We start from the raw sequence: 72,089 nt of genomic DNA, 5'->3' as shown, positions 1-72,089 counted from the left end.
ACAATAAATATTGTTACTTCTGACCAAAACTATTGTAAGTTCTAACAATATTTATTTTCTATTCTGACCAAAACTATTGTAAATTGCAACAACATATATTGTAAGTTCTAACAATATTTATTGTCCACTTGGACCAAAACTATTGTGAATTGTAACAACATATATTGTTACCTCTAACCAAAACTATCGTACTCACATGTTTGGTCCAAAGCGTTATAGTGTCAAAGTGACAATACATATTTATATTTAGAACACATAATATAGTCCAGTGTGACAATAACGATTGTTGGATTGACAATACTACATAAGGAATCCAACAATATGTTAACAATATATATTTTGCTCTTGGAATATTGTTGGATCAAACATATTTTTTTCTCTGCGTGTACCCCAACGAAGACCAAATACCACATTTCAGCCATTTCATTTCGGAGTGTTTTTACCCCAAACGAAGACTAACTACCAAATTTCAGCCATTTCATTGGGATATTGAGGTCCCAACCTTCAAAATACTGAAAATCGGAAGGGCTCTGCGGGGGCTATTTGAAGACCTATACCTGGTGGAAATGTTAGTGCCCCCAACGAAGACAAAACACCCAATTTCAGCCATTTCGGTACGATATTGAGGCCACAACCTCCAAAATACCAATATCGGGAGGGACCGTTCTATAAGGCGTGGACCTATACCGACAAATCTCAGGTGGAAAGACTAAATACCAAATTTCAGCCAATTCCGATGGATATTGATGCTAAAACTTTCAAAATATCGAAAATTGGTAGTTACCGTTCTATGGGGATCTTATGAAGACGTTGACCTATACCGACAAATTTAAGGTGGAAAGTTGTGCACTAGGGTTATGATTTTTTTACAACCTCATATCCCTGTATCATAGCGTGATGAGTTTTGCCATAAGATTACATAAAATCTTAATTATAAGGTGATTCGGTGAAAAAACCTCACGCACAAAATGATTTTAAAATTTGAATTTATCAAAATTACGGAACATTTTTTGAAGTCACTGAATACAGATATATAATTGAAAATAAACTTTAGAGCCACATGAGATAATTAAAATGACATAAAAATCATTTCTCACTATTTTTCTTCAATTCTGAGAATCGTAAAAATGTCGTAAACGCTTTTATTCAAGAATATAATTTTTTAACAAAAAACAAAAAATTTAAAATTTTTTCAAAGTGACTTTTTTCGCGACTTTTTTAATATTTGAATGAAATAAACGTTGTTATAGTTATTAGTAGGCTTATATTTATTCATGCGTGCAACAAAAAATAATTTTTTGAAAAAAATTTTTTTTCATTTCATATATTTTTTCAAAAAATTATTTTTATACCCTCCACCATAGGATGGGGGTATATTAAGTTTGTCACTACGTTTGTAACTACTCGAAATAATCATTGTAGACCCCACAAACTATATATATTCTTGATCAGCGTGCAATTCTACATCGATATAGCCATGTCCGTCCGTCTGTCTGTCTGTCTGTCCGTCTGTGGAAATCACTCTAGCGTCCGAACGGATTGACGTAGGTGGATGAAAGTTTGGGGAAATCTATTATATGTACGTAGGACTTTTGGTATTGAAAGCGGGCTATGTAGGTCCACGCTTTCGTATAGCCCCCATACAAAATGACGCGTGACGCGTCGTCGTTTTAAGGAATTTTTAAGATATTTGTCCCATGTTACCGCCGAATAGGTTGTAATTTGGTATTTTGTGTCTCCAGAGGCCAAAAAACATTCCTACCAAAGTTGGTTTATATAGTTCCACGTTTTGGTATTACCCCCATATAACGCCCCATATAAAGTACGCGTCATTTTAATATATTTTGAATGTATTAGTCCCATTTGACAACAGAATCGGTTGTAACTTTGTATTTTGAATTTCCAGAGGCTAAGAAACATTTCTACCATAAAATGTTTATATAGGTCCACGTTTTGATTTAGCCCCCATAGGACGATATCTCCCGATTTTCGATATTTTGAAGGTTTTAGCCTCATTATCACACCGAGGTGGCTGAAATTTGATATTTAGTCTTCGTTTAGGGTATAAAACTTTCCCACAGAAATTCGTAGGTATAGGTCCACGCCAGGGACGTACGCAGGAGGGGGGCACTGGGGGCCCGGGCCCCCCCCGAAATGATTTGGTCGACTACAATTTTTTGAGCTACTTTAACAAATTATTAAGTTTTTTCTCTAAAATAATTTTTATTTTTGGAATTTTGAAAAGCAAAGATAAAGATAGTTCTGAAGGTTATGTACAAAAAATGTACTGTATGAACAAGTTGTCTAAGAAATATTTAAAAAATTTTTTGTTTGAATACTCTTTTTGAGAAAAACTTCCTGTAAAATCTGAATTACTTCTTTATCTCATGTAATTTCATTATCAAATAATAAAGGGTCGAGGAATTCTATAATGAATATAAAGGTCTTGAGGCTTTAAACTCATTCTGTATTCAAAAAATGACGAGTTTATTATTGTGCGGATTGGAAGTGCATGAAATGACATGTTTACTGCACAAAATGTACGATATATCAAGTGTTTTCCGTGGAGTATATCTCTAAAACCAATTAGAAAATTGTTATACTTCCTTAATTTTTTTATTATTTATTTAATGGAGAAAAATTTATTGTTGTGCGTCATAAAGTGCTAATATCTGCTATAAGTACTCGTAGCATACCCACCAGATTTTTTTTCCTACCATTAACAAATTTGTAGCTTAAAACAACCGTAAACGAAATTAATGCTTAAACATTGGTTAAATGGTATTAAAATCTGCTGTAATTTCGGCCTTTAGGCTAACGATAAAAATGTACCTCATCGAAATAATGACCTTTGACTTTTCATATCTTTCGACAAAAGCAGCATCAAATAATTTGGCGTCGATTTAGCAAAAATATACAAAATATTTCGCTAAAATGGTGCGCACAATAACTCTCGAAGGTCCAAATCGATTTCTTCGAGACATAGATTAGGTTCGAATATGGATTATATCGGTTCACTCCTTCAGGTACCTCGCACACAAAATTTCAATATCCGATTTCACCGAAACTTTGAACATCCTAAAATTACTTCCGGACGTACATATCGCTCATTTAGTCAAAGAGTGCCACATTTCAAAAAATCGAGTTTCGAGAAAAATGCGTTTTAAGTTGGCGATTGATATTTGACTTCCCATCTTTAAAAGAATATTACATAAAAAACAAAATAACTACGTGGACCATATTTTTCAAACACCTAGCCAGATATCAGTGTTAAATTTTTGTGCAAGATCAAGCATGATTTGAAATGTTTTATTGCTTCATAAACTCCAAAAAATTTTGTGTTAAACTATGCGAAACTCGTAGTAAATCAGCTGTAACTCGTCGAGTTTTAGAGATATCAGCATGAAAATTTGACACAAGATAAAGTAGAAGTCGTAGAAAAAATAGAAATTCTGAAACTCCCTGACTACACAATTTATAGGACAAAGATTTTGGTTATGAAGCCCGTATTCGATCTGTCTATAGATAAAAGTCTCAACATACACAGGCTGTCGGCAAACCCGACTGATATTTTTTACTTGTTTTCGAGAAAACAAAAGTTATAAATTTTCATAAGTTTACCTCCGATGTGCCGACAGAAGTCATAGTCCTCGGAAGGTTTTAAATGTCATTGAGTTCATAAACATCTAATCGTACAATTAAGATAGAAATAAGGCGGAACAACAACCATTGGGATATCAGTAGAGCGATTCTCTAACTCAATTTTTGAGTTACCGACAATTTTCGGTAAAATTAAAATACTTATAATTTCGGTAATTACCGTTTTTTCGGTAAGTTAGCGACGAATAAAAAGCAGTGTAAAATTATACCGATAGTAAGACTGTTTTCAATTGTTATTGAACTTTTCATATATAATTTTGGGTTTAAATTTTACCGATTTTTGTCGGTAGCTCAAAAAATGTGTTAGACAATCGCAATACTGATGGAGTTTTTCGACTTAACCTATTTTGTCAGGACTTAGCTAAAATTTTGCCGAGACAGAATGTGGATTTCGTAGTCTCAAACAGTACTGCGAGTAGAATTCGGAGTCTATGAGTCGTAGTTGGTGTCGCCCGACTCCTGATAAAAATGTTTTCTCTTTTTTCTAAATGCCTGTTCCAGAACCTTCAGGAATCTACACATTTTTGCTACTAAAAATGAGTAGATTCTTGCAGTACTGTAATTTTCTGAATTTTTTTAGTTGGCTTGCATGAACTCTATAACTTCTGGTAAAATAGTAAAGTTTTGGTGTTTTATGACATAAAAGAATATTATTTTCTAACAATAGTTCGGTACAAGCCCAATCTGCACTCGCGGGTTCGATTTATTCTTTTTTGGAGTTATTGATTTCAATTAATTAATGGTATACAAATAACATTAATAGGTTTTTAGATAGATCTTCTTGTCAGAATCAGTCCTCGTGGTAAAAATATGTCCAATTAATAACTTAATAAGGCAAAAATAAGACAAAACTTTTTTAATGGGACTGAAGTTAATGTGGGATATGTGGATATGTACTTTAAAGAAGAAGAAATACTGAAAATTTTTAAAATAGAATCGAAAATGCCAAATAAGAGCTACTGTGGTTAAAAATTCTGGGATACATTAAAACGTAAACCTATATAGGTAATGTTCATTTGAAAGATTTTTTAGTTATTGCGTCAATTGCGTTGGAGAATTTGGTTAAAATCTTCAAAATACCAGGCGGAATTTGTGTATGGGGACTATACTGAACATGTTCTGGAAATTTTTTGAACTTCAGTACTATGCTAAGTCAATATTTGTTTATAACTTATGTTCGGATTGACCGATCATTACCAAAATTTGACAGAATTTAAGTTAAAGGACGTTCGATACCTCCAAATAATATGTAGTTTGCTAATTCTGAACAGTGAGGTTTGCAGGACAAGCTCTAAAAGTTTGGAAATTTCTTTGACCTTCAGTACTATGCTAAGTAAATATTTGTTTATAACTTCTGTTCGGATTGTCCGATTATTACCAAAATTTGACAGAATGAAAATGTAAAGAACTTGAAAACATGCTAAGTCGTTTTAGCATGCTATTGTTTGGAGGCGTCGATATTGTAAACTCTCTCAATTAAAATTATATACTTTGTATCAATATTTCATATAAAATCAACTAAAACCCCTTTAAAATAGCTTTACGTAATGCTACACAACATTTTTTAATTTCATAATTTTTGGTCAAGTTGGGCCCCCCCCGAAATGAAATCCTTCGTACGTCCCTGGTCCACGCCATCATATAGCCCCCATAGAACAGTACCTTCCGATATTCGGTATTTTGAAGGTTGTGGCCACATTAATCCACCAAAATGGCTGAAATTTGTGGTGTAGGGTATAAAAAGTTCGGCCCGACCGAACTTAACGCTTTTCTTACTTGTTTTAAAACCGATTTGTGCGTGAACTTTTTTTATATTTCAATGGAATAAACGATGGAATAGTGATTAATAGGCAAAAGTTCATTCATCCCTGCTACAGGAAATCATTTTTGAGGAAAAATGTCAAAAAGTCATAACCCTATTGTGCACCCCCAAATTTCAGCCATTTCGGTGGAATATTGAGGCCACAACCTTCAAAATACCAAAAATCGGAAGGTACCGTTCTATGGGGCTATATGAAGACGTGAAGCTGTAACTACAAATTTCGGATGGAAGGTTTTATACCCGCAACGAAGTCTAAATAAAAAATTTCAGCCATTTTGGTGGAATAATGAGGCAAAACCCTTCAAAACACCGAAAATCGGGAGGTACCGTTCTATGGGGGCTATATCAAAACGGGAACCGATATAGACCATTTTCAATAACAAACCTCCTTGGAGTAATAGAAATTGCTATACCAAATTATGAAGCTCTTTCTGAAAATTTTCTAGCTGTATCTTGATTTCAACAGACGGAGGGACAAGGCTATTTCGACTTAGAATTATATGCTGATCAAGAATATATGTATATACCATGGAACAATTACCAAGGTAATGGCAATGTAAAATGTTGAATATGTTGTGTCAAAACTTTCTTTATGTTGTTGGGGAAATTACAACAAAAATATTTTTTATAAAGGGATTTGACACTTCGTATTCGAACAGCTGGCGTGATACCACTACCTTGGTCCCGGTCCACACTGGAATGAATTTCATTTAAAAAAATCATGAAATTAGGCGTTCTTAGATCGATTTTCTTACTAATGCGATCTATAAACGCACAATTTCATGATTTTTTTTCAATGAAATCTCTGTAGTTTGGACCGGGACTTGGTAATTGTGCCATGGTATATACATTATAGGGACTCCAACGAATATTTCAAAGTGTTACAAACGGAATGACAAATTTAATTATACCCACGATATTATGGTGGATGGCATAAAAAGTATTCGTTGCTTTAAAAATATAAGAAGAAGTGACCATATTACCCACACTATGGATGATAAGAAACTTCCACGTTACACAGAAAACCTAGTAATACCTTGCAATAGGAGGGTAGAACAAACAAATACTCAAAGAGTAGATCAGGGACGAGCTTCTTTGCTTAGATCGTATAGTGAGGGCGCCCACTGAGTTGTGTTTGCATTTGCTTCTCTCTCTCACGTACAGTGTAAATGAATGAAAACAAACAAAAATATAATGTGGTTGTTGCTTTTTTCACTCATACGTTCATACACGTCTTCGCTTTGGTTGTATTTCTGTGGTCATCGCTGGAGTAGATACACATCACTGAACTAAATTAAACTCACCATGTGAACAGTATTATCGACATAAAGCAACACACTGACATGGGAACTGAACATCTGGGCGCATTCTTTAGCATTAACCACCAAACCAAATACGTAATGAAGTTATCCTAGTTATCCAATGACTGACACATTTCGGAACATACATATTTGATTGATTTTTTTTTCTGTAAATTTGCAGAGATTTTACACCAAATTGAATCCAATAACACTGTCATATTAAATTGTGACATGATTAGGTAAAATCCCCTAAAATGACAGAATGTGAAGAAAACAGGGTGGAGGTTTTTGTGTGTGTGTTATAGGCAAGTGCAACAAAATTGAATCATTTGACATGGTGCTAATTAGTTCTGGACAGGGTTAGAAATTGGCGGCATTTTTTTGTGAAATAAAATAGGGCGTTAAACCATTTCATAATATGATAAATCATCTGAACTAAATTGGATATGCGAATATTAAGCGAATAAAAACAACTGTTGTTTAGGTACAGACAATAACTGTAAAGACATTCTACAAATAATAATAATTCTAATAAAGTTGGTATGTATCATCTAAAAACGTAAAATCACTCGAAAGTAAAGTTGAAGTTTGATGATGGACTATATCGGTCCACGTTTTGTATAGCCTCCTTATAATGATACCGCCCGTTTTCAGGTATTTTGACGTTTTTAGTCACATTTTTCCTATCAAAAAATGTATGTTGCAAAAATTGTGGATATACGGTGGTGGCCAATACAATTGCAACAAAAATACACGTTTTGGACAAATGTTTCTAAAATATTTTTTTGGAAGTGAAATTAGGTATTTTTTTGCAATTATTTGTAGTTTATTGTTTCAAAAATAAGAAAATAACAAGTAAAAAGTCGTTAAGTTCGGCCGGGCCGAACTTTTTATACCCTCCACCATAAAATAGTCTTAATTAAAATTGAATAATTAGGGACCTTTCACAATTTTAGGTGGAACAACTTTTCGACAATGGATAAATTCCTACTGCCTCCCACTATTGCTTAAATTACACTGTGAACACAAATGTTGGGGCAGGGATAATTCCTTTTGGAAATGAAAGCCCTTTGGTGTGTGTACATTAAAAACCCCGAAGGACAGATGCGCCGTGAGTCGAACTTCTGCGTTATGGCGTGATGAAGTTTTTGCAAGAGACCCTGTAAGCCATCATGAATTAGCATTATATCTTTCTTTGTTGTTTTTGTAGAGCACTTAAGCAACAGTGAACAAAGATATAACGCTAATTCCTGATGGCCCACAGGGGCTCTATCAAAAATTTTATCACGCCATCACTCGGAAGTTCGACTCACGGCGGATCTGTCTAATCTAATCTAAAAAAATGTGTTCAGATAGGTGAAAGGTACCACCAACGGGGCTATATCAAAGAGTCAACCTATCTTTAAATTTTTTGGCGGAAAAGTTTTATAGCTGCTGGGAACTTCAAGAGTCAAATTGAGGGTAGTTTCATCAAAACAATGTAGACCCTCAAAAATGGACCCATATTGACGAATTTTAGTGAAGAAATTTCGTGATCACTGAAAATTCCCGAAAATCGGGAGGTACAGTTATATGGGGGGATATACCAAAACATGGACCTATATTGACGATTATTTTTGAATAGACAAAATTGTAGCTAAAATTCTCAAAATACCGAAAATCGGGAGATACCGTTATGTGGGGGCTATACCAAAACATTGACCTATGTTGACGATGTTTCGTTGGAGATGTTTTATGACCACTGAGAACTTCAAATGTCAAATTACAGCTATTTCGGTTAAAAATTTTAGCTAAAATTCTCAAAATACCGAAAATTGGGAGGTACCGATATATGGGGGCTATACCAAAACATGGACCTATGTTGACGATGTTTCGTGGAGATGTTTCATGGCCACTGAGAACCTCAAATGTCAAATTACAGCTAGTTCGGTTAAAAATTGTAACTAAAATGCTCAAAATACCGAAAGTCGGGAGGTACCGTTATATGGGGACTATACCAAAACATGGACCTATGCCCATATCCTTTGGGGTATAAGTTTGTTGATCACTAGGAACCCCAAGTGCCAAATTATAGCTAATTCGGTCTGCAAATGTGTGCGAAGAACGTCAAAATACCTCAAATCAGGAGGTACCGTTATATGGGGGCTATACCAAATAGTGGACCGATATAGCCCATCTTCGAACTTGACCTGCCTATGGAAAAAAGACCCTCGGGTGCAAAATTTCAGTACTCTATCTCAATTATTGCGGATGCTAGAGTGATTACAACAGACGGACGGACGGACAGACGGACATGGCTAGATCTCTTAGAATTTTATCCTGATCAAGAATATATATACTTTATAGGGTCGCAAATGATTAGTTCGATGTGTTACAAACGGAATGACAAACTTAATATACCCTACATACTATGGTGGAGGGTATAAAAAGTTTCGACTCGATATACAAAAACAATTATAACAAGTAAAAAAGCATTAAGTTCGGCCGGGCCGAACTTTTCATACCCTCCACCATAAAATATTCATAATGTACATAAAATTTTTCATTCGGGAGGTCCTTTTTTATGGTGCCTATATCTAACTGTTGACAATTTTTGGTGGGCTAGAAATTGGGAGGTACTGTTATATAGGGGTTATAATAAAACATGGGCCTATGTTGACAGTTTTTGATGGGAGCCTTTAATGTCAAATAGCTCCTAATTCGGTTAAAAAATTTAGCTGGAATCCTCAAAATATCGAAAATCGGTACATAACGTGGGAACATCAAATGTCATTAACAGCCAGTTCGGAGGTATCTGGGCTATAGGAAAATATGAACTTAAATAAACAAATTACAGAAAGTTCGTTCGCTAAGGTACGGAAAATCGGGAGGTTTGTTTTGTGGCTATACAAAAACATGGACCTACGTTCGGTTAAACATTTTAAGTAAAATCCTCAAAGTACCGAAAATCGGGAAGTATCGTTATATTGGGGCTATGTTGAAAATTGTTGATGCAGATGTGTGGTGACCACTACAACCTTCAAATGTCAAATTACAGTTAGTTCTGTTAAAAATTGTAGCTAAAATTGCCAAATTGCTGAAAATTGGGAGGTACCGTTACATGGGAGCTATATCCGAACATGCACCTTTGTTGACAATTTTTGATGGAGAGGTGTTGTGACCACTAAGAACTTCAAATGTCAAATTACTGCTAGTTCGGTTTTATATTGTAAAATCATCAAATTACTGAAAATCGGAAGAACCCTAAATGTCAATTGATAGCTAAATCGGTCTGAAAATGTAGATAAAAACGTCAAAATGCCGTAAATCGGGGGTACCGTTATATGGGGGCTATACCAAAACGTGGACCTAGGTCTACACCTTTTCTTATATAAGTTAAGTTACACTTAAGAACCCTAAATGTCAAATTATAGCTATATCGGTCTGTAAATGTAGCTAAAAACGTCAAAATACCGTAAATCGGGGGGTACCGTTATATGGGGGCTATACCAAAACGTGAACCTATGTCCACAAGTTTTGTCACAGAAGTTTATTGACATTTAAGAACTTCAAATGTCAAATTATAGCTTCATCGGTCTGAAAATGTAGCTAAAAACGTCAAAATACCGTAAATCGGGGGTACCGTTATATGGGGGCTATACCAAAACGTGGACCTATGTCCACAACTTTTGTTGTATAAGTTTATTGATACTTAAGAACCCTAAATGTCAAATTATAGCTACATCGGTCTGAAAATGCAGCTAAAAACGTCAAAATACCGTATATCGGGGCTACCGTAATATGGGGGTTATACCAAAACGTGGACCTATGTCCACAAATTAAGTTATATAAGTTTAATGACACTTAAGAACCCTAAATGTCAAATTATAGCTAAATCGGTTTGAAAATGTAGCTACAAACGTCAAAATACCGTATATCGGGGGGTACCGTTATATGGGGGCTATACCAAAACGTGGACCTACGTCCACATTTTTTGTAATATAAGTTAATTGATACTTAAGAACTTTAACTGTCAAATTATAGCTAAATCGGTTTAAAAATGTAGCTAAAAACGTCAAAAATACCGTAAATCGGGGGGTACCGTTATATGGGGGCTATACCAAAACGTGGACCTATGTCCACAACTTCTAATATATAAGTTTATTAACACTTAAGAACCCTAAATGTCAAATTATAGCTACATCGGTCTGATAATGTAGCTAAAAACGTCAAAATACCGTATATCGGGGGGTACCGTTATATGGGGGCTATACCAAAACGTGGACCTATGTCCACAACTTTTGTTATATAAGTTTATTGATACTTAAGAACCCTAAATGTCAAATTATAGCCAAATCGGTCTGAAAATGTAGCTAAAAACGTCAAAATACCGTAAATCGGGGGGTACCGTTATATGGGGGCTATACCAAAACGTGGACCGATATAGCCCATCATCGAACTTGGCCTGCCTGCAAACAAAAGACGCATTTTCCCAAAATTTCAGCGTCCTATCTCCATTTTTGTGGATGCTAGAGTGATTACCACAGACGGACGGACGGACGGACGGACGGACGGACGGACGGACGGACGTGCTCAGATCGACTTAGAATTTTACCCTGATCAAGAAAATATATACTTTATAGGGTCGCAAATGAGTATTTCAATGCGTTACAAACGGAAAAAAAACAAACTTAATATACCCTCCATACTATGGTGGAGGGTATAAATACGTATAAAAGTACTTAACACGCCCTTAAAATTGAATAGTCAAAACATATGCAACTGAACCAAATCGTATGCAAAAATCTTCAGTATTTTGTAAAATATCATTTTTATATGATTCAAACAATTTCCTTTTATTTTGGGAAGTCTAAAAGTGAGTAAAATTTTTAAGCCGGTATCAGTCATACGTACTTCACCGGTGTGGTGGCGGGTCATACCCAGCAAAAAAAGTCCTCCCAAAATCATGGGTTTTGTAAGGGATTTTTGGCAGCCGTAACTACTCGCAAACCCCCTTTCTTCCCCATTATTTTTACAAGGGCATGTCGCACTCAGTTTGTAGTTATTTTATGACCACTAGAATAACTAGTTATTCTGAGTTCACTAGAAGTTGAAAAGTAAGTTGAAAAAAAAAATTCTATTTTTAGAACAGTTGATGTAGAGATTTTTTTAATTTCATCACACTTTCTTACTTTTATTTTACTTTATTTTATTTCGCTCGTTGTGCGAGTTGAACACACGAACCCTCTGATTTCTAGCCGAAGACACTACATACTATGCCACGCACACGAACATTAAAGGTTGCTTAAGAACTTAAATTTACAGTGCACATGTGCACCACGAACTATTATTTTTTAATTAAAAAAAACTCGCGTGGCGACAGTGAGCTTTGAACACACAACCCTAGGATTTATAGTCGGACACACACTCACTGCGCCACCGTCCTCATTACTTAGTGAGGAGCAAAGTAAGTAGGTTTGCCTTGTAATTTTTTTAAGAAGTATCCCATTACTTTTCAGATTACTTGTAATGGGAAAAGAAGCTTGTTTACATTACTTTGTAATGGGTTACGTAATGACTACTGGATCCGAATTTTTGCTGGGTTCGGTTGTTGTGCGAGTTGAACACACGAACCCTCTGATTTCTAGCCAAAGACACTACATACTATGCCAGACACTACATACTATGAGAAGTCTGGGTCTCAAAAACATATGAGTTCAGGGATTGGACCTTTATCAGGGTGAGTAAAACTGATCTATTGACGTTATAACGGGTGGTATCATTGGAAATTCAGAAGTCTATAAACTTTAAAAGTTTTAGAAAGCTCATCAGATTTACCACACAAATTTGGTATATACACATTTCCGGGAGGAGTACGGGCTTCCCAATAACAGAAAATGTTTCAACACATTTAGTGATCGCCAAAGCCCATTAACATTATGTTATAACTACCATGTGTTCTTGTTTCTTCGAACAAAAGATAATGTTTTTGGCATCTAAATCCTATATAAACACATTTTTTCATAAAATTACACTGTGCGACAAGAAAATTATTACCATATTCTGAAACCGCAGCATGATAGAAGACAAAAGATAAGAAGATACGTGTCCCGGCGTTTTTCCTATCACTTCAATTTTGGACCCCAAAACCTGAGGACTTGATGTCAAAAGGGATCATTTTGTCAGGTGCATATCTTCTAAACCGCTACGAATTTGGGTTTACTCGCAGAGGAAAAGTTGTAGCTCTCGTCTTAAAGAATAAGAAAGAATAATAATTCAACCTCACCTTCAAGGTCAAAATCGTCAAAGTCAAATTTCCCTTTTAATTTTTTCTCGGATTTTGGTCTACAAATATCAAACCGATTAAAATTGAAGCAAACAACCAACTAAAACAATGTACCTTAGATCTTAGTAAACAACTTTCTAAAACATACGAACTCTGTAGAAATGGTTCTTAATGGTCAAAATAGCAAATCAAATGCCATTTTTATCCTCTTTTCTCGGTTCCGGAAACGGAGAAAAAAGGAAACGGAGAAAAAAGTATAAAAATCAAATATTTTCAAAAGTGTTTGGCTTATTTCACATTTAAGAACCGGTCATAGACATTTTGTATGTTCCAGAAAGTATTTTGCTAATATCTTTGCCACATTATTGTGGTCCATTGTTTTCTTGAATTTTGAGCGGTTTAGTATCTATGGAGCAGGAACCGAGAAGGATAAAAATAGCATTTGATTTGCTATTTTGACTATTAAGGACCGTTTCTACAGAGTTCATATTTTCTAGAAAGTTGTTTACTAAAATCTAAGGTACATTTTGCTAGTTGGTTGTTTGCTTCACTTTTGATCGGTTTGATATTTGTAGACTAAAATCCGAGAAAAAACAAGTAAAAAAGTATCAGTCGGCTTTGCCGACAGAGATATACCCTCAGCCTGTGCAAATTGAAACACTTTTTTCACAAAAAACTTACATGTTGATTAGGATTAAAGTTCAAAAATTTTGCGGAAAAGGTACTTAACGGCACCATGGGGTGCCATAGGGGGTTTTACACCAATCGGGCTGTTTTCTCAAGAAGTATGGACTTGCCCCTAAAACAACTTTTACCATCGTAATTGAGGCAGTGAATGTAAGTTGCTTCAACAAAAACCAAAGTGATTCAATAGCAGGTCATAAAGTGAACTTATCCAAAATTTGTGTGGGAGGTACGGGATGGAGTGGACAAATATAGTCCATATTCGAACCTGATCTATATCTGGTAGATATTATGAGAATGTGTAAAGTATGGACCAAATCGGTCACTCCCATCAAGAGTTATCGTGCGCACAATTTTTCCGAATATTTTTGAACTTTTGTGGGGTAGGTACCTGAGGGAGTGGACCAATATGGCTTATCTACGAACTTAAACTTAGTTTGGAAACAATATTACGAAGGCCAAATTTTGGCCGGAATCGGCATTTCCGTTCGAGAATTATCCAACGCTTCCACCCATAAACATGGTGTCATAGGGTTTGTTTTTCAACTTTCAGGCTATTTTTTCAGGAAGTATGGACTTGCCGCTAAGGAAACTTGTACGATCGTATAGGGGACAGTGAATACAAGATGTTACAACAAAAACCAAAGCGATTCGAGAGCAGGTCCTAAACTGAACTTTTCCGACATTTTGTGTGGGAGGTACTCGAAGGAGTTTTCCGATTGAGTCCATATTGGAACCCCATGTGAAAAGTATGGACCAAATCGGTTACTCCCTTCAAAAGTTATTGCACGCAGAAATTTTCCGAACATTTTCGAACTTTTGTGGGGGAGGTACCGGAAGGAGTGGACCGATATAATCCATCTTTGAACTTTAACTAAGTTTGGACAAAATATTACGAAGGCCAAATTTTGGACCGAATCGGCAGATCTGTTCGAGAGTTATCGTGCGCTCCAACCACTACACACTGTGTCATAGGGTTTTTTGTAACTTTCAGGCTATTTTCTCAGGAAGTATGGACTTGCCCCTAATGAAACTTGCAGCGTCGTATAGAGGACAGCGAATACAACTTGCGTAAACAAAAATCAAAGCGATTCGAGACCAGGTCCTAAACTGAACTTTCCGAAATTTTGTGTGGGAGGTACTCGAAGGAGTTTACCGATTGAGTCCATATTGGAACCTCATCTAAGTCTGGTAGAAATTTCATAATGTGCAAAGTATGGACCAACTCGGTTACTTCCTTCAAGAGTTATCGTACGCACAAATTTTCCGAACATTTTCGAACTTTTGTGGGGGAGGTGCCGGAAGGAGTGAACCGATATAATCCATCTTTGAACTTGAACTAAGTTCGGACAAAATATTGCGAAAGCCAAATTTTGGACGGAATCGGCAGATCTGTTCGAGAGTTATCGTGCGCTCCAACCACTACACACTGTGTCATAGGGTTTTTTGTAACTTTCAGGCTATTTTCTCAGGAAGTATGGACTTGCCCCTAATGAAACTTACAGCGTCGTATAGAGGACAGCGAATACAACTTACGTAAACAAAAATCAAAGCGATTCGAGACCAGGTCCTAAACTGAACTTTTCCGAAATTTTGTGTGGGAGGTACCCGAAGGAGTGGACCGATTGAGTCCATATTGGAACCTCATCTAAGTTTGATAGAAATTACACCATGTGCAAAGTATGGACCAAATCGGTTATTCCCTACAAGAGTTATCGTGCGCACAAGTTTTGCGACAATTTTTGAACATTTGTGGGGGAGGTACCTGAAGGAGTGGACCTATATGGCCCATCTTCGAACTTAAATCGAATCTGGACAAAATATTTCGATACCCAAAATTTTAACCCAATCGATTGATCCGTTCGAGAGTTATCGTGCGCACCAGCCAGCCAGACAGACAGACGGACAGACAGACAGACAGACAGACGGACGGACATTGCTAGATCTACTCAAAATTGTCTGAAACGGATATCATACAAACATACTTGGGGTCTAAAACCATTATTTCGATGAGGCACATTTTTGGTCGTATCAAAGTGTAAATACCCTCTTTAGCCTAAAAGCTGAGGGTATAATGAAAAGGGAATTTTTACTTTGACGATTTTGACTTTGAAGGTGAGGTTGATTGGATTTTACGTGTTCACAATTATTATACCCTCCACCATAGTATGGAGGGTATATTAAGTTTGTTTTTCCGTTTGTAACGCATTGAAATACTCATTTGCGACCCTATAAAGTATATATTTTCTTGATCAGGGTAAAATTCTAAGTCGATCTGAGCACGTCCGTCCGTCCGTCCGTCCGTCCGTCCGTCTGTGGTAATCACTCTAGCATCCACAAAAATGGAGATAGGACGCTGAAATTTTGGGAAAATGCGTCTTTTGTTTGCAGGCAGGCCAAGTTCGATGATGGGCTATATCGGTCCACGTTTTGGTATAGCCCCCATATAACGGTACCCCCCGATTTACGGTATTTTGACGTTTTTAGCTACATTTTCAGACCGATTTGGCTATAATTTGACATTTAGGGTTCTTAAGTATCAATAAACTTATATAACAAAAGTTGTGGACATAGGTCCACGTTTTGGTATAGCCCCCATATAACGGTACCCCCCGATATACGGTATTTTGACGTTTTTAGCTACATTATCAGACCGATGTAGCTATAATTTGACATTTAGGGTTCTTAAGTGTTAATAAACTTATATATTAGAAGTTGTGGACATAGGTCCACGTTTTGGTATAGCCCCCATATAACGGTACCCCCCGATTTACGGTATTTTGACGTTTTTAGCTACATTTTTAAACCGATTTAGCTATAATTTGACAGTTAAAGTTCTTAAGTATCAATAAACTTATATTACAAAAAATGTGGACGTAGGTCCACGTTTTGGTATAGCCCCCATATAACGGTACCCCCCGATATACGGTATTTTGACGTTTGTAGCTACATTTTCAAACCGATTTAGCTATAATTTGACATTTAGGGTTCTTAAGTGTCATTAAACTTATATAACTTAATTTGTGGACATAGGTCCACGTTTTGGTATAACCCCCATATTACGGTAGCCCCCGATATACGGTATTTTGACGTTTTTAGCTGCATTTTCAGACCGATGTAGCTATAATTTGACATTTAGGGTTCTTAAGTATCAATAAACTTATACAACAAAAGTTGTGGACATAGGTCCACGTTTTGGTATAGCCCCCATATAACGGTACCCCCCGATTTACGGTATTTTGACGTTTTTAGCTACATTTTCAGACCGATGAAGCTATAATTTGACATTTGAAGTTCTTAAATGTCAATAAACTTCTGTGACAAAACTTGTGGACATAGGTTCACGTTTTGGTATAGCCCCCATATAACGGTACCCCCCGATTTACGGTATTTTGACGTTTTTAGCTACATTTACAGACCGATATAGCTATAATTTGACATTTAGGGTTCTTAAGTGTAACTTAACTTATATAAGAAAAGGTGTAGACCTAGGTCCACGTTTTGGTATAGCCCCCATATAACGGTACCCCCGATTTACGGCATTTTGACGTTTTTATCTACATTTTCAGACCGATTTAGCTATCAATTGACATTTAGGGTTCTTCCGATTTTCAGTAATTTGATGATTTTACCTACAATATAAAACCGAACTAGCAGTAATTTGACATTTGAAGTTCTTAGTGGTCACAACACCTCTCCATCAAAAATTGTCAACAAAGGTGCATGTTCGGATATAGCTCCCATGTAACGGTACCTCCCAATTTTCAGTAATTTGGCAATTTTAGCTACAATTTTTAACAGAACTAACTGTAATTTGACATTTGAAGGTTGTAGTGGTCACCACACATCTGCATCAACAATTTTCAACATAGCCCCAATATAACGATACTTCCCGATTTTCGGTACTTTGAGGATTTTACTTAAAATGTTTAACCGAACGTAGGTCCATGTTTTTGTATAGCCACAAAACAAACCTCCCGATTTTCCGTACCTTAGCGAACGAACTTTCTGTAATTTGTTTATTTAAGTTCATATTTTCCTATAGCCCAGATACCTCCGAACTGGCTGTTAATGACATTTGATGTTCCCACGTTATGTACCGATTTTCGATATTTTGAGGATTCCAGCTAAATTTTTTAACCGAATTAGGAGCTATTTGACATTAAAGGCTCCCATCAAAAACTGTCAACATAGGCCCATGTTTTATTATAACCCCTATATAACAGTACCTCCCAATTTCTAGCCCACCAAAAATTGTCAACAGTTAGATATAGGCACCATAAAAAAGGACCTCCCGAATGAAAAATTTTATGTACATTATGAATATTTTATGGTGGAGGGTATGAAAAGTTCGGCCCGGCCGAACTTAATGCTTTTTTACTTGTTATTCTTTAAGACGAGAGCGTCAACTTTTCCTCTACGAGTAAACCCAAATTCTTAGCAGTTTAGAAGGTATGTACCTGACAAAATGATCCCTTCTGACATCAAGGCCTCAGGCCTTTAGCCCATAACCGCGAAAGTTGAAGTGATAGGGAAAAACGGACGATGTATCTTCTTATTTTTGGTCTTCGATCACGATGCGCTGTCAGAATATGGTTAACAAATCATGACCCAAAAAATTACACACAGTGTTATGGGATATCCGGGTGACGTAGGGGATGGAAGTTACCAAGGAACGGTCCTGACCGGCTTTAACATGGCAAAGCCCAGGATTTATCTTGGTCCCTCTTTCATCTCAAGTGGACACTGACCTCCCGGTGGTGTCACCTGGGGAACTGCCTTTAACACCCGTTAAAGGTAGTGAGCTAACATGTGCCGCGCGTTCACCCATAAGAACGTTAAAAACGTTGGTTTGGGCGTCGGGTTAGTAACCCTCCCCTAGAAAAAACAGCCTACTATGAAAAAACGAAAGAAAGAAAAACAAATCCCTCAAAAGTTGACGACCCCGCAAACTTTTTAAGGACCATGATCTGCGAATCTGCACCTGGAATGTTCGCACACTTTATAGAGAAGGTGCAGTTTACGCATTGGCAGATGTACTTGAAAAGTACAAGCCAACATTACTGCCATACAGGAAATACGATGGAACGGGAAAGGCGTCACAACAACGCCTAAAGGTGACGCACTGTATTATAACTGCCATGACACAAGCATGAGTTTGGTTGTGGATTTGCAGTTGGTCGGAGGTTAATACATCTGGTCTCCAGCTTCACCCCAGTTAATGGAAGACTTGTTACAAAACGGATAAAAGCAAAATTCTTCAACATCACCTTTATTTGCGCTCATGCTCCCACTGAAGACAAGGACGAACAGACCAAAGATATATTTTACGAGCGCTTAGAAGAAACTTATGACCGTTGCCCTGCCCATGACATTAAAATTATACTAGGCGATTTTAATGCCAAAATTGAAAAGGAGAATATCTTTGGCCCAACAGTCGGGAAATTCAGTCTCCACAGTGAAACATCTGACAAATGGTATGAGGCTGATAGACCTTGCAGCTGCAAGAAACATGGTAGTTAGCAATACCAGATTTAAGCATCTCGAAATCAAATTGATCACGTTGTGATAGATGGAAGACATGCATCAAGCGTGTTGGATGTGCGATCGTTCCGAGCAAACATAGACTCAGACCACTACCTTGTTGTAGCAAAGGTACGTACCAGATTAAACGTAGCAAAGCACGAACAGACACAACACGGAAGTTGGACATCGGTAAGCTGCAATCACAACAGATAGTCACAGCATATTCCACACAACTGGCCCAACTGCTTAATCAAAGCACTCCTCGTCCCGATAACATATCAGGACAATGGCAAAACATTGCCCACTCCATGCAAACAGCCGCAAAATCAGTACTTGGATACCAGAGACCTCCACCAAGGAATCCATGGTATGACCAGGAGTGTCGTGCTGCTACCGAAGAGAAAAATGCGGCATATAGGGCTACTTTACATTGTAAAAGTAAAGTTTACAATCAGTAGCAACGCGTAGCGCACGAGAGAGGTATCGGGAGAAAAGGAGAGAGGAGAAACGTCTTTTCCGCAGGAAAAAGAGAGCGATGGAAAAGCGGGAGTGTGAACAAATCGAGATGTACAGGAGACAGAATGAAGTCCGAAAATTCTACCAAACAGTGAAACATCAAACTGATGGCTTTGGAACTGGCACATCCTCCTGTAGAGACCAGCAAGGTAATCTGGTAACTGATACAGATAGTGTGCTAAGGATATGGAAATATCATTTTTCCAAACTGTTGGTATCCAATAGTAGCGAAGTCGACGAAGATACCACAGATCTAATCCCAGAAGATGGTATTGAATGTATACCACCCGGCCAAGATGAGAACGAGTACCCGACGATTGGAACCTGAGCATCCTGTGTACCGTCCATAAGAAAGGTGATAAGACTTTATGCTCCAACTATAGGGGCATAAGTCTTCTCCCTATCGCCTACAATATAGTGTCAGGGATATTGTGCGAACGACTAAAGCCCATGGTCAACGAAATAATTGGACCATACCAATGCGGCTTTAGACCTGGCAAGTCCACCATTGACCAGATATTTACCCTGCGGCAAATCCTAGAGAAGACCCAAGAGATGCAGATCGACACATACCAACTTTTTGTCGATTATAAAGCAGCCTTCGACAGCCCGCTACGTTCAAAGGTATTCCAAGCTATGTCTGAATTTGGTATCCCCGCAAAGTTCATTCGGCTTTGTAAAATGACTCTAACTGACACAAGATCTTCAGTTAAAATAGGAAAGAACCTCTCCGAAGAGCTTTGTACCAAAAGAGGTTTTAGGCAAGGAGACAGCCTTTCGTGTGATCTTTTCAACATCCTGCTAGAAAAGGTTATACGAGAGGCAAACGTCAAAAGTAGTGGCACAATCTACACCAATAGCCACATGTTACTTGCTTATGCTAATGATATAGACATCATGGGACGATCAGTAAAATAAGTAACCGATACTTTTATGAAGGTCGAAGGAGAATCTGCTAAAGTGGGTCTGGCGGTAAACGGCGAGAAGACCAAGTTGATGGTGTCGACGCGCAATGCGTCCATTGAGATCGGACCAACTGTTAATGTTGGTTCCTAGAATTTTGAGGTAGCAAAAGACTTCGTATACCTCGGCTTCGCTATAAACACAACAAACGATATCCGTTGTGAAATAAAAAGAAGAATTGTATTGGCCAACAGATGCTACTTTGGCTTAAGTAAGCACTGGCTAGGCCATGTAATAAGAATGAGCAATGATGAACCCGCTAAAAAGTAAGTAGGTTATGGGATATCCATAACGTATTCTAGAGGACACTTCATGTATTGAAAAATTGTGTTTTATTGGGAAGCCTCTTCTCTTCCCGGAAATGTCTATATACTAAACATGTGTGGTAAATTATCATCTGATGACCTTTCTAAATCTTTTCAAGTTTATAGACTCCCGAATTTCCAATGATACCGCCCGTTAAAACGTCACCAAACTCCTTCAGCAAAAATCGTCAATATAGGTTAAAACGTCACCAAACTTCTTCACCAAAAATCGTCAATATAGGTACATGGTTTGATGTAGCCCCTATGTAACGGTACCTCACGATTTTAGATATTTTGTTGGTTTTAGCTACATTATTTGTCGGAACTACTCGTAATTTGACATTTGAGATTCCCTGCCGTCACAAATCTCTTCCACCAAAATTGTCAACATAGGTCCACGCTTTGATATAGCCACCAGTACCACCTGATTGAATACATTTTTTTAGATTAAATTAGATAATTTAGGCATTTCGGGTATCTGTTGTCGAAACATTTTTGCGAACATTGGTGCCGTCGTTTTTTATTGGGATTGCTAATACAATTTTGTCTTTTTAAAATAGTCTGGCTTAATTCCATTGTTGTTGTTTTATTATTTTAAAACAACTAATTTATTAGTGGAAAAAGTTTGGCATTGTTCGCCAAGGGGTAAAGCAGGGAAGACTAGTTTCGATCCACGCCACTGGATCTCATCAGTTCTTTTGTTTCTTGTTTGTAGATATTCTCAACCGAAGTTATTTTTCAATAACTTCTTCAACAAGAAACTTTTTATACCCAAACATCAATCGTCATCTCGAAGTATAAAGGTGAACAAAGAAAAAACTTCAATGCATTTTTAATCAAGAATACTTTGTTGTGGCGTGTAATGCAGTAATTCGGAAATGAGATAATATATTTGAATTTTGTACGAATATTTTTTTATACCCTCCACCATAATATGGAGGGTATAATAAAATTTGTCACTCCGTTTGTAACACATCTAAATATTCATCGGAGACCCTATAATGTACATATCTAAGTCGATATAAACATGTCCGTCTGTCCGTCCGTCTGTTGAAATTAAGATACAGCTCGCACTTTTTAAGATAGAGCTTTGCAATTTGGTATACCAGTTTCTATTACTCCTAGGATGTTTGGTATTACAAATGGGCTATATCGGTACTCGCTTTGATATAGCCCCCAGAAGAGTACCACCCTATTTTCGGTATTTTGAAGGTTTTAGCTTCATTATCACACCGAATTGGCTTAAATTTGGTACCTAGTCTTCGTTGGTGGTATACAACTTTTCCCCAGAAATTTGTCTGTATAGGTCATATAGCCCATATAGAACGGTACCTCCCGATTTTCGGTGTTTTGAAGGTTGTGGCCACAATAATCCGCCGAAATGGCTAAAATTTGGTATTTTGTCTTCATTTGGGGTTTGTTTGAAGACGCCTCACTGCATTAATTTTCCTACTTCCACCCATATCTTGGAAATCGCAGGGCGGTATTTTTCATTTTGTTTTTTCCTTATCTATTATGCTGCGATCAATTTCAAGTGATATCTGATCTTATTTATCAAAAAATGTCCCATAATTGTAGTTTTATTTGAACTAAACTTAAAAAACCTTCTTTCCCGAATTGGCATATTTCCTAAAAATTGCTACAAAACCAAAAGTCACAGGAAGTCGCAAGTAAGAATTTAGGACGTTATTCTAAACAAGATATATAAATATTTAAACAAAAAATCGAAGCGGAACTCGATGAATTCCCATACTAACACCACATTTTAATTGCAGAAATTTAAAAATAGACCTTACAATAATTTAGCACGAAACATGTAAATTTAAATTTAAAAAAATATCATTACGATATATCAAAACAAGTAAGCAAAGGTTATAGTCGGACGGGCCGACCATGTGATACCCTACACCACTGCCACTGGGAATTAGCTTTCAAGAAATAAAAATTCCTTTATGGAACAAATAAGCTTAATGTAAGAAATAACTTTGTCGATTCTGCCACCTTATCACATTAAGCTTGGGGCCTACAGTTTATCGCCGAGTCTGAAAGGCGTGTCCTAAGACACCAGTTTTAGAGAAGTTTTATATGGCTGAAATACTCAGAAAATGTCGCCAACATTACTGAATTGTATTTTGCCACCGTTGAAAGTTTGATATTACCTCGCCGGGGAATCAAACCTCCGACATTCTGCGTACAATGCGGACGTGAAGTTGAAATATAGCTCCACTCTATGGAATAATATTACAAACGAAGATATGTAATGATTTCTTGCTTTGAGCATATAAATGTCTCCGAAGTTTATTCTCCAAAAATCAAACAAATGTAAATCTTCCATGTTTTGAAAAATCTAATAGGGTATCACCGTGGTGCAATGGTATGCACACCCGCCTTTCACGCTGAATGCCCGGGTTTGGTTCCTAGGCCAGGCCACATGAAGTTTTCAACGGTGGCAAAATACCCCTTAGTAATGATGGTGACATTTTCTGAGTATTTCAGCCATGAAAACCTTCTCTACATGCAGTGTCTTAGGACACGTCGTTCGGACTCGGCGATAAACAGTAGGTCCGTTATCACTGAGCTAGTATGAATCGGGATGCACTTATTCATATGAGAGAAGCTCCCTTTTCCCTACTGGGATATTTGTGGAAAAATTATGTATATCATTATACATTTCTAATAAAAGTTTCAAAATTGGAAAATTGGAATTGGTAGTCCCTTCTTATACATCTATAAATTTTCTTTGAACATCAGGTTCCTTTTTGGAATATACCTAATATAAATAAATATATATATATATTTTTTTTCCTTTATTTATTCCTCGTGGGAACATAGGGCATCAACAATACATTTATACAATGATCTATTATGCACAATTGTTTTTATATAATCCCATGATTTATCGATATTTGCCAATTCCTTGAGTACTGTTCTTCTCCAGGACATTTTTGGGCGACCCGGTCTTCTACTGCCCTGCGGATTCCAATCTAGGGCCATTCTCGAGATTGTATTATGCGTCTTCCTCAAAGTGTGGCCAATTCAGTTCCATTTCTTTCTTTTTATCTGCATTGCAATAGGTGTTTCATCGGCTAATCTCCATAAGCATTCATTAGAAATAGTATTTGGCCAAAATATACCACATATGATTCGGAGACATTTGTTGATGAAAGTCTGAAGTCTCTGTATAATTTGCTCGTTATAGAACCAAGTTTCGCTGCCATATAACAATGTAGATTTTACGCAAGCTTTGAAAATTCTCAACTTCGTAGCTCTTGTTATCTGTGTGTTTTTCCACGTTTTTCTCAGCCGACCAAATGCGCTTCTTGCCTTATTAAGTCTGTTTGAGACATCTTCATCGATACTGCCAGCTATGTTCACAATGCTTCCTAAATAGCAGAATGATTCAACGTAAGGAATCGGTTGATTGTCAATTTTGATCGCATCGTCGTTGCGGTTGTTAAGTCGCATTGCATACGTTTTTTTAATGTTGATTTCTAGTCCAACTTCTCTTGCTAGTCGAACTAGATCATTTATTTTGTCCTGCATGTCGCAGGCCTTGTGTGACAGTAGACAGATATCATCTACATATGCTAGGTCCTCGAGCTGCCTATTCAGAACCCATGTTATGCCTCGCCTCTTCCGGCACAACTTTAACATTATGTCATCCAACACTATTGCAAAAAGTAGTGGTGATAATGGACAACCTTGACGTACACCAACGTTTGTTTTGAATGGGATACTTAGTGTCCCATTATGAAGTACTTGTAAGTCGGCGTTGGCGTACATAGCCTTTATTATTGCTATTAATTTGTTCGGAATACCCCGTTTTTCTAGCGATCTCCATATAGCTGCTCTTTTGATAGTGTCGAAGGCCTTTTTAAAGTCGACGAAGAGCAAGTATAAGGGTGTCCGCCATTCCACAGACTGCTCGATAATTACTCTTAACGTGTTTGATTGGTCTAGGCAGCTGCAGTGTGGGCGAAAACCAGCCTGCTCATCTCTAAGCTTGTCTTCGACGTTAGCTAGTCTCGTCAGGATTACTGTTGCTAGTACTTTGTATACGCTGTTTAGCAGTGTGATTCCTCTCCAGTTTTCGCAAGAACGAAGGTCGTCTTTTTTCGGGATTTTGACAATTATTCCTTTGTCCATGCAGCGTCCACGTATTCCTCGCTCCAAAATTTTGAGGTGTAGAAGTGGATGATGTTAGCGGTCACTTCAATGTCCGCTAAGAGTAGTTCTGGGGGTATGTTGTCCTCTCCGGCTGCTTTATTTTTCTTTAGTTTAGCAATAGCTATCATTACTTCCTCTTTGGTCGGGGCTTCAGCATTGACTTCTTCACTTCTTTCTGTGTCATTAACATTTTCAAACGCAGTGGGTTCGTCAGCATCTTCGGTATTCGTAAGTCCTTCAAAATATTCCCTCCATCTGTTGAGTTGCGCTTCTGGAGTTGTCAGTAGAGTTCCATCTCTGTCCCGCACTGGTTGATGTGTATTTTGTTTTTTATTGTTGATTTTATTTATAAGTTGATGCAATTCTCTTGTGTTGTTTGCAACCGCAGCGGCTTCTGCTTCTTTTGCCAAATTTTCCATATACTTTCTCTTGTCTTTTCTTGCCGATCGCTTAACAGCTTTAGCAATCGCGTTGTATTGAGGTTTTTGTGAACTGTCCTCGTTCACCCGCGCTTTCTTTTCATTTCTTTGTTTTATCAAAATCCAGGTTTCTTCGCTTATCCATGGTTTTCTGTTTGACTTTTGGCTGGGTCCAAGTGTTTCCATTGCAATTTCGTTTACTAAAGCTCCGGTTTCTTCCCACGTTTCTGGTATGTTATTTAGGATACGTTCTTTCATATTTGTGCTGAATTCCGTTAATGTTTCTGGCCGCTTGAGTTTGCCAGTGTCCCATCGTTTAGTTTTTTTGTTTTTGTGCGAGTTCCTGTGGGCTCTTAGTTTAATTTCTATTTTTGTAGTGAGCAATTCGTGGTCGCTATCGATGTCCACGCCTCTCTTTGTACGCACATCTAACAGGCTTGTCCTCCACCTTTTACTTATACAAATGTGATCTATTTGGTTTCTCGTCTTTCCATTAGAGGAGGTCCAGGTGTACTTGTGTATATCCTTATGTGGGAATATCGTTCCACCTATTATCAACTCAAATGTCTGGCACAGATTCACTAAACGCTCGCCGTTGTTATTCCTGATGCCTAGCCCATGTGTACCCATGACGTGGTGCAGCCCCATGTTCGCGCACCCTATTTTCGCATTGAAGTCGCCCATTAATACCATTACGTCTTTTCTGGCTGTAGAGTTGCATATTTTTGTCAATTGCTCATAGAACACGTCCTTATCGGTATCATCGGCTTCCTCCGTAGGCGCATAGCATTGTATGATTGTGATGTAAGTTTTTTTAATAGCACTACTTAATCGGGCAGTTATGATCCTGTCATTAACGGGACACCATGATATAAGGGCATTTTCCATTCGTTTGGCTATTATTATTCCCACACCTTTTTCGTGCCTATTCATGTGACCACTGTGGATGATTAAGTTGCCATTTGCAGAAGTTGTTTGGTTGCTGTCCGTCCATCTCATCTCATAAATATATGAACCGCTGCAAATATACCCAATTACAATGCAATTTGCCATATCTGTCCGTGAAATTTTCGACAGACGGACACTGCTCCAATTTTATTGAACACTACAAATGCTATATACAAATTTACAAAGATAACATTGTGAGTTTATTGAAGATCTCTCTCGTCCAAAAAAGTGCACTTGTACCATACATATGCTTGGAAATGTACGAGATTTTGTGCTTTATTGGACAAATAATATGCTGTGGGTGGGCCATTTTTTATACAAAAGTAATGGTCCATTTAACCCACTAGATAATTTGAGATCATCATCCAAACTTGTAGGCATGTTTTTTGACCTCAACTCTTACACCGTGCAAAATCTCGTGACTATTGATCTATAATTGCGACCTCTAGCGTGCTTCTGATTACACTACAAACAAATAACTGGATATATTGGGCTGTAGCTCTGTTATCTGAGCACGTAAATCAACATAGTTGGCATCAATGGAAAGGTCAAGAAATGGCCTCCCAAATGTTATTTACGTGGGCGAAATGTGTCTTCCAGGAATACATATATGAGCTGTATATTAAAAATTTTCACAATTTTCACACAAAAGTAGTGGGCCATTTAACGCTCTAAATATGATCTGATCACAAATAGCAAGCTTCGTCTTTGTCATATACTCTTACCTTATTTAAAATTTCGAGGCGGTCGGACTATTATTGCGACCTATAGAGCGGCCAAAAACTTGAATAAAAATTATGTTTTTGGTCCATTTCACCCGCTAAATATTTCACGATCATCACCAATAACAATAGGCGTATATTCTGGTCTGAACCCGACCTCCATGCAAAATTTCGTGACGATCGGTCCATAATTGCGGCCTGGAGCGTGTTTACAATTTATAATGGACAGACGGACGGACAGACAGACGGACGGACACACATCTCAAATTCGCTTTATCTCGTCGAGATATGAAGATTGGTATACCACATTGGGGGTCTAGGACCGATATTTGGCGGTGTTACATGAATTTTTCGCAAAACAAACTTATAATACCCTTTCCATATAGTGGTGTAGGGTATAAATATAAAAGTTCCCACAAAAATATATTCACAGAATGCACAGGTCTATCGCAATTTTACAGTTAAATAAAATATAATTAAAGAAATTAAGTTTCCGTGTTTTATTTAGAAATGCACTTTAAACTAGGAAATAATTAGTCGCTTAGCCTCAATAAATATATTCTTTTTCATGCCGTTTAATTTGGCCACCATTTGCGTTTTATTTGAGAGATTCCATCATGAGAAAGAATACGAGTATATTTATTGAGGCTAAGCGACAAATTATTTCCCAGTTTTAAGTGCATTTCTAAATAAAACACTGAAACTTAATTTTTTTAAATTATATTTTATTTTTAACTTTTTAGTAAATACATTTTTTTTTTGACCACTGAGAACAAAATTATAGTCAATTTAGGCCGAAAATTTAGATAAAAACTTTAAAATGCCTGAAATCGTGTAGTACCGTTATATAAAGGCTATACCAAAACCTGGACCTATGTATGTCAACAATTTTTGGTGGATAAGTTTCTGTACCATTGGGGACTCCAAATGCCAAGTTACAGCCAATTCGGCCTCAAAATGATAAAATGATGATAAAATGCTCAAAATACTTGAAATCGGGTGGTACCGCTATAAAGGGGCTATACCAAACCCTGGACTTATGTTCACAATTTTTGGTGGGGAAATGTCTGTATCATTGGAAATGCCAAATGACAGCTAATTCGGGCAAAAATGAAGATAAAATCCTCAAAATACCTGAAATCGGGTTGTACCGCTATATGGGATATAGGAAAAATTGGGCCCATATTCATGTATTGTCATCCAAATCTGAAAAGTGTGCAAAGTTTTAGTTCGATTGGTCAACTGCAACTGTGTGGAAAATGAGATACCAGAGTTGAAATGCAATTTAAATAAAACACTGTAAAATGGACCAATCTTTGTTTTAAATTCATATTCATCTATTGCCATCCAAATCTGAAAAGTGTGCAAAGTTTTAGTCTGATTGGTCAACTGCAACTGCGTCAAAATTGAGTTACCAGATTTGAAATGCAATTTAAATAAAACACGTTAAAACACTGTGAAATGGACCAATCTTTGTTTTAATTTCATATTCATGTATTGTCATCTAAATCTGAAAAGTGTGCAAAGTTTTAGTCCGATTGGTCAACTGCAACTGTGTCAAAATAGAGTTACCAGATTTGAAATGCAATTTAAATAAAACACGTTAAAACACTGTGAAATGACCCAATCTTTGTTTTAATTTCATATTCATCTATTGCCATCCAAATCTGAAAAGTGTGCAAATCTGTGTGTGTCTGATTGGTCAACTGCAACTGTGTTAAAATTGAGTTACCAGATTTGAAATGCAATTTAAATAAAACACCGTTATACATTGTAATATGAACCAATCTTTGTTTTAATTTCATATTCATCTATTGCCATCCAAATCTGAAAAGTGTGCAAAGTTTTAGTCCGATTGGTCAACTGCAACTGCGTCAAAATTGAGTTACCAGATTTGAAATGCAATTTAAATAAAACACGTTAAAACACTGTGAAATGGACTAATCTTTGTTTTAATTTCATATTCATGTATTGTCATCTAAATCTGAAAAGTGTGCAAAGTTTTAGTCCGATTGGTCAACTGCAACTGTGTCAAAATAGAGTTACCAGTAGTGGGATTCTGTAACTCTCTACCGATGGAATTAACGACAAATGTCGATAGTTAGCGATATTTGTCGGTAAGTGCTATTCTGTATACAAATTCTACCGATTTTTATGTCGGTAATTATCGAAAATCATCGGTCAGTTACCGACGAAAAAATAGGAGTCGTTAAGACTACCGACATAAAAGAATTTTCATATTTTAAACAAAAAAATCAATAAAAATCAAATTTTTAAGAAATGATTTTGGATTATATTTCATGGCAAATAAAAAGTTAAGCTGAGATACATTTCTTTACGCATAAAAAATCCTGCGACATATGGTGGATCCTTTCAATCTAAGTAATAGGAAGCTTATGACAAATTGGAAATGGATAATTTTTTTAAAATAATGGATGAAATTGGGGTCATTTGGAAACCTCCAGAATTGCGGGAAAAATCTCTGAGAAAATAATAACTATTTTCAGTACGAACAAAATATTTTTAAGGATATATTCCGTAACCGTTGCTACCCATATAAAAATGTATTGGTGGTTTCGATTAGCATCAACATTAAAAGAAAGTAGAATATCACCATGGTCGTCATATTCCCTGATAATACGTAATTCTGAAATAACAGATCAATATACACAATTTAAAATATACATATTAAATGTTGGGATTCTACATCTTCCGTTTTACTCTGTACCCCTCCACATCATAAAAATTCTAAAAAAAACAATTCAACCAATTTTCGAATATTACACCGTGTTTACATTAGAACTTGTCGGGTTTTGAGAATTTATACGTACATATATCCAATGGATTTGACAATGAAAATCCACTGGACTAAATAAAAAACAAGTAAAAAAGCATTAAGTTCGGCCGGGCCGAACTTTTCATACCCTCCACCATAAAATATTAATTCCTGTCCCCAACTTTAAGTGAGTACGTTAAAATGACAGATAATGTACATAAAATGCTTCATTCGGGAGGCCCTTTTTTATGGTGCCTATATCTAACTGTTGACAATTTTTGGTGGGCTAGAAATTGGGAGGTACTGTTATATAGGGGTTATAATAAAACATGGGTCTATGTTGAGAGTTTATGATGGGAGCCTTTAATGTCAAATAACTCCTAATTCGGTTAAAAAATTTAGCTAGAATCCTCAAAATATCGAAAATCGGTACATAACGTGGGAACTTCAAATGTCATTAACAGCTAGTTCGGAGGTATCTGGGCTATGCGAAAATATGAACTTAAATGAACAATTTTTGTTGCAGAATTTTTGTTGACTTTTAAATTTCAAATTACAGAAAGTTCGTCCAAAACTAAAGCTAAGGTACGGAAAATCGGGAGGTTTGTTTTGGGGCTATACAAAAACATGGACCTACGTTCGGTTAAACATTTTAAGTAAAATCCTCAAAGTACCGAAAATCGGGAAGTATCGTTATATTGGGGCTATGTTGAAAATTGTTGATGCAGATGCGTTGTGGTCACAACCTTCAAATGTCAAATTACAGTTAGTTCTGTTAAAAATTGTAGCTAAAATGGCCAAATTACTGAAAATTGGGAGGTATCGTTACATGGGAGTTATATCCGAACATGGACCTATGTTGACATTTTTTGATGGAGAGGTGTTGTGACCACTAAGAACTTCAAATGTCAAATTACTGCTAGTTCGGTTTAATATTGTAGCTAAAATCATCAAATTACTGAAAATCGGGAGGTACCGTTATATGGGGGCTTTCTTGACAATTTTTGGTGGAGAGGTGTGGTGACCACTAAGAATTTCAAATGTCAAATGTTCAAATTACAGATAATTCGGTTAAAACTTGTTGGTAAAATTCTCAAAATACCTGAAATCGGGCGGTAACGTTATATGGGGGCTATTCCAAAACATGGACCTATGTCCACTAGTTATATAAGTTTATTGACATTTAAGAACCCTAAATGTCAATTGATAGCTAAATCGGTCTGAAAATGTAGATAAAAACGTCAAAATGTCTTAAATCGGGGGTACCGTTATATGGGGGCTATACCAACACGTGGACCTAGGTCCACAACTTTTGTTATATAAATTTAGTTACACTTAAGAACCCTAAATGTCAAATTATAGCTATATCGGTCTGAAAATGTAGCTACAAACGTCAAAATACCGTAAATCGGGGGGTACCGTTATATGGGGGCTATACCAAAACGTGGACCTATGTCCACAAGTTTTGTCACATAAGTTTATTGACACTTAAGAACAATAAATGTCAAATTATAGCTACATCTGTCTGAAAATGTAGCTAAAAACGTCAAAATACCGCAAATCGGGGGGTACGGTTATATGGGGGCTATACCAAAACGTGGACCTATGTCCACAACTTTTATTATATAAGTTTATTAACACTTAAGAACCCTAAATGCCAAATTATAGCTACATCGGTCTGATAATGTAGCTAAAAACGTCAAAATACCGTATATCGGGGGGTGCCGTTATATGGGGGCTATACCAAACCGTGAACTTATGTCCACAACTTTTGTCATATATGTTTATTGATACTTAAGAACCCTAAATGTCAAATTATAGCTAAATCGGTCTAAAAATGTTGCTAAAAACGTCAAAATACCGCAAATCGGGGGGTACCGTTATATGGGGGCTGTACCAAAACGTGGACCTATGTCCACAAGTTTTGTTATGTATGTTTATTGACAATTAAGAACCCTAAATGTCAAATTATAGCCAAATCGGTCTGAAAATGTAGCTAAAACCGTCAAAATACCGTAAATCGGGGGGTACCGTTATATGGGGTTATACCAAAACGTGGACCTATGTCCACAACTTTTGTTATATAAGTTTATTGACACTTAAGAACCCTAAATGTCAAATTATAGCTACATCGGTCTGAAAATGTAGCTAAAAACGTCAAAATACCGCAAATCGGGGGGTACCGTTATATGGGGGCTATACCAAAACGTGGACCTATGTCCACAACTTCTAATATATAAGTTTATTGATACTTAAGAACCCTAAATGTCAAATTATAGCTAAATCGGTCTAAAAATGTAGCTAAAAACGTCAAAATACCGCAAATCGGGGGGTACCGTTATATGGGGGCTATACCAAAACGTGGACCTATGTCCACAAGTTTTGTTATGTATGTTTATTGATACATAAGAACCCTAAATGTCAAATTATGGCCAAATCGGCCTGAAAATGTAGCTAAAAACGTCAAAATACCGTAAATCGGGGGGTACCGTTATATGGGGGCTATACCAAAACGTGGACCGATATAGCCCATCATCGAACTTGACCTGCCTGCAAACAAAAGACGCTCTTTCCCAACATTTCAGCGTCCTATCTCCATTTTTGTGGATGCTAGAGTGATTACCACAGACGGACGGACGGACGGACGGACGTGCTCAGATCGACTTAGAATTTTACCCTGATCAAGAATATATATACTTTATAGGGTCGCAAATGAGTATTTCGATGCGTTACAAACGGAAAAACAAACTTAATATACCCTCCATACTATGGTGGAGGGTATAATAAAATAAATATAGTTATATGTATGTAAACGTACATTCATAGTTTTAACTACTATTTTTAATTTTTAGGTTGAATTTTTCTACAAGTAATTTGAAACATAATCATTTTATATGCAATATTTATTTAAATAATTTCATTAGAAATTTTAATTATGTTAACTTTGAATGAGCATTATTTCGTTTAAAGTGTGATTTTTCCCAATTCTCCTAAAAATAACAAGAAACGTTTAAAAATTAGAATAATTTATATACTCCGTATACGCTTTTCATTTTGAAATGACGTGCATCTTCTTTAAAATTCCGTCATTCTACCGATATTCGTCGCTAAAATCATTGTATAGATAACACTGAGTTACAGAATAGCACTTTCGGTAATTCAACCGAAAATTTTCGTTAATTATCAATATCGGTTCGGTAGAAAAAAAGTTACAGAATCCCACTACAGATTTGAAATGAAATTTAAATAAAACACCGTTAAAACACTATAAAATGGACCAATATTGGTTTTGGTTCCATATTCATGTATTGTCATCTAAATCTGAAAAGTGTGCAAACTTTCAGTTCGATTGGTCAACTGCAACTGTGTTAAAAATGAGTTACCAGATTTGAACTAAACGGACCAAAGCAAGTTAAATAAAACACTGTAATAAAAAGGTCATAGTTAACATTGTAAAAAATATATATTTTGAATGTACCGTTATTCCGTTCTGACTAACTATTTCTTATTATTATATATGCCATTAAGTACATTCAACACTCTTGTTCAATACTGTACTAACGTTTTAAAGTTTCTTTCAAGTCCATTTTTTTATTTTCTGCACGCTAGATCGGTACTTTTTCCCGCTGTGCGCCGCAGAGTGTTGCCGCTTCCATACAAATGTGGACAAAAATAGAAGGCGTTGACCTAGGTTGATGAATTTTTGCACAAGTACTTGTGAGAGTACAGGAATGAAATATATCAACTTTGGTCCATATCAGTTCAGATTTGGATATAGCCCCCATATATATCTTTCCCCGATTTTGCTATAACTCGGTCAATTTTAATCGAATAGCCTTCAAATTTAATATGTGATATTTTCTTAGGCTCCTGAGTAGTTTCACCGTTTTTCGTAAAAATCGGTTCAGGTTTGGATATAGCTCCTATATATATCTTTCCCTGATTTTGCTATAAATCGCTCAATTTTTGATGAATAGTCTTCAAATTTAACATGGGACGTTCCCCCAGGCCCCTGTTCAGTTGATTTGATTTCGCACAAATCGGTACAGATTTGGATATAGCCTCCATATATATCTTTCACCGATTTTGCTATAAATCGATCAATTTTTGAAAAATAACCTTCAAATTGAACATGGGATGTTTTCTTAGGCCTGTGTCCTCATAAGTACTTGTGCAAACATTCATCAACCCAGGTCAACGGTAAAACTGAACAGGCGCCTGAGGAATCCCATGTTAAATTTTAAGGCTATTCATCAAAAATTGAGCGAATTATAGCAAAATCGGGGAAAGATGTATATAGGAGCTGTATCCAAATCTGAACCGATTTTTGCTAAAATCGGTGAAACTACTCAGGAGCCTAAGAAAATACCACATAATCAATTTGAAGACTATTCGATTAAAATTTATCGAGTTATAGCAAAATCGGGGAAAGATATATATAGGGTGTATATCTAAATCTGAACCGATTGTTGTAAAAATCGGTGCAGCTAATCAGGGGCATAAGGAAATAACACATACTAAATTTGAAGGCTATTCGATCAAAATTGAACGAGTTGTAGCAAAATCGGGAAAAGATATATATGGGGGCTATATAAAATCTGAACCGATATATCTCAGAAGGTTGCAGGGATGGGCAGAATGTTTTTACTCATTTTGATTTGGAAGAGATGTCCAATTAACGGAAAACAGGAGCCAAGGTGGCAATAGGTGGCAATCAAAAGATCTGCTCTACTAAATATTAAGAATTTTGAATTTTTTATCAAATTTAAATTTTGATTTCTTGATAACGATACATTGCCCATGTGCAGTTAATGTCAACTTTTTGTACTAAAACGTTATATTTATAGCCCACTCATCAAATCCCCATCCAAAATTTTTAGTATTATCAACAAATTTTTCAGAAAATGTTATTTTAAATGTCGTCTAATTTTCATATGATTATCGCCTTAAATTACCTGGGAAATATTTTTCATATTTAAAGAGCTAAAACTTCATTATGGATGCACATATCGACAAAATTCTTTAAGATTCCTTGTATCGGATGTGTTTATTGTAAGACAAAAACATAAACATATGTAAAAGTTAACATACAATTTTTTGATTTTTGTCCACGCGGCAACACTGTGCGCCGTTCTTACTTGTTTTTATACCCTCCACCATAGTATGGAGGGTATATTAAGTTTGCTTTACCGTTTGTAACGCATTGAAATACTCATTTGCGACCCTATAAAGTATATATATTCTTGATCAGGGTAAAATTCTAAGTCGATCTGAGCAAGTCCGTCCGTCCGTCCGTCTGTGGTAATCACTCTAGCATCCACAAAAATGGAGATAGGACGCTGAAATTTTGGGAAAATGCGTCTTTTGTTTGCAGGCAGGTCAAGTTCGATGATGGGCTATATCGGTCCACGTTTTGGTATAGCCCCCATATAACGGTACCCCCCGATTTACGGTATTTTGACGTTTTTAGCTACATTTTCAGACCAATTTGGCTCTAATTTGAAATTTAGGGTTCTTAAGTCTCTATAAACATATATAACAAAACTTGTGGACATAGGTCCACGTTTTGGTATAGCCCCCATATAACGGTACCCCCCGACTTGCGGTATTTTGACGTTTTTAGCTACATTTTTAGACCGATTTAGCTATAATTTAACATTTAGGGTTCTTAAGTGTTAATAAACTTATATATTAGAAGTTGTGGACATACGTCCACGTTTTGGTATAGCCCCCATATAACGGTACCCCCATTTGCGGTATTTTGACGTTTTTAGATACATTTTCAGACCGATGTAGCTATAATTTGACATTTAGGGTTCTTAAGTGTCAATAAACTTATATAACAAAAGTTGTGGACATAGGTCCACGTTTTGGTATAACCCCATATAACGGTACCCCCCCGATTTACGGTATTTTGACGGTTTTAGCTACATTTGCAGACCGATTTGGCTATAATTTGACATTTAGGGTTCTTAAGTGTCAATAAACATATATAACAAAACTTGTGGACATAGGTCCACGTTTTGGTATAGCCCCCATATAACGGTACCCCCCGATTTGCGGTATTTTGACGTTTTTAGCAAAATTTTTAGACCGATTTAGCTATAATTTGACATTTAGGGTTCTTAAGTATCAATAAACTTATATGACAAAAGTTGTGGACATAAGTCCACGGTTTGGTATAACCCTCATATAACGGTACCTCCCGATATACGGTGTTTTGACGTTTTTAGCTACATTATTAGACCGATGTAGCTATAATTTGACATTTAGGGTTCTTAAGTGTTAATAAACTTATATAATAAAAGTTGTGGACATAGGTCCACGTTTTGGTATAGCCCCCATATAACGGTACCCCCCGATTTGCGGTATTTTGACGTTTTTAGCTACATTTTCAGACCGATGTAGCTATAATTTGACATTTAGGGTTCTTAAATGTCAGTAAACTTATATAACAAAAGTTGTGGACATAGGTCTAAGTTTTGGTATAGCCCCCATATAACGGTACCCCCCGATTTGCGGTATTTTGACGTTTGTAGCTACATTTTCAGACCGATTTAGCTATAATTTGACATTTAGGGTTCTTATGTGTAACTAAATTTATATAACAAAAGTTGTGGACCTAGGTCCACGTGTTGGTATAGCCCCCATATAATGGTACCCCCGATTTACGACATTTTGACGTTTTTATCTACGTTTTCAGACCGATTTAGCCATCAATTGACATTTAGGGTTCTTAAATGTCAATAAACTTATATAACTAGTGGACATAGGTCCATGTTTTGGAATAGCCCCCATATAACGTTACCGCCCGATTCCAGGTATTTTGAGAATTTTACCAACAAGTTTTAACCGAATTATCTGTAATTTGAACATTTGACATTTGAAATTCTTAGTGGTCACCACACCTCTCCACCAAAAATTGTCAAGAAAGCCCCCATATAACGGTACCTCCCGATTTTCAGTAATTTGATGATTTTAGCTACAATATTAAACCGAACTAGCAGTAATTTGACATTTGAAGTTCTTAGTGGTCACAACACCTCTCCATCAAAAATTGTCAACATAGGTCCATGTTCGGATATAGCTCCCATGTAACGGTACCTCCCAATTTTCAGTAATTTGGCCATTTTAGCTAAAATTTTTAACAGAACTAACTGTAATTTGACATTTGTAGGTTGTAGTGGTCACCACGCATCTGCATCAACAATTTTCAACATAGCCCCAATATAACGATACTTCCCGATTTTCGGTACTTTGAGGATTTTACTTAAAATGTTTAACCGAACGTAGGTCCATGTTTTTGTATAGCCCCAAAACAAACCTCCCGATTTTCCGTACCTTAGCTTTATTTTTGGACGAACTTTCTGTAATTTGAAATTTAAAAGTCAACAAAAATTCTGCAACAAAAATTGTTCATTTAAGTTCATATTTTCGTATAGCCCAGATACCTCCTAGCTGTTAATGACATTTGAAGTTCCCACGTTATGTACCGATTTTCGATATTTTGAGGATTCTAGCTAAATTTTTTAACCGAATTAGGAGTTATTTGACATTAAAGGCTCCCATCAAAAACTCTCAACATAGACCCATGTTTTATTATAACCTCTATATAACAGTACCTCCCAATTTCTAGCCCACCAAAAATTGTCAACAGTTAGATATAGGCACCATAAAAAAGGGCCTCCCGAATGAAGCATTTTATGTACATTATCTGACATTTTAACGTACTCACTTAAAGTTGGGGACAGGAATGAATATTTTATGGTGGAGGGTATGAAAAGTTCGGCCCGGCCGAACTTAATGCTTTTTTACTTGTTTTTTGTATCACTGTTCGCATTGATTGCTATCTACTCCTAAAAGTATGCTTTAATTAAGTAATTATTGGGATTAGCAATAAATATGGCAGCACACATCAACAACATTTACAATTCGTCACATTAGAAATTGTGCAAAACAAATTGATTGTTATTTTTAAAAAAATAAACAGCAACAACAAATTGGCAAAGCAATTCTTATCATAAGAGTCTTCTTATCGGTATTAACGATGTTTCAACCAATTATGCGATAAAAACAATCTACTTATGAAATACCTAATCGTTTAGTTTTTGTTTCAAACAAATTCAAAAAAATTCAGTAATATCAAAATCAGTTGATTTTTAAAAATGGTGGTAGACAGGCAAATGTCCGTTATTGACGCTGATACCCCGGAATGGGTTAATGAACAACTTTTTACAAATTTACTGTTGAAAGAAGTTGGGGATTTTCAAAAAGTACTTAAATTCTCAACAAAACATGTCGACAATTGCAAAGATAATTATTTAAGTGTTAAAATTGAAATCGAAACAAAAGGTATGAAATGTTAAACTACATAATTGGTCTGTTCTTTTACTTTTAAAAATGGTAAAAGTGGCAAAAGTTGTGAACTGCTCAAATATCAACTATGTATGTTTGCACGTAAAGGAACAGAGCTAATATTATCTAGCAGGATATTGAACAGATATCGTGTAATATAGAAACTCTTTCCTATTTTGAATGCAAGTGCAGTTGTTCGAGTTTAGGTATTCTTTGAAGAAATTCTCAATGAGAGTGTTTCTGTCTATTTGAGGGAGTAAATAATTGTCACTTGGGCATACAAATTTTTGTTGAGGAAACACCAAAACATGGGAACTGGGGATCTGTGGCGAGATCCCTGCCTTACCCTAAGTAAACAACGCCAAAACGTTTCCACTAATAAATAGAAGTTGTTTTTATGAAATAATAAGGACCCTGGGATTAAGATGTGCTTTTTTTGCAACACAACATTAGAATAAATAATATATAAATAAATATTTTTTATCTTTTCATTTCAGATGGAAAAAGGCGTGTTATGGGTTTTATTCTGAAAACCGCAACATTCAGCAGTGCCGAGAAATTGGTGCCATATTTGAGTACTTCCACATTGGCTCAAGAAAATCAAATGAACTTTGAAATAATACCCAAGTTCAGAAAATATTATGAAGATGAAAATAAAGCAACTACCTTTGCTCCTGCTGCCTATAAATTCCCTGATACAGTACCCGAAGATTATGTCCTTTTCGAGGATTTACAATACAAAGGTTATAGAAGCATTCAACTGTCCGTTGGGCTTACCGGCAAACAAATGGAAATTGTTTTGGGAAATCTGGCCGCATTTCATGCCGCAAGTATTGTTAGTGGCAAAATTCAAATGTCTAACAAGAAAATCCCTGGTAGCCCCAATCCGGAATTGCAGGCCGTATCCGATCGCATATTCTATGAAAACATGCGTAGCTATAAACTGAGACAATATGAGGACAAGATTGTTAGTACTCGTAAAATTGATATTTTTATCTCAAATTAATTTCTTTAAATTTGATTTTACAGAAAGCTTTACAAACCCAATTCCTGGAGACCCGTACATTTTCCAATCCTCAAGAATTCCGGGTGCTTTCATTGGGAAATTGCACTTTGGACAATATGTTGTTCCAGATAGATGCTTTTGGAAACATTAAAGATTTTGTTTTCACCAATTTGGGTTCATGTTCATATGGCAATCCTGCCAAAGATCTTTGGTACATCCTGTTGTCGTCAACCAATTCGGACGAAAAGTTCAATAAGTTTGAATATTATGTAAAATTCTATTACGATCAATTGATTGGATTTTTAAAACTGCTGAAACATAAGGGTGCTGTGCCTAAGTTAACGGAATTGCATTATGATTTGATTAAAAACAATAAGTGGGGTAAGTACTATGAAATTGTTCTCGAACCTTTATGAAAAACGAAAGAATTTGTATAGCTTAATATTTTTTTCCAAACTTAGTTTGGGTTCAAAGGTCGAATATTTTTGTCAACTCATTTGATTAAGTGGAGAATAAGGGCTGTTTGCAAATCGGATTGACATTGTTACCGTAGGTAGACTTGTGATCCTAAATACATGGTTAATGGTCCTAAAACTGTTAAAAACTCAACTAAAATGACCGATAGGCACGTTAACTAAGATAACTGTAGAATGCAGTGCGTCAATTTGTCAACATTTTATACATCGTTGGAATTAGATGTGGGCGATTGTCTTGTACCGTGGCACCAGAAAACACGACACAACAAAGTTAAAGGGTTTAGTGCATAGGCGTCACTAAAGTGTTGTTGTTTATGTTCGTATTTGCTGTTGTGTCTTGTCCACTTCTAGTCGGAATGGCCAAAACACCAGTAAGAGTATTCCAAATGGAAAGCCAATTTTTCCATTTTTGTAATCACGCTACATTTCGAAATTTCGATCGGATAATCACGAAATTTTGATTGCTATTGGGGGTTGTAGAGAGCAAGAAGCATATTAAGTTTTGTGATAGTCGGATTATATTCCCTAAAAGAAATGTTTACCAGTTAAAAGCTTATGCACAGGGTAAGTGGTGTAGGGTATCACATAGTGTATCCCGTCCCGACTATAGCCTGTGATCACTTGTTTTACCTAATATAGGAATTTGGGGTATCCGTGATAGAACAATTTTTGCACCTACAGTGCCCGGCATAATTATTTTGACAAAATTTCCATTTGTCTTAAAAGGCATAGGATATTAACAGCTCAGGGCTTTTCTTTGCCCTTTCAGTTAAACAGAAATTAGTAGATCAAAAAATGCCAGCATTATTTGTGATTAGGTAGGCGAATGTTTAAAAAGGGAGGCAAAACGGCATAAGTATTTTGACATGTCATAATTATGTTAATTTTGGTACTTAATCGAACCTTTTGGTAACAAAATTAATTAATTTAGCTAAATTATTAACATTTAAGAAAAAATGTACTTGACAGTCATAGATTTTTAATTCAAATAGGGAATGTTGGTGTCAAAAATGGTATTGAAATTTAAAATTACAGTTTCTCAAAATACTAATAACGCTGTAAATATGCGCGATCTAGGCAGAAAATTTTAAATTACAGAAGTTGCTCTCCGGTAAATAGAGCTGAATTGCAAATCTAATCTTACTTAAGGTAGAGTTACATTAGGCAAATATTTGCTCCAGCGACCGGCATTGTGCGCTTACTGAGAGCAAGTTAGCATAAATTCAATGTATTATTAACGCCACTTGATCTCAGTAAGCGCACAATGCCGGTCGCTGGAGCAAATATTTGCCTAATGTGACCTTACCTTTAAGCACATAAATCCTCATCTTCTGAGCAATTTCGATGTTAAAGCAAATTCTCTACTAAGACTAGAACCTCTAAATATTAGAAAAAAATCAATTTGAAGTAATTTTTTGCTATTCCACTCTGTTGATATATCATAGCAACAAAAATTGTCAACTATATTTTCAATCAAAATCATTGGCACCCCATCAATCATTGTGGTAGAGCATATTGTGGACTGATAAAAATATATTTAAACATAATTCATTTTAAAATATACTTTTCAGTAAGCTTGAGTCAAAAAACCCCAAAAAGTTTGATATCTTTGTGAAATAAATGTCCTTCTGATGCTATTGCCATGCCCAAATGTTCCCAGGCTTCAGAATAGGTTGATCCACCATTTAAAATACTGTGATATTTGTTTTTTATCGATAATGCTGTAGACTATAATGAATATTTTGGCACTTTAAACAATCTTCCATAACTACATGGTAGTAAACCGATCGAAGTGTTATGTATTCATTTGCAGAACACTGCTACTATGGTAAGGCTGAATTTTATGAACCAGGTTTAGAGCGTTTTTCGGGTTCAAACTTAAAGTAGTTTCCTTCAAATATCACATTTGTAAGAGAAAAATGTTTTTACTCTCATTAAAAAGTTGAAATCCGCAAAATATTCAGAGATAATGGGAGAAAACCATCGAAAGTGTTGTTTAACGATAAATCTCTTCAATATCCCTAAATCCTTGAAATAACGATCCGTAAATGGGTCCATAATGGTACAGATGTGTGTGAAACATATTCTTTTTACCGTAACTAATAATAATCATAAGTATAAATAAAACATTTTAATTGTTGAGGTCTAAAAATCAATAAAACAATTTTGTCAAAATACTTATGCCACGCAATGAAATTTTATTTCCATAACAAACGTGCAAGCGTAAATTTGAAATGATAAAATTAATTACTAATTTTATGTACGCTAGTGAAGGATTAGCCAGAATATTTATACCCTACACCACTATGGGGAAAGGGTATTATAAGTTTGTTTTGGTAAAAATTCATGTAACACCGCGAAATATTCGTCGGAGACCCCCAATGTGGTATACCAATCTTCATATCTCGACGAGATAAAGCGATTTTGAGATGTGTGTCCGTCCGTCCGTCCGTGTGTCCGTCTGTCCATTATAAATTGTAATCAAACTCCAGGCCGCAATTATGGACCGATCGTCACGAAATTTGGTATGGAGATCTGTTTCACATCAGAATAGATCGCTATTCTAATTGGTGATGATCGTGAAATATTTAGCGGGTGAAATGGACCAAAAACATAATTTTTATCCGATTTTGTAGTGGCTCTGTAGGTCGCAATAATAGTCCGATCAACGCGAAATTTTAAATAAGGTAAGAGTATATGACAAAGAAGAAGCTTACAATTTGAGTTGGCGATCAGATAATATTTAGAGGGTTAAATGGACCACAACTTTTGTGTGAAAATTGTGAAAAATTTTAATATACAGCTTATATCCTTGTTCCTGAAAGACGCATTCTTCCCCCGTGAGTTATATTTGGAAGACGATCTCTTGACCTTTCCATTGATGTCAATTATGTTGATGTACATGATCAGATAACAGAGTTGCAGCCTAATATAAACGCTTTGCCACCTTTTTTCAAAACGATTGCCCAGCCACGCAAAATCAAATTTTCAACGGTTGCAAAATATCCTTCAGTATGGTTTGCGACATTTTCTGAGTATTTCAGTCATGTAAAACTACTTCACATGTGGTGTCTTAGGACACGCCGTTTGGACTCGGAGATAAGCTGTGGGTTCCATATCATTGAGCGTTGTCCCTTTTGGGATGTTTGTGAAACAATTATTATGTTATTATTTAAGCTTGGTGTGATACCGTCCCAAAATCCACAATAAGTTTATTTGTTCCATAAAGAAATTTTGATATGTGGATAGCTAATTCCCACGGGTAAAGGTGTAGGGTATTGCATGGTCGGCCCGTCCGACTATAGCCTTGGCTTACTTGTTTTTTCATATTTTTGTAGAAGACTAATCCGAAAAAAAACCAAACACATCATTTTTTCAAACTTGCCAAAATAATTATGCCGGGCACTGTAAGTGGAAACTGATTATTCCATTTTAGTTCAGAATATTTTATGGTGGTGGGTATAAGAAGTTCGGCCCGGCAGAACGTATTGTGTTTTAATTGTTATTCATTTATGCGGTCATAGCTCGCCCGCAAGTGAACTTTTTTTTAGCCAAATTTTGTTAAAAAACACTTCATTTGGTCCATCTGTAGCAAATGTGTTCTTCTTTGGCACGGTGGTGCCGAAGTTTTTCGGCAATTTACACACATACGACCCGAATGCATAGAAAGAGCGTATGAAAGTGAGATAATGTTTTGATTTGTTTTCGTTCTGTAGCGTGCGTGCATAAAAACTTGGGCTGTTCTCTTCTTGGTCACCCATGATCTATAGCCATATTTTTTGGTAAACTACCATAGTTCGTGTATTATAATAGTGCAAACTTTGGCTTCACCTTAACTATTTTTTTTTTTTTTGACTTTCACTCATATACCGATGGAGGCTATATAAAAACATGCATCTATATCAACGATTTTCTGTTGGAATGTTGTATATACCGAAAATTCCGGGTGGGAACGTTTTGTATTTCAGGAATTTCGGTTGAATAACGTACGGACGGAGAGACAGACCGGTAGACACAGCTAATTGCTTTATCTCGCCGAGATATGTAGATCGGTACTCCAAAAGGCCCATCTATGACAAATATTTCGGAGGAATTACATGTACTAAGGAATACAAATATTTTAATAAACAAAGTTACAAATTTACAAAAGTTGTTTATCAACTGCATTCAACGTTGCCACGGTAAAGTGTTAAAAAATGTTCGATAATTATATCTTAAATTTTTTTTTTCTATGAATAAGCGGAAATATAACCCACTTATGCATCAGACTTTGTATGTGACTTTTTATACCCTTAGCATTTATGCCAATGGGGGTATATACACTTTCTAATGGGCAAAATGTGCCTCATCGAAATAATGGTTTTAGACCCCAAGTATGTTTGGACGAAATCCGTTTCAGACAATATGGAGTTGTTTTTTTTTGTGGCTGGTGCGCACTATAACTCTCGAACGGATCAACCAATTCGATGCAAAATGTGGGTATCGTAATATATTGTCCAAACTTAGTTTAAGTTCGAAGATGGGTTATATGGGTCTACTCCTTCCGGTACCTCCCCCACAAAAGTTCGAAAATGTTCGGAAAATTTCTGCGCACGATAACTCTTGAAGGGAGTAATCGATTTGGACCATACTTTGAACATCGTGAATTTTCTACCAGACTTAAATGAGGTCCCAATATGGCCTCAATCGGTTCACTCCATCGGGTACCTCCCACACAAAATTTCCAAAAAGTTCAGTTTAGGACCGAATCGCTTTGATTTTTGTTGCCCCCCATACGACGGTACAAGATTCATCAGGGGCTAGTCCATACTTCATGAGGTAATAGCCTGAAAGGTGCAAAAAAAACCCCTATTACACCGTCTGTAGTGGTTGGAGTGCAAGATAACTCTCGAACGGATCTGCCGATTTGGTCCAACATTTGGTAATACTTTGTCCACGTTCGAATATGGACTATATTGTCCACTGCTTCGGATACCTCCCACACAAAATTTCGGATAAGTTTACTTTAAGACCTCGAATCACTTTGATTTTTGGTGAAGCAACTTGTATTCGCGGGCTCCATTATGACGATAAAAGTGTCTTTTCAGGGCAAGTCCATACTTCTTCAGAAAACAGCCCGAAAAGTGTAAAAAACCCACGGCACCATATTTAGTGGCTGGAGAGCACGATAACTCTCGAACTTATCAGCCGATTTGATCGAAAATTTGGCCTTCGTCATATTTTGTCCAAACATAGTTTCAGTACGAAGATAAGCAATACCGGTCCGTAACTTCCGGTGCTTCCACCCAAAATGCCCCATTTTCGTCCCCTCTTCAGAGAACCTCTGTTCGAAGATCCTTTGGAAATGTATACCGATGCTGTTCGCTGTGGTCCTGTTTTCAGAGATATTATGTTTTCCGTGAACAAGTCCATGCTTCCATTGCACACTGGTCCAAATTTATATGATGACACACTAGTGGGCGCGATATCTATCAAAAATATATGACTCCTAAAATAAGATCTTCTTCCATAATGGACTATGTCGGTCCATTCCTTCAACACTTTTGAAGTTTAATCCTAATCCACATTTTTGTCGGCAAGTTCAAATGTCCAAAAAGGGCCACAAAATTCTGAAAAGACCCTAAATACATTCGATCTGTCCGTAGATGAAAGTTTCAATTTTCATAGGCTGAGGGTATAACTCTGTCGGCAAAGCAGACTCATACTTTTTTACTTGTTTCTTTCTGAATTATCTATGTTAGTATATCAATACAACTTTCATTTTTGTTTTTTTTTATTTTATTTTTTACTTCCAGCCTTTGAAGCAGTGACGCAAGTATTGCCCCTGGCACTATGGGATCCCAGCCAACTAAATAAACTAGCAAGTTCCGATTCCGATTTGCGACAATCTAATGATAAACTATTGAAAGTCATGTATGGACAACAGAATTATTGTCAACAAATTCAAAAATTGCTGCCATGGATGGAGAATAAGGCGCTACTGGAAGTGTGACCAAGATAAGATAGCAGCAGACACGAAAAATTGCTGAGTTAAAAAAACTACAAAATTGAAAAAACCAACTGGAAATAAAATGTAATCAAAAGCGAATATAACGTTTTTTCATTCTCTCTTTCTTAACTATTTTTACCAATCAAAATTTGATAAGATTTTCATACAAAATTTCTTAAGTACGGTTAATAAATCTATGAAAAGCGAAAAATGAGTTAAAAGCGAATCGATAAAATATGGCTCGTGTCAGTATATTTCCTATAAAAGCTATTAGTTACTTGCCTATAGGTTTTAGTTAATTAACCTTTTTTGAAGCGGAACGATTGTAAAAAAAACACTTTTGAAAAATGCCTTCGTCACCATTACCCGAGTGGTTAACAGCTGATTTGTTTGTTAGTGTTTTGGAGAAAAATGTGGAAAACTTCGATAAAATTACTAAATTTACAGCTGATACACCATTTGCTGCAGGAGAAAATTTTCTTTCGATTTTGTGGGCTATTGAGATTGAGGTTGCATTAAAAGGTATGTTGTTATCTCTGTTAAAAACATGACATTAGCATTTGTCACGATCATTTTTCGAAAGATCAATCTGCGTTGATGGAGAATATCGGCGCCGTTGGAACCACGAGGTATAGCAACTATTTGTATAATGCCATCAAAATTGTTAAATTTATAGAGTTACAACGATTGCGTTGGCTAGGTGAAATGGGAGAAGGCCTAGACTCCGATGGAATGAGCAGGTGAAAATAGATGAAAAGAACAGTTGAATACTGGATGACGAAAAGAGATCGGAGTGATTGGAAATCTATTCTTGGGTAGGCTAATGCGACATATGTTCTGAATCGTGCCACCTGTCGAACGAAGTTAGGCACTTCTGTAGTTAGCATTTATACTATAAGCCTGTAGAGGGTATATACACTTTGTCCAAGATCGGAAATGTGCCTGTGAGCCGATCCAGCCATGTCCGCCCGTCTGTCTGGGTGGCTAAAACGACAATTCTCACAGAAGGTAACCACTCTTAGGGTTGATAACTTACTAATTGAAAATCCGATTTGTTCGAATCGTTCGTAAATCGTAATATTTTTTTCAAAAGGGACAATTCTTTCGCAATTTAAGGGCTTTTCGAAGTTCGTTTTGAAATTTTCACCGTAGGTTGTCTTGCGGTTCTTATTACAACGACATAATATTCTGGTGGGAAATTTATTATTTCTTAATATGATGGACTGAAACCTCAAAAAATCCTTTGGTGACCAACATAAATAAACTACAGATACGTAAACTATGTTGGGAAGCTCCATCAAGTATCTCCCCCACAAAACATCAAAATGTTCGATTAGTTCCAAGTACGGTTTAGGAACTTTTTGTTTAAACATTTTTACCGAAGATATTCCATGTGGATCCCAAGTGCTGCCGGGCATTTCCTCTGCTGGTAATTTTGGTCTCACCGTACGGTGAATAGGATGACTCTCACACCCGAGTAAGTACTGCAACACGCTGTTGCAGTTCACAGAAGGCGTTCTGACAGGTTTGGATATTGTTTTATTGGCGGACCACACTGGCGCCGCATAGATTACCGCAGACCGACCTATCACGTTATATGTGCACCCCAAGTGCGCCGGCTAGGGACATAAGGACCTTTATGTCATACGTGGACTAAGTGAACGTACTGTCAAAATCTTGTGATAGTTAGTGGACTGAATTCAACACTGTACTCATTTCCGCAGTCCATGTGTGGAACAGAGTGGCCGTAGACTTAGTGGTGGATATTTGCATATTAGGTGGAATAATCGATCAACTAATACAGATAGGAGGACTTAAGCCTTTCACAAATGACATTAGGGAAGGTACATACGTGACGATCTCGAAAGTTAGAAATAAGTTAAATAATTCCAGAGATATAAGCCCACCTGCTTCACTCTACAGGACTTCGACTTCTTGTTCCTGAATTCCACGACCGACTGGCGTACACACATATAATTGATTATTCAACGTTTCACAGTTGGCCGGAGGTTTGTCTGATCGATGTCCTCAAACAGCGTGGAGTGTTTGACAGTGTAAAAGGCTTTTAATTAGTCGAGCGCCACCAAAACTGTCTAATCGCACAGTATGTGGAGGACTGTTGTAAGCTGTCTTTTGTTACGGAACCCAAGCTAATGAACCGAAACTGGATAGCTGGGGAGCAATAAAGCTTCAAGAGCCTTTGCACGATGAGCATTATCCAGCTGTTTCAGCATTATCATGGTGCGGTGGAATAGATATAATGCGATATAGTCCGGGAACCATGGTGTTGCAGCACGTCCGCCTTACACTCAGAAAGTCTACGGCTCAATCAGGACCAGAAAATCAAAAATTTTCGGCGATGGCAAATTCCCTCAGTCTAATGCTGGCGGCTTACATTTCCTGAGTATTTCGGTCAATTCGTTAGATCAGTCAGCGTAACGTCGCCAAACGTGACTAAGGTCCTATCTTCCTTCTTTGCAAGGTTTGTGAGCGACTTTACCATTTCCCACAAATCACTTATCCCAGCTCCAATATTGCAGAGTTTCAGATGTGTTGATGTCCCGGAACCCAAACGTCGGAAGGCTTGGGCAGGCATTTGTCAGACCAGATGGCACGATGGTTATGTCCGGAGAACTGTGGAACTCTCTGTTAATTCTGGTATTGTCTTCCTCCTTGACCGTGCAAAACGTAGAGTTATCAATTGGCTCAGCCAACCCTACATACCTGAAGGAAAATTCCCTAAATCATTTTTTGACTTACCGACAAAAATCGGTCAAATTAAAACGCAAAATTATGAGTGGAGAGTTTAAATAAAGGTTGACAATACTTTTGCTATCGGTAGAGCTTTACGACTACTTTGTATTGATCGCTAACTTATCCAACAATATCGTTAATATAATAATTGTTCCACAAACATCCCAGAAGAGACAAGGGGGCTTCTCTCATATCAATAAGTGCACCCCGATTCATATCAGCTCAATGATATGGGACCTACTGTTTATCGCCAAGTCCGAACGGCGTGGTTTAAGACACCACATGTAGAGAAGTTTTACATGGCTGAAATACTCGGAAATATCGCCACCATTATAGAGAGGTATTCTGCCACCATTTAAAATTTAATGTTGCTTGGCCTGGGAATCGATCCGCAGACCTTTAGAGTGCAAGGCGCGTGTGCATACCATTACACCACGGTGGCTTAATATCGTTAATAACCGACCAATTTTTGTCGGTAACTCAAAAAATGAGTTACAGAATTCCACTACTGGTAATTACCTAGAACCGAATGCTAAAACTCATGTTGAGAAACTTTAATCTCCCAAGACCAGTCAGTTATGACCTTCCAAAAGCGGGCTAATGTTGTACAATCATCGTTGTTGTACAATTATCATCGGACTGCACTCGTTGATGTGAGTGAAGTCTACCCTTAAGTCTTAGGAGGTGTTCGTGATATTTCACAAATTCGTAAAGTGAACGAAGCCGCATTTTATCCATCCGCTATAATAAATGGAAATTTGAGTTTATCGATACTTTAAGTTGCAGTTTCCATTAAAAGAATTAATATTATCAAGGGCTCTTAATAACGCATATCTATCGTCTCATTTTAGATGGATCCGCAAAAACCTGCAGATATATGCTTAAAATACCTCCAACTTCCGCCCATGCACAAGCTCTGATTGGTATGATGAGCTCATTTAAGCGTGAGAGAATTTGTTACTATGAACTGTTTCCCGCTTTTGATGAAATGTATCGTAAAGCTGGAAAAGCTACAAAAATTGCACCAAATGCCTATTCATTTGATAAAGATTTGGGTTTCGATGTTATTCTCATGGAAGATGTACGTCAAGATGGTTTCAAAAACATGAATCGTCTTCAAGGACTTGATATGGACCACACCAAGCATGCTCTCGATGTTATTGCTCAATTTCATGCTGCCTCTGCCACTTATATTGTCAACAATAACGGGTTACCACAGTTGATGATGGAGCCAATGCTAAAGGAAAGTATGGTACAAATGTTGGCCAAAGCTCAAGAACCACAAGAACAGATTATTATGGAAAGTTTACCCTTGTACAAAGCCGAAGATTTAAAGGAGAAACTTGTAAGTTAAAAGTGGTGAGATGTGTATTTGTAATATGTTTATATTTATTGTTTTATATTGTCTTAACTTAGGCAAGTTACCGCGAAAAATATTTGGAACAAATCGTTAATGCAGAAAACCGTAACATGGATGACTTCAATGTTCTTAGCCATGGCGATTGCTGGTCCAATAACATTATGTTCCAACATGATGCCCAAAATAATGTGTTGAGCACATTGTTGGTTGATTTTCAAGCCGGTCGTTTCACATCGCCCGCCCTGGATTTGCAATATTTCCTTTTGGGTTCAACCTGTTTGGAAAATAAGCTCAAATATTACGACTACTTTATTCAGTACTATCATCAGCAATTGGTAGAAAATCTTAAGATATTGGGTTATTCCAAAAAATTACCAACTTTGAGAGATCTCCATTTATGGATGTATGATTTCAGTTTTATGGGTAAGAATAGACGAACTTTTGATACGACTTGAAAATGCTTTAATTATAACGTTTATAATTTTTAGGATACACTGTTATTTTGAAGAGTCTTCCAGTTTTCCTTTTGGATCCCACAGCCACCAAAGATATTAACATGGACAACATGATGGGTGACAAGAAGGATGGTGGAGCAATGCAAAAGGCCATGTACACCGGTGAGGGCTATTGCAAGCAAATGCAGCAGCTTCTACCATGGCTAGCTAACAAGGGATATTTTGATTAAGGAATTTCGGAATTATTTATTTTTTAACTTTAGCAATATCCAAATGACTGAATCCTTGTATTTTCTCTCTAATATAGTATTATTATACTTTGAGTATTGAAAAAGTTAGAAACAATTTCAAAACCTAAAATAAGTGCTTCTTAAGGGAGGCACATTATTTTTGGACCATCGTCGACAAGTTTAGATTTTCTGAGATAATAAATGATAATAATATGAGACTGCTAGACTTTGCGCCAGAACCAGATTCGCCAACATTACTGAGGGGTATTTTGTCACCGTTGAAAAGTGTTTTGATGCTGCCTGGCCGGGGAATCGAACCCACGACCTTATGTGTGCAAGGCGGGTGTGCATACCATTGCACCACGGTGGCACCCGTGAAAATTAACAATATTAATATCTGCAAATATTTGAAACGGTCTTTATAAAATTGATTTTTTAAGTTGCTTGGGATTTAATAAACTTGGCTTCACATTTGTTCGAGAGTAAGTAGTGATATTATCACTCATTTACTCAAAGAGTGGCATAAGTTTGGCATAAATCAAAAAAAAGTTTTTTTTTTGAGTTTTTGAAGAATTTAAACACTTCAAATCATGCATGATCTTGCACAGAAATTTAGCACTGATATCTGGCTAGCTGTTTGCAAAATATGGTCCATTGCAAAATATGGTCTATTTTTTGTGTAATAATCTTTTGAAGTTGGAATGTCATATTTCAATCGCCAACTTTAAACTGGAGTTTTTGAGATGTCTCACTCTTTGAGTAAATGAGCTATATGGTGTTTACAGTTACCCAGACTGTAGTTCCTAGTTCAGAAATTTTGTGAAGCAAATTTTAAAATTAGTGGAGCTGTTTATTTACTGTTTGAGTTATGCAAAGTGAGCACTTCAAATATATAGAGGTGGCAGCTGCAGAGGTTTGCATAAGAACATGTTACTTATCCTTTTCAGTGACCACCCCATTAAGAGGTTACCCCGTTTTTAACAAAGCTTTTTTGCGGTGTCACTTATGCTCGAAAACAAATGGACCGATCATGATATACAGTGACTGTCACTGAAAATGATGCAATCTGAAATAAAACATGTAAACATTCATAAGTTGGAAACGATTTGAGATTTTTTAACAATCCAAAAAAGATTTTTGAAGGCTAAAAAGTTGTATTTAAGATGGCATACAAAAATATTCCGTTTACAGCACCGTTATACTACAATTTTACCGGAAAACAAAAAATGGGCATTTTTAATGTGAGCATAAAAATTATGCACCACAAAAATAGATTAATAATTTCCAAATTTTTCGCTTTTTATGCAATTTTAGTAATCAGAATGGTGGAATTATTGATTCCCTATCGTTTTCAGTAGTCTTGTCAATGATTCCGATAGAATGAAAATGATATTATTGACATAATATTGGCATGATTGTAACTAATGTCCCTTTGTAGGCAATTAAAAATTTCTAGTTTTTGAAGTTATTTTCCAAAAAATGACTATGAAAAATCATTTAGGGTTATGTTTAGAGTACGTTAAAACAACCTAATGATATATGGAAAGTCCTGTATTAGCCAGGCTTGCCCTATATTATACTAGTTTTTAACGGTGTTGCCCTGATAGAGGTAAAAATCGGGGCATATAACAAAAATTTTGCACTTTTCTTTGAGAATAGTTTTCAGAAATATTCTTAACAATGTTTTTGACCATGTTTGTTTTTATATAAACAAAACTTGCAACACCTTTTGTTGCCATTCAAGCCCAAACAATACTACTTCTTACGAATCGTTTTGATAGCGAGTTTATTTATTTAAGCTCAGCCGTGTGTTGGCTTCTCCCACAAGTAAGATATCGATTTTACGCCAGATATGTCGACTTTTAATCGGAAATATGAATTTTATACCACACAAAGCCCGCAAAAATACGACTTTAAAAAAAAAAAAAACAAACAAACAATTTTGTTATATGCGCCGATTTTTACCTCTATCAGCGCAACGCCGTTAAAGACTATAATAGACTATAATATAGGGCAAGCCTGGCTAATACAGGACTTTCCATATATCATTAGGTTGTTTGTATGTACTCTGGATATAACCCTTAATGATTTTTCATAGTCATTTTTTGGAAACTAACTTCAAAAGCTAGCAATTTTTAGCCAAATTGCCTACAATGGGACATTAATTACAATCATGTCAAATCTCATTTTTTCTATCGGAATCATTGACAATAAAAGAGGGCTATAGTCGGACGGGGCCGACCATGTGATACCCTGCACCACTTCCCCAGGGAAATAGTGGGAACCCTCAATGCAAAAATTTAGCCAATTTGGTCAAGAAATTTAGATAAAGTTTTCAAAATACCGAAAGTCGGGAGGTGCCGTTATATGGGGTCTATATGAAGACGTTTACCTGTGTCCATAACTTTTAACGGGAATGTTTTTTTTCAACTGGGAACCCTGCTTCTGAAAATTCAGCCAATTTGGTCTATAATTTTAGATAAAATATTAAAAATATCGAAAATTGGGAAGTACCGTTATATGGGGGCTATATCTAAACGTGGACCGATCTTCCCAATTTTTTGTATTCGACATTGAAAGTCAACAATAAGTAATTGCACCAAAATTCATCCACCTACGCCAACTCCTTCTAGTGCGACATGGTGCGTAGTGCCATAGTGGTACTATGCCCGCAATTTTGGTGGAGTAATTTTTAATTACAGGGAACCATAAATGACAAATGACATCCAATTTTGTCCGAAAATTAGGATAATGACTAAAACACCTGAAATCGGTGGAACCGTTAAATGGGGCCATACCTTTGTTTGTATCAAGTTTTTAAAGCACTTTGAACTCGAAATGACAAATGACATCCATACCTTAAATTGGGTGGTACCGTTATATGGGGCCTATACCAAAACGTGAATCTATGTCCTTGTGAACTGTCAATATTGCATATAAAATCAACTAAAAAGACTTTAAAATAGCTTTACGTTACGCTACACAACATTTTAACCTTTCATAATTTTTGGTCAAGGTGACAAACCCAACCAGACAATTTGGAGTCGATTTAGCAAAGTCCGTCCGTCTGTCTGGCTGGAGCGCATGATAACTCTCCAGCGGATTAACTGATTTGGTCAAAAATTTGGCTTTCGTAATATTTTGTCCAAACTTAGTTTCAGTTCGAAGATGGGTCATGTCAGCACTCTCCCTCCGGTGACTCATACACAGAAGTTAAAATTTTTTAGCAAAAATTATGCGCACGATAATTCTCGAAGGGACTAACCGATTTGGTCCAGGCATATATAAATTTCGAATATGAATTATATTGGTTCACTCTTTCGGGTACTTCCCACACAAAATTTGGGAAAAAGTGCAGTTTAAGACATCCTCTCGAAAGCTTTTAATTTTTGCTGTAACAACTTGTATTCGCAGCACCAATTACGACGATGCAAGGTTTTTCAAGGGCAAGTCCATTCTTCCTGAGAAAATTGCCTGAAAGCTGTAAAAACCCGCTATGGCACAATGTGTTGTGAATGAAGCGCGCGGTAACTCTCGAACGGATAAACCGATTCGATCTAAAATTTGGCAATCGTAATTTTTATCCCAAAGTTAAATCAAGTTCTAAGATGGACTTTTCTGTCCACTCCTTTGGGTACCTCCCCTGCAAAAGTTCAAAACTTTTCGCTAAAATGGTGCCACAATAACTCTCGAAAGCATTAACCGATTTGGTCCATACTTTGGATATCGTAATATTTCTACAAGACATATATCAGGTTAGAATATGGAATATATATGTCAACTCCTTCGGATAGCTCCCACACCAAATTTCAGGTTAGGACCTCCTCTCAAATCGTTTTTAATTTTTCTTGCAACAGGCTGCACTCAAGGACCCTATTACGATGGTACAAGTTTTTTCAGTGGCATGTCCATACTTCTTGAGAAAATGACCCGAAAACTGTAAAAAATCACTACGGCCAGGATTTGTAGTGGCTGGTGCGCACGACAACTCCCAAACCGAATACTGCGTTGGTCCATACTTTGCAAATCGTATTTTTTCGAATATTAGATGAAATTCGATAATGGTGCTTATAGGTCCACTCCTTCCGGTATCTCCCCCACAAAAGTTCGAAAATATTCGCTAAAATGGTAAGCGCAATATATCATAAACGGAACAACCGGTTTGGTCCAAACTTTGAATCTCGAAATATTTTGTCCAAACTTAATTTATGTTCAAATGTGGGCCCTATCGGCCCATTCCTTCGGTTACCACCCACACAATTGATTAACATTTTTGTTTAACCCATTTCGTACATGGTGTTCAATTCTTCCCTTGAAACCTATAGTTTTAAATACTTTTTAAATATTTTAAAAATTTAAAAAAAATAAAAAAAAATTAATTTAAAATGTAATCCTGGGAAATTATTGCCAATATATGTAACCGTTTCACAAAATATAAAGAACATGATTTACATGCGCAAGCGCGACGTTACATATGTACAAAGTTGACTGTTCGAAATTTCGAACACTGGTTCTTTTTCTATATGTCAGTGGCAATATAAAAACGTGGAAATGTACTGACAAATTAGGTGGAGAAGGTATTATAGTCCCATAGAAGACTAAATAGTAAATTTCAGCCATTTCTGTATGTTAATACGGCTAAAATCGTGAAAACCCCTAAAATCGGGAGGTACCGTTCTACTGAGGCTATATAAAACATGGACCAGTGCTGTCAAATTTCTGGAGGAAAGTTTAATAGCCCCAAAGAAGACTAGGATAACGCTGCTAAATCCCTGAAAACCCCGAAAATTGGGCGGTACCGTTCTATTATGGGTAATCCAAAACGTGGACCAATACTGACACAGTTCCGGTGAAAAGTTTTGTAGGCCCAAAGAAGACTCAATACCACTCTTCAAAAAATTTTTTTAATTTTTTTTACTTCTACACATATAGCATAACCGCCAGTGTTAGGAATTGCGAACACCATTTTCTGGAGAAACGAAAAATCGGACATTTTTTTGACATTACTGTGCCCTAATTACCATAAAAAAGGATTTTTTTTCTTAAAAAATAAATAAAAAATTTGTCTCATGACGAAATATGTAGGTTAAGTGCGCTTAAGAGTCTGGGCAAGAATCCTTTGGAAAGTTTTACCGAAGGTACTCCTAGTATGCCTATTGAGAGGAATGACTTCCCAAATAAGACACACTTCCAAAATGGCCTATGTCGGTCCATTCCCCCGCAAAACTATTGAGATTTTATCCTAATCCATATCTTTGTCGGCAAGTTCATACGCCTATTTTTCTGAATACATACCTCGGTTGGCAAAGCCGACTGATACTTTTTTTAATGTTTCTTTCTCAATTACACTGTGCAACCTTGAAAATGCAAACAACTTCTCGTAAGCATTTTTTGAAAGTACATATTGAGACTACAAAAACCATAGTTGGATTTTGTTCTGCCAGATTCAGTTCGGATTTTATGCCCTCATCTAATCCTGGCTAAAATTAAATTTGTTCTCATATATTGGGCCTTTATCTCAGAAACGAATAGGAATATGGCCTTGCTGTTTTTTTTGCACATAATTTGTGAAATTCTGGTCGGCATCAGCTAAACTAAATAATGTTCTCAGCAATTCTTCAGAATTTTCTGAAAATCTTAAATGCTTATTTCATGTTGTTTCAGCGGTATTTTGTATCATATTTTTTACAACACGTATTTCAAACAGTGTGTGAACAGTTTATTCCCGCATTTGGGATTTCATCACATTACTGTAAAAAAGTAAAAATGTATCAGTCGGCTTTGCCGACAGAGATATACCCTCAGCCTGTGTGGATTGAAATACTTTTTTCCAAAAAAAAAAAAAAAAAACATGTATTTGTGAGGTTTTCATAATTTTGGGTGTATGAACCGACAAAAGTATAGATAGGATTAAAGCTCAAAAATTAGCAAGGATAACGATAGATAGATCTTTTTTATCACACTAGCCTACGAAAAACATTATAACGCTGTAAACAGGGCCGCTGTAAAAATGTCCAAAGGATCCTCGAACAGACCCTTAACCGCACAAAAAAGTTGAACATTTGTGTAGGTTTGGACAGATAGGACCCAAATTTAAACATAAACTAAGTTTCGACAGTATTTAGAGATCCAAAGTTTGGACCAAATCGGTTGCTACGTCTATGAGAAACCGCGCGTACCATTTTAGCGAATATTTTCGAACTTTTGTGGGGGTCGAATTTCATCTATTATTCGAAGAAATATTATAGTGTCCAAAGTGTGGACGAACGCAGTATTCGGTTCGAGCACTCCAGCCACTACATATGGTGCCATAGGGGTTTTTTACAACTTTCGTGCTGTTTTCTCAAGGAGTATGGGTTTACCCCTGAAAAAACTTTTACTGTCGTAATTGAGGCAGCGAATGCAAACTGCTTCAACAAAAAACAAAGTGATTCGAGAGCAGGTCTTAAAGTGAATTTATCCAAAATTTTGTGTGGGAGGTACCCGAAAGAGTGGACAAATATAATTCATATTCGAACCTGAACATTAAGACAAATTTAACAGTTTTTCTAGACTTTGTTCGACATATCGCCGGTGTCATGCTTAGGTGTTCCATACGCCATTTTCCCGTTTTGAAATAATCGCATTTTAATGTTTGCGTCACAACTGATTGGCGCTGACTAAAGAAAATTCCTCTGTTCCTTACGTACCTGAGGTTACCATTTCTTACCATTTTTAAACCTGCAAAGCGTTCCTTCACTTTTAAAAGCATACAATTTATATGAGAGCAGTTCACCGGGTAAAGGAACAGAACAAATATTTATATTTTTGACAGGATTTATTAGTAAAGGTAAGGTCACATTAGACAAATATTTGCGCTTGTTGACAGCAAGTGAGCGTAAATAATGCACTGACATTTATGCACTGACATTGTTCCATATCCACACCTATGACACAAATGTAAAATATTGTAAATCACATGAAACAAAGTGAGAAATAAATTTTCCCCTCTTTGCCTCAATAAATTCCTTCCTTCTAAATCGAAATTTAAAGTTCTGATTTTTGGAATGTATTTTTAAATTCTAAAGTTATCAAAATATTAATTTCATATCTGAAATGAACTTAAGCTTTCGGGCCGAAAGTTGGATATCCCGGAAACTAGACAAGGTGGGAAAACCCGACCAAAAATTCAGAAAGAGCATACGCGAAAACCCTTGAAACCACCTATATCTCAAAAAATCAACAAAATGGCATATGGAACACTTAAGCATGACACCGACGATATACACAAATTGTGGAATATTTAGATATACATATTATAAAATTTGAGGCAATAAATAAATCATCTCAAAATTTGCTTCAGAGGTCAGAAAAAGATTCGCATTGGTTTCAGAGATATAGCATTGAATAGCTTTAAAAACTCAATATTTAACCATGTTTAGATGGGGCAATAAAATCCAAGCTGATCTGAACTTTCAAAAAATCCCCAGTTCAAATTGTTTACACAAGATTTTAACTTAAAAATTTTGCTTTAAAGCAGTGACGCAAGTATTTCCGCTGGCTGGCACTATATGATTACATACAGCTAATTAAAATAGCAAGTTCTTCCAATCTGCATCAATCCACTGATATATTAGTGAAATTCATGTATGGACAACATAATTATTGTCATCAAATTGAAAAATTGCTGCCATGGATGGAGGATAAGTGTGACTAAGCAGCAGCGAACACGAACAATTTCTGAGATTTATGAAAAAAAAAAAACAAAAAAGAATTACAAAGCTCGAGAAACCATCAGCAGAATATGACATGAGCATCATCGTCGGCTGATGTAATCAAAAACGAATAGAGCGTTTGTCATTCATTCTCTCTTTCTTAAATTTGTTCGACAATTAAGACTTGATAAGATTTGTTGTTGTTAGCATAAAACAACTAAAATATTTGTGATTCGCGTGGTCAGTAAATCTGCGAAAAGAGAAAAATATGTTTAATGCTTATAAATAAAATTTGACTCTCTCAGACATACATATTTCATATACGAGTATAAGCGTTTAGTTATTTGATTTGCCTTTCCATTTTAGTTCATTTACCTTTTTTGAACGTAACGGTTGGATAAAAAAATAAAATTTTGTATAATGCCGTCGGCACCAGTACCAGAGTGGTTAACAGCTGATTTGTTTGTTAGTGTTTTGGAGAAAAATGTGGAAAACTTCGATAAAATCACAAAATTTACAGCTGATACACCATTTGCTGCTGGAGAAAATTTTCTTTCGATTTTGTGGGCAATTGAAATTGAGGTTGTATTAAAAGGTATGTTATTATCAAGGTGAAAAACTTGAAATTTCCCACAAACATCTCAGAACAACAGAGACTTTTCTTGGCATAGATAGTAGGTTGATTTCAAGGACTTACGCAGGATTTCATTTCGGGGGGCCCACCTTGACCAAAAATCATGACATTTTAAAACGTTGGGTAGGGTTACGTAAAGCTATTTTAAAGGTTGTTAGTTGATTTTTTATTAATTATTGAAATCAATAGAGAGAAAGTTTAAAATATTTAAAACACAATTTTGAAATTTGGTTCTTGGATATTTTGAATTGAAAATGAACCATATAAGACCAAGTTACGTATTTTTAAGCTATTAACCACATATGCTTACGTTTTAGAATATCCCAGAGTTTGTAATTTTCGCTGTTGTTTTAGCTATCGCAAGATTTTCAGTATTCGAAGATCTTACCTTAATTTCTAAGAATATCGGCTGTTATAAGGATTATGTGATTACTTTTGCTTAGAGAACCCCCATGCTGGAAGTGGTTAAAATAGATCCACGTTTTAATGCATATCGAGATATCGCCCTTTTTTAGTCCCATTTTTAAAAAAGTAATTAGTTGGACAAATCTTTGACCCTCATACATACATCCATTTAATTGGAATTTGATATATTGTAATATGTCAAAGTATTTTATTATATCTTTTACATTATTTATCTGAACGACTTCTATGAATTAAATACCTCCAAAAAGATAAATAACTCGAATCCGCGAGTACATATTGGACTTGTATCGTATGATTCCAATCGAAAATTGTCTACTGCTATTGTGTCAATAACCTAAGAAAATATTTTTTACGTCATAAAATGCCAAAATTTTACTTCTTTAACCGAAGTGATTGGTTTGTGCGGACAATCCAACTAAAAAGTACATTAAAAAAATAAGGCGTTTTTACCCGGAGTCGAGCAATACTGACTACGATTCATGAACTTCAAATACTACTCGCATTACTCTTTGAGACTACGAAACAATTTTTTTGGTTTGAGAAAACAATATCAGAAACCAATCGCCAATCTTATAGCTAAGTCCTGACAAAAGACTATAAGTCGAAAAAACTCCAACAATTTTGTTCCGACGTTAGAAGCGTTTTTTTTTTTTTTTTTGTTAGCTGTACGAGAAGAAGTTTTTGAAATCGATGACATAAAAAACTTTTCTGGATACCTAGAATTCAATATTTTGAAAAAATAAGCAAATATATCTAATCAACAAGTACTCTGCCAACACCGGTTTATCATTTCTGCCCATAGTCATAACTTGTAAACGGTTGGATGTAAACTCATGAAAACTGGTCACTTATATTTTGGAAAGCATGTAAAAACGTATCAGTCGTCTTTGACGCCTGTGTGGATTGATACTTTTACCTTTCGATCAGGCAGATCGAAAATCGGCTTCACAGACAATATATTTCCCCAAAATTTGTATTCTGGGAGTTTTCAGTGGCCTTTTTTGGACATATGAACTTACCGACAAAAATATCGAAACATTTAGGGTATTAACGATTGTGCACGTTTCGAATAAATCCTTACGTTTTTCTAATAAATTTGATTTGGATTAAAGTGCAAATGGTGTTAACTTTTGCAGAGAATGTTTCAGAAGGAATGTGACGACTAAGTCCATTAGGCAAGTGCATATGGTAATATTCAAAAAAGTTTTACAATCGTTGAAGTTGAGGTTCACCATTTAATAAGTCGCGAACTGTTAATATATTTTATAAAATATGGATACATTTATATTAATTGAAGTGTTTTAGCCAAGATCTCATAATATGGACTATAACAAATAATTTTCGTGGAAGCTGCGTTGGTGGTAATATAAAAAAAATGGGAAAAATGTGTTGAAGTAAACAAGTTTTGTTGTGTTCTTTCTTGATTTCTGGCCAAACCACGCAAAATGCAAACCTGTGCTCAAAGAAAGAACTAAAGAATACCCTTTGGGAAACATGGTTCTAGTGCATGACTTTTCGATATATATACTACATCCCACTAAAATTGATGCTGACATTTTGAAGTTTTGATTTCAGTGTTTTTCGAATTTTTCTTATAATTAGATGGTGCAACTGGATAATATTTTCAAACTAGTTACAGGATTGTAGAACTCGCGATTCTACGTCGTTCGATGTATATCTTATGAGTGTGCTCCGTACAGCTTCCTACTAATAGGAGTCCAAAGGCCAAAATTTGGTGCGTAAATTTTCTGAAAAAACCTATTTTTTGGCTTTAAAATTTACAACTGTCGTACAGGTACCCCTGAACCCCGGGTGATTTTAGTTTTTTTACGTGCCGGATCTAATAAGACCTTTCGCGTTAGAATCCATCCACTAAAACGCCGGATATAGATACCTTGAAAGTAGGAAATTCTGCAAAAATATATTTTGACAATTCCGCGAATTGAACCGCGATTTTCTTTGATTATTTTTACATAAATGTAATCCTTTATACGCGATTATAATATTTGCCAAAAAGGTGTGTCACAAAATACAAAGATTCGGGAGTAATATCCCTATTTATCCCAAAATAGGATGTGGTGGCACATCCGCAGTTTTTGACGAATCTGTCTAAAATCATTTATATTGACGTATTTTTAATAGGCGGCCATTGAAATCAGATGCACCTTATAGTCATATGCACATCGCGCAATTTTTGCCCACTTGAATGCTTTTTGAATAGTAAGATGCAACTGATGGCACACTTTGGCCTCTGAATGAAACATGGGAAAATCCATGCATATTGATAGACATGGTCTCCCTGTATCCGAAAAGCACATGCACCTCAACTGATTTAAACGGATTCGCGAATTACACGCTTTTTAAATTTTGTGTTTTTTCTTTGATTGTAATTTCAATATTACTCTCCTCTTCTTATTTCTATTGCTTATCACAGAAAGCAAATATACTTTCACGATGTCTAATTACTTTTTTCGTAGAAGTTTAAGCAAAATACTTCAGGATTTGGATCGAAATTTAGGGAAATAATGGAATAACTCCCAACATTTTTTTCACATTTTTCGTATTTAACCAAAAATATATTTTTGAAATAATTTCCAACAATAAGTTTCCGTTCTTTGTTGTTGCTGTTATATGCAAGTTATAAGCGCGATCTTCATAATTTTGGTCTCACATTTTTGTACGCGTTGTCTAGATTCTGTACGTATTTTTAAATTATTTTTTTAAAGATTTGTTGGCCTCTGATTTAGAATAAATAAAATTTATTCCAAGATTTCTTCAATATTTTTTGATTTTCCGCGAAAATAAAAATAAATTTAGCAAATATTTTAGCATCTACGGATAGATATCAAATGCTGCTAACGATTCTTATATACATGTTCTTATTACAACACAATAGGAATTTTTAAATATTTTTTCTTTACAAGAGAGTAAAACCGCATATAACTTTTGAGTGCAGCATCCAATTTTGTGAACGCGAACAGATTTGAAACCACGATTTTTTTCGTAACCCATGTACCAAAAATGGCGGATGTGCTCGCCAAAAAAGTTTTTAATTTTTTTTTCTATGTAATTGTAAAGGAAATTTGAAATTTACCATATATCATATGAGAGTCATTCTTTTCGATAGTTATTGCGCCCGCCCGCCATTTTAGTTGGTCACCGTATTGGATATTTGCTCACAATTTTAGCAACAATTTTTAACTTTAGTGATGGATGTACCCGAAGTGATGGACCAATATGACTTAAACTAAGTTTGGAAAATATTACGTCATCTGGGCTAAATGAATGCAGATTGTCTGACACGGATTTCGTCTAAACATATTTGGAGCCTAAAACCATTATTTCGATTAGGGACATTTGTATCGTATCAAAGTGTATATGGGCAAAACTGCCAATTATTTCATATTCCATTTCCAAAAAATTGAATTTTTTCTTTTCGCGCTACATTAACGATTTTTGGTACATAGGTTAAGAAAAAATTCCCCAGTACAAATCCACTTGCGAGCAAATTTTTGGTTGTTGCGGACAAATGTTATCGCGGTTTTACTTTTGCTTTTAAGAAAAAATTATTATAAAAACGCTAATTATTTTATTGAGCACAATTTTCACTAAAAAGTTATCACGAAGTGACGTCATTAAGTAGATTGCATAATATTTGTAAAATGTTACTCAGCATTCGCGGAATTTACAAAAAATCGACAAAATGTTAAATGTAATCCGAATTTTTTGAAAATATAAGTGCATTTACCCGTCAAATATTACAAAAAAGTAACAGTTTTAAAGAAAGACTTAACGGGGAATCAAATGAGACCAAACTTATAATCATCGGGATAGTTGTTAGGATATTATAGCCAAAATAAGCACATATTTGTGTTACAAAATACTAATTTTGGTTTGGAATAATGGTTTTCACATGAATTCTAGAGTCGAAAATATTGGAAAAATTCTATAGGAGTACTTCTTTTATTTTTCTTGAAACTCTCAAGGAAATTGGCGGATTTTGCTTTATCTACATTCACATAGAAGGTTTCCCATTGAGGAAAGTTATCGGGTTGTTGAAATAAATCATTAGACTTCTTAAACGGAAATAGAATTCAAATAAACCGCTTTAACTTATATGTATTATTAAAATATGTGTAAATCGCGTAATTATGAAAATCGTTTTGTCCGCATGTGATTTTCATGTACAGCAAGACCATATCTTTTAATTTGTATATATTTTTCGAAATATAATTTGGACGCTAAGATGTAGCATCGGCTGCATCTTAGCATTAAAAAACCTATAAAACATCGCTAATTTGCGCAAAGTTCATACAATTTCGTTCCGCATCCGGTTTTAGTGTCACCATGAAAATCTGCATCGATATATACCTATTTCAAGGCAATCAGTCAAGAACCGTGGATGTAGCATCACACACTATTTTTGGGATAAAATGAATATAGTTCCCTTATCAGTGAAGTTTTTAAATCTGTGTTTCCGCAAAAAGGAAGATGCTGCACTAGTTTTTTCATAGTAGTGCAAGCGGCCGACAGAATACGCGATAAAATGCGCGATATTTTCAAAAACAATATTAGGTGATTTTCCTACCTTGGAATTTCTCCTATCTCGCGTTTTAGTAGATGGATTTTAACGAATAATGATTTATTAGATCCGCAACGTAAAAATCCAAAATTTGCAATCATGCACGAGTAAATCGAATGCCAATTGTACAAATTAGACCCGAAATATATGATTTTTAGAAATTTGTTCGCACAAAATTTTCGTATTTGGATACAGATTTCTCTGAAGCTGTGTAGGCTACATTCACGACACATATATCAAATAAATCAGAATCGTGAGTTCTTCATTCCTATATATGATTTTTTGAAAAACCTGTTTGCGGAACGAAATTATAAGAAAATTCCAAAAAACACTTAAAATCTGGCTTCAAAATGTCAGCATCATTTAATGGTAGACGCAGATCAAATTTTGAGAAGTTATACACTAGTGAGATGATCCTTATTTAGTTGCCTTTTACTTTTACTTTAACGGGAAAATCGTGAAAAGTATGGTTTAATCACAAATATAGAGAAAACAAAAAAAGAAACGTTGGCTTCAACCCATTTTTACCCATTTTTTAACATAAATATAGCCACAGCTTCCACGCAAATCAACTTTGAAGTCCAATATTTTTTGCCAAGTCTAAAAACATTTCATTTTATCCGAAAGCATGTAAATTGTACAATATACAACCACTATTCGCGAGTTATAAACGGGTAAACCTTGGCTTCAACGATGTTAAATTTTCAATAATATTGCCCATATGGCGAAAACCAAAAATGTTTTACAATCGATGAATCCGAGTTTCACCCATTCAGAATTAGCGAACTGTTAACATATTCTATATAGTATGATATACATACATTCTTTAAAATGAAGTGTTGTAGGAGGAATCCCATAAGGTCGATCATTAAAATTTATTTACGTGGAAGCTGTGTTGACATCAATGTAGAAAAATACGTAAAAATGGGTTGAAGCCAACAAGTTTTTTTATGCTCCCTTCCGATTTTTGGCTTAACCTTACATTTTATAGACACAGAAAGACTCAAAGAATACATCATGGGCAATATGATACTAGTGTATCATTTTTCGATATATCTACTAAGCCAAAATTGTAGATGTGCTCGCAAAAAAATTTTTAAATTTTTTTCAAATGGAATTGCAAAGGATTTTTGGTTTTTGCCATATAACCTCATTAGTCTAATGGCTGAGAGTAAAATTATACACATAAAATAGGAAAAAATAGGAAAAAATTCAAGTGGGTATGCTACATATTGAATATTTTTGAATTTTTGAAGCACAACAACCAATTTTTCTTCATTATTTTCTCCTACGTTTTATTTGTTTAGCCTGTGTAAGCTATATGTTTCTAGATATACAATAAACATGTTCATCAATCTGTTTTTAAAGTCTGCTGAAAAACTGAAAAGGTTTTTATATTAGGAAGCAACGAGTTCCACAATCTAGCAATTGGGTTAAAAAAGTATTTCTAAACCAGTAAGGAAAGGATCAAAGTCGGGCGGGGCCGACTATATAATACCCTACACCACTGTGAATATGTAAAATATAAATCGGAACTATATCCAGATCTTAACCGATTTTGATATAATTTGGCACATTTTTTTCCAGACCGAATTCAGTCACACATTCCAAATATCATTGAAATCGGACTTATATATCGTGTTTGGAGCTGAAAATACACGAAATCGGTTGAAAATATATATGGGTGCTATATCCAAATCTGAACCGATTTCGATATAATTTGGCACATTTATTTCTAGACTGAATTCGGTCACACATTCCAAATTTCATCGAAATCGGAAGTATATAGCGTGTTTGGTGCAGCAAATACGTGAAATCGGGCGAACATATATATGGGAGCTATATCCAAATCTGAACCGATTTCGATATAATTTGGCTCAATTTAAGTGGCGAAATTTCGTGGCCACTGGGAACCACATATGTAAAATTTCAGCTAGTTCAAGCAAAAAATGTGGCTAAGATCCCTAAAATACCTTAAATCGGGAGGTATCGTTATATGGGGACTATACCGAACCGTGGACCTATCTTGACAAAAAACGCGTACGTCCCTGGTTGATTTGTATGTAGTTAAGGCTACCAAAAAGTAATATATAAAGCCGTTATTTATTAATGGGAGTTTCTACTGGCATAAATATAATTAACATTTCCAGTGACTTTTAATGAGGCATATCTTTCTTCCCTCCTTAGATGGATCGACAAAAATCTGCAGATATATGCTTAAAATACCTCCAACATCCGCTCAGGCACAAGCTTTGATTGGTATGATGAGCTCCTTTAAACGTGAAAGAATTTGTTACTATGAACTGTTTCCCGCATTTGATGAAATGTATCGTAAAGCTGGAAGAACTACAAAAATCGCACCAAATGCTTATTCATTTGATAAAGATTTGGGTTTCGATGTTATTCTCATGGAAGATGTACGTCAAGATGGTTTCAAAAATATGAATCGTCTTGAAGGACTTGATATGGCTCACACCAAACATGCACTGGAAGTTATTGCCCAATTTCATGCTGCCTCTGCAACTTATATTGTCAATAATAACGGGTTGCCTCAATTGATGATGGAACCAATGCTAAAGGAAAATATGATACAAATGTTGGCACAAGCTCAAAAACCACAAGAAGAGATGCTTTTGGAGTGTTTACCCTTATACAAAGCCGAAGATTTAAAGGAGAAACTTGTAAGTAATGAGCGGGGAGATATGTATCCTAGTGTAGGGCGATTTGAACACCTAATTGGACAGTTTTGGTCTTGTGGTTAAGAAACTTCAAGCCAAAATCTGGAGGCTCGATCTTCACTGTAGACATATGGTCTAGTGAACTTTTTTGCTCAGTACAATTCCAGGAATCAGACCCAATAAGGTGTTTTTCCTTTCATAAAAATCGCCCCGACCTAGTGTATGTATTTGAAATATGTAGCAATTTATTGTCTTTACTTAGAAAAGTTATCGTGACAAATATTTGGAACAAGTCGTTAATTCACAAAAACGTAACATGGATGACTTCAATGTTCTCAGCCATGGTGATTGCTGGTGCAATAACATAATGTTCCAACATGATGGCCAAAATAATGTATTAAACACATTGTTGGTCGATTTTCAAGTTGGCCGTTTCACATCTCCTGTCTATGATTTGCTATATTTCCTTTTAAGTTCAAGCTGTTTGGAAAATAAACTCAAATATTTCGACTACTTTATTCAGTACTACCATCAACAATTGCTGGAAAACCTAAAAATTTTGGGTTATTCCAAAAAATTACCAACTTTGAGAGATCTCCATTTATGGATGTATGATTTCAGTTTTATGGGTAAGGATGTGATGACTTTTGATACGATCTGAAGATGCTTTAATTATCACTTTTATAATTTTCAGGATACACTGTTATTTTGAAGAGTCTTCCAGTTGTCCTTTTGGATCCCTCAGCCCTCAAAGATATTAACGTGGACAATATGATGGGTGACAAGAAGGACGGTGGAGCAATGCAAAAGGCCATGTACACCGGTGAGCGCTATTGCAAGCAAATGCAGCAGCTTCTACCATGGCTAGCTAACAAGGGATATTTCGATTAAGACATTTTTCGTTTGTGATTTTTTTATTTGTTTTATCTTAGCAATGACTGAATCTTCCTATATTTTTTAATATTTTTTATTATACTTTGAGTCTTCAAGAAGATAGAAATAAGTTCAATAACTAAAATAAATAGGATTAGACAATATTTTTGAACCAACGGTAACAAGGTAACAACAAATGGTAAAATGAGGCCTACGGACTTTGCTCCGGAAAAAGACAGTAGGAAGCAGTACCAACTTCCAATACTCATACATGTACAAGGCTTCTTGGATGTCACAGTATTAACTAAGCAGAAACAAACCATTATTTTTGTTTCTGATGGACAGAAAACACTCATTCCGTAAGTAGACGTTCAATCGATCATGGGCGAGAAATTCATTTTGAACCACCTACGAGGAGAACTAGAAAAGTTTCTAGCCTTACAATTGAAACGTGAATATTTACCATCCAAAATAGTTTTTATTTTTTCTTAAGTAGTCTCTAGCATGATTTATACACTTCTTCATGCGCTCAAACCTTTTGCTGAATCACTTTTTCCACTCCGGTTGAGACACCTCCAAACATGATTTATAGACGCTTTAACAGCCTTGTAGGAAGCATGGGGTCATGTGTCGACATGTCACCACTTTTTCTACTATTATGGTGACAAAGTCAACATCTTATCAACAATTGATAGTTTTACCTTAATAAGAAGAAGCATTGTTTATATTGACAGCTGATAGCCCAACGAATTATTATTTTTTATTTTTTTCTTCATCTTCTTAATTGTTTGGTGTAAAGTTGTTTGGCTGCACGTGAAAAGAGTTTTTGTAAAAAATCAATAAAATATCATGAATTTAAGGAGTGATTAAACTTTGGTGGAAAAGTTTTATAACTGCAGGGAATCTCAAAAGCCAAATAAACCAAAACATGGACGTTGACGGGATTTAGTGAAGAAGTTTCGTGACCATTGAAAATTCAAATGTCATATTACAGCTAGTTCGAATAATTGTGGAGAAGTTTCGTGACCACATAGAACCTCAAATGTCAAATTACAGCTAGTTCGGTTAAAAATTGTAGCTAAAACCCTCAAGATACCGAAAATTTGGAGGTATCGTTATATAGGAGCTATACCAAAACATGGACCTATATTGACGATTTTTATGCCCTCAGCATTTATGCTAACGAGGGTTTATACACTTTCATACGGGCAAAATGTGCCTCATCGAAATAATGGTTTTAGACCCAAAGTATGTTTGGACGAAATGTGTTTCAGATAATTTGGAGTCGATTGAGCGATGTCCGTCCGTCTGTCTGGCTGGCTGGAGCGCACGATAACTCTCGAACGGATCAACCGATTTGGTCCAAAATTGGCTTTCGTAATATTTTGTCCAAACTTAGTTTAAGTTCGAAGATGGGTTATATCGATCCACTCCTTCCGGTACCTCCCACACAAAAGTTCGGAAATGTTCGAAAAATTTGTGCGCACGATAACTCTTGAAGGAATTAACCGTTTTGGTCCATACTTTGCACATCGTGAAATATCTACCAGACTTAGATGAGGTTCCAATATGGACTTAATCGGTCCACTCCTTGGGGTACCTCCCACACAAAATTTCCGAAAAGTTCAGTTTAGGACCTGGTCTCGAATCGCTTTGTTATATCAACTTGTATTCACTGCCCCCCATACGATGGTAAAAGTTTCATAAGGGCAAGTCCATACTTCCTGAGAAAATTGCCTAAAAGGCACAAAAAAACCACTATGACACCGTGTGTAGTGAGTGGAGCGCAAGGTAGCTCTCGAACGGATCCGCCGATTCGGTCCAAAATGTGGCCTTCGTAATATTTTGTCCAAACTTAGTTTAAGTTCGAAGTTAAGCCATATCGGTCCACTCATTCAGGTACCTCTCCCACAAAAGTTCAAAAATGTTCGGAAAAATTGTGCGCACGATACTCTTGATGGAAGTGACCGATTTGGTCCATACTTTACACATCGTAATATATCTACTTGATATAGATCATGTTCAAATATGGACTATATTTGTCCACTCCTTCGGGTACCTCCCACACAAAATTTTGGACAAATTCACTTTAAGGCCTGCTCTCGAATCTCTTTGATTTTTGTTGAAGCAACTTGCATTCGCAGCTTTAATTACGACAGTAAATGTTTTTTCAGAGGCAAGTCCATACTTCTTGAGAAAGCAGCCCGAAAGTTGTAAAAAACAACTATGGCACCATATGTAGTGGCTGGAGAGCTCGAACCGAATAATGCATTCGTCCACACTTTGGATATTGTAATATTTCTTCGAATATTAGATGAAATTGTAAGGGAATGCTTTTCAGCTTTAATCCTATCCATACTTTTGTCGGTTCATACGCCCAAAAATTTTGAAAACCCCCCTAAATACATACTTTTTTTTTGGAAAAAAAGTATTTCAATTCACACAGGCTGAGGGTATATCTCTGTCGGCAAAGCCGACTGACACTTTTTTACTTGTTGTGGAGAAGTTTCGTGATCATAGAGAACCTCAAGTGTCAAATTACAGCTAGTTCGGTTAAAAACACCCTAACACCCTCAAAATGCCGAAAATTGGTAGGTACTGTTATGTGGGGGCTATACCAAAACTTGGACCTATGATGACGATTTTTGGTGGAGAAATTTCGTGACCACAGAGAACCTCAAAAGTTCAGTTACATCAATTTCGCTTAAAAATTGTTGCTAAAACCCTCAAAATATCCAAAATTGGGAGGTACCGTTATATGGGGGCTATACTAAAACTTGGACCTATGTTGACGATTTTTGGTGGTGGAGTTTCGTGGCCACCGAGAACCTTAAATAACCAATTACAGTTATTTCGTTTAAAAGTTGTAGCTAAAATACTCAAAATACCGAAAATCGGAAGGTACCGTTATATGGGGGCTACACCAAAAGTTGTATCTACATTGACGATATTTGGTGGAGAAATTTCGTGACCACAGAGAACCTCAAATTTTCAATTACAGCTAGTTCGGTTAAAAATTGTAGCTATACCGTAATATGGGGGCTATACCAAAACTTGGATCTATGTCGACGATTTTTGGTGGAGAAGTTTCGTGGCCACAGAGAACGTTGAATGCCAAATTTCTTTTAAATTGTAGCTAAAATCCTCGAAATATCGAAAATCGGGAGCTACCGTTATATGGGGGCTATACCAAAACGTGAACCGATATAGCCCATCATCGAACCTGCAAACGAAAGAAGCATCTTCCCAAAGTTTCAGCGTCTTATCTCCATGTTTTGCTTCAATAAAATATACTATTTAAACTACAAAAAGTTCAAAATAGGCCAAAAAACCCTGTATGAACTATTGACTCACTATCTACAATGTCTCTATTGAGTCACTACTTCCAATGTATCTACTGCTCACTACCTCCATTGTCAACACATGATCCCTCAGTAACTACTGACATACTATTTCCAATGTCACTACTGACTTTCGAATGACACGTTCATACAAAATGTCTATAGGAAATTACATGAGTTGTATACAGTTTGTCAGTAGTACTGTTGACAATGTCAATAGTAAGTCAGTATAGATTCACTATTGACATTTCCTACAGAGAGTATATTCTGGCGAAAATCGTTGACCACGCCTTTTTTTCTTGATGTGCGGGAATCAAATGAAGTCAATGGGTTCCAAGTCTGATTTGTGCGGCGGATACACCGTTTTTTCCGGTCAAAAGGGCACTGGTTTGAATCGATGTGTGAGACCTCACATTGTCTTGGCGCACAATGATTCGTCTTCTCTTGTTCGATTTTCGAATTTCTCAGGAAACAAATTGTAGTTTACTCCTCAGAATTAACTGTCCTACGTTACTCAACCCCTTTAATAGCCAAGTGGTAAGCCTAGCAGAAGAAACAGGCGAACATTTGCTTCGATGTGCTTCTTTCATGAACAACTTTCGTTGGATTTGGCTCTTCTTTGCACAAACCGACAATAGCCTTTTTTGAGCGATTGTCAAATTTTGCTGGATCTAACGAGAAAAAACATATTTCTGGTGGAAGAAATTCCCAAGGATGCCTCTATTTCATGATATATAACAAAGCGCATTATTCGTTCACTCACGGCTTATTTTTTTCCTGGCAGAACAGCTGTTTTGAACGACCTCACAGCCTTTGTTATCTAGAGAGTGTCGGCCACGAAAAAAAATTTCGAATAGCATCTGGCAACACTACGTCTTGACTACGCCAGAAGCTTTTCTAGTTCCCTATGTACTTCTAGCTACCAAGTTTCTCAACCATTGCAACAAAAGACAAAGTGGGATTTAAAACAAAACGGAAACTGTGCATGAGAAACAGCAAACACAGCAGATAGCCTATTTCTTTAAAAATGTTATATCTATACAAATAAAAATCAAATGTCGTTCGTTGGTAATGGCATCAGTTGAGAACGGCTGGACCGATTTCGATAATGTTTTCTGTAAAATGTGCGCCATAACCCGACTTGGGTTTTTATGCAAAGAAA

General features: G+C 36.1%; 4 protein-coding genes across 4 annotated transcripts; 3 read left to right on the top strand and 1 right to left on the bottom strand.

The window, feature by feature from the left end:
* Nucleotides 1–25,172: 25,172 nt before the first annotated feature.
* LOC141397575 (uncharacterized) lies at nt 25,173–25,886 on the bottom strand. Its single transcript, XM_073974052.1, has one exon. The coding sequence runs from the start codon at nt 25,884–25,886 to the stop codon at nt 25,173–25,175; it is 714 nt and encodes a 237-aa protein (XP_073830153.1).
* Nucleotides 25,887–38,011: 12,125 nt separating this feature from the next.
* Nucleotides 38,012–45,999, top strand: LOC141390707 (uncharacterized). The gene is made up of 4 exons (XM_073963645.1): nt 38,012–38,426; nt 38,927–39,396; nt 39,459–39,816; nt 45,707–45,999. The coding sequence occupies exons 1-4, from the start codon at nt 38,240–38,242 to the stop codon at nt 45,901–45,903; spliced, it is 1,212 nt and encodes a 403-aa protein (XP_073819746.1). The 5' UTR covers nt 38,012–38,239; the 3' UTR covers nt 45,904–45,999.
* Nucleotides 46,000–46,187: 188 nt separating this feature from the next.
* LOC141390705 (uncharacterized) lies at nt 46,188–50,917 on the top strand. The gene is made up of 4 exons (XM_073963644.1): nt 46,188–46,422; nt 49,506–49,999; nt 50,071–50,437; nt 50,503–50,917. Exons 1-4 carry the CDS (start codon nt 46,248–46,250, stop codon nt 50,697–50,699), a joined length of 1,233 nt encoding a protein of 410 aa, XP_073819745.1. The 5' UTR covers nt 46,188–46,247; the 3' UTR covers nt 50,700–50,917.
* Nucleotides 50,918–58,791: 7,874 nt separating this feature from the next.
* Nucleotides 58,792–67,696, top strand: LOC141390704 (uncharacterized). Its single transcript, XM_073963642.1, has 4 exons — nt 58,792–58,988; nt 66,223–66,716; nt 66,976–67,342; nt 67,408–67,696. Exons 1-4 carry the CDS (start codon nt 58,814–58,816, stop codon nt 67,602–67,604), a joined length of 1,233 nt encoding a protein of 410 aa, XP_073819743.1. The 5' UTR covers nt 58,792–58,813; the 3' UTR covers nt 67,605–67,696.
* Nucleotides 67,697–72,089: the final 4,393 nt, after the last annotated feature.

The sequence above is a fragment of the Musca autumnalis genome, unplaced genomic scaffold, assembly GCF_047663935.1.
Source record: "Musca autumnalis isolate F117 unplaced genomic scaffold, ASM4766393v1 scaffold_1, whole genome shotgun sequence".
Lineage (NCBI taxonomy): Eukaryota > Metazoa > Arthropoda > Insecta > Diptera > Muscidae > Musca > Musca autumnalis.
The sequence above is the reverse complement of the archived record's forward strand: the minus strand, read 5'-3'. Positions and strand labels throughout refer to the sequence as shown.

Excerpts from the sequence above, each read along its gene's own strand:
- LOC141397575 (XM_073974052.1), bottom strand. The coding sequence starts at position 25,886 with ATGAAAGAACGTATCCTAAATAACATACCAGAAACGTGGGAAGAAACC.
- LOC141390707 (XM_073963645.1), top strand. The coding sequence starts at position 38,240 with ATGGTGGTAGACAGGCAAATGTCCGTTATTGACGCTGATACCCCGGAA. Across the intron at positions 38,427-38,926 it reads AATTGAAATCGAAACAAAAG|ATGGAAAAAGGCGTGTTATG; the intron begins GTATGAAATGTT and ends TTTTCATTTCAG. Across the intron at positions 39,397-39,458 it reads GACAATATGAGGACAAGATT|AAAGCTTTACAAACCCAATT; the intron begins GTTAGTACTCGT and ends TTGATTTTACAG.
- LOC141390705 (XM_073963644.1), top strand. The coding sequence starts at position 46,248 with ATGCCTTCGTCACCATTACCCGAGTGGTTAACAGCTGATTTGTTTGTT. Across the intron at positions 46,423-49,505 it reads GATTGAGGTTGCATTAAAAG|ATGGATCCGCAAAAACCTGC; the intron begins GTATGTTGTTAT and ends GTCTCATTTTAG. Across the intron at positions 50,438-50,502 it reads GTATGATTTCAGTTTTATGG|GATACACTGTTATTTTGAAG; the intron begins GTAAGAATAGAC and ends TATAATTTTTAG.
- LOC141390704 (XM_073963642.1), top strand. The coding sequence starts at position 58,814 with ATGCCGTCGGCACCAGTACCAGAGTGGTTAACAGCTGATTTGTTTGTT. Across the intron at positions 58,989-66,222 it reads AATTGAGGTTGTATTAAAAG|ATGGATCGACAAAAATCTGC; the intron begins GTATGTTATTAT and ends TTCCCTCCTTAG. Across the intron at positions 66,717-66,975 it reads AAGATTTAAAGGAGAAACTT|AAAAGTTATCGTGACAAATA; the intron begins GTAAGTAATGAG and ends GTCTTTACTTAG.